Genomic DNA, 72,089 nt, shown 5'->3' with positions numbered 1-72,089 from the left:
CAAATGAAGGGCATAAAGCAAACAAATGAATTCATGTACCATCAGGATTGGTGTACAGAGGTTAAAGAAAAATGGATTACTAACAAGTCATATATATGACAAAGGCAGAGGAAAACAACCTACCCCGAAAATTAATCAGCATATAAATTAATCTTCTTACCTGAGAACAAACTGGAATCTGAAGTATTGCTTTCAATATATCAGAATGCTGAAACTTTCTGCTGGAAGGATACATGGTATAGGAAAACTTCTCACCTCCTGAGGCAGGTGGATCCTGAAATAAGGAGGAAAAAAGGTTTTCTCTAATTCCATTTATGAGGTTCTACATGTTTATGTAGTTCATTAGAGACAGTAAAACCTTAGACTGTATCTTGATTGGCTTGCTCAGAGTGTTAAGACAGAACTTAAATAGCTGTAAACTTTATAACCATTTAAGCACCAAATATATTTCTTCCATAATGCTATAAAAACAGATTTAAAAGAGAGACTTGATTACAAAAAGAGGGTGTGGTGGTGTGCATAAATCAATGCCATTAATTATCTATATTTATTCACTTTCCTTCTGTTTAAAATAGTTGTCTTTCAGAATTTCTACCTATCTGGGAGAACAGGTCATCTCTCTTTCTTCATTTTTATCAGTAAAATAATGATTAATATTTTAAATCATCTCATGGGTAGATCTGAAGTATTGAGGTTTCTTTAGTCAGCCCATGTGGTCTCCCACTACAAAGATGTTTATATTGCATATCCTTGTCCCTAAATACTTCTAAAAATCTTTACAAAATTGGAAAACATCTTCAGGAAGAGTTTTAAATTTATTTAAATGCCTCATAAATTTTATAACATAATCCTTACTGGAGATTTATAGGATGTACTTTTATTTGTATATTATAGGCAGGAAAAGAGAAAAAAACATACTCTATAAAGCTATGAAGTAAATAATCTATTAACTAAATTTATAGACCATCATGTGATATCCACATGTAAAAAAAGAAAATCTCTCTCAAATATATAGATCTTAACAGTACTGATTATCCATGACTGTTTTAAAACTATTACATGTTGAGGGTATAAAGTTTTAAACAAAATAAATGCATTTAAAACATGATACAATGATACTTGGTTTCATTCCTTTTCTAGCTACGAATGATTTCTGGAAAAAAATTACCAAATAGAAAGCTTTGATTTCACCCTTTTCATCATGCAAGGGAAAAGTCGAAAAGAAAATTCCTCAGAAATGTTCGAAGCATTTAGGTTGATCTAAAAAAGTCTGTGAATAAACACTGATAACATTTAGCATCTGACCAGGTCAAGAAAAGATACGTGCATCAGACCATTTTGAGAACAGCTATTTTCACATCTGTTCATAAACTTTAATTTGCCTTTTGTTCCTCAGTTGGATGTGTCCTTCACTTTACTTCCTGGGAAAATACAAATATAGACCACTACAGCTCCTTAGTGCCTTCTAACCAGGACAATTTGAATTTCCCATTTGCAATAATGATTTCATAAACATGCTTTTATACAAGTAAGTGGAAGCAAGCATTTAGTAGAGGCAAGTTTTGTTGCTCCACTTACACCAACGATTTCCCATTACTTCCAATTCTTTATCTAAGGAAATTTCCATGAACACAAAAATGGCAATATTTATATTTCAGACTGTTTGTGTGAAATAAATGAAAAAAACAAAAAACAAAAAAAACCCAATACAGCAGCTGGTATCAAATAGGTTGCATAGTTCCTTAGAAGTTCTCATAGCAATTCAAATTATATAATAAAATGAACTTGTGTGATTAGCAGCTCTGAGGAATTCTATTGGAAGCAGTGAAAATCCTTAGGGGCTCCCTAGAATGGCTTAACTTTAGGAGCATCAGGGAGTTTCCATGGGTTTATTAAGATTTACTAAGATATTTACTCTTCTTTAGTTCTTAAAAAGAAAGATCTCCCTCTGAACTTTCCTTTTATTTGCCTGACATTCTCTTACAATAAATAAAACACCTCTGAGCCATTCAAAAACAAATGCCTATTTAATGTTTTCTGCTGCCAAGCCTTATGATTTACTATACATATTTGACAACATGTTACTTAAAAATGTTATCTTTCAAAATTACCAACTTTTAACCCTAAAGATAAAACAAATGGACATCAAGAAGCTGCTTTGTGCAAAACTCTACAGACTTCAAGAAAGGCTTCATGAAGTCTTCATGAAATTAAATTAGAAAATCAGTACAATTTTATAGTGCTGAACATTGTTTTCAGATCAATTCTTTAGTTCTTTAATGTGCCTCATTTATTCAAAGAAAAGAAACTGAGTGTAACTGCATAAATTCCTTCCTGCTTGAGCATATTTGTCATACCTGCCTAGCAGTGACAAGCCCAGTGCAGAATATATTTTATACCATATATTTATACCATATATATATACCATATAAAGTTATAATATGACTTTATACCATATCTGACCAAAAATTTGTGTGGTGACTGTGGCCATAGGAGCTCAGAACAAAATGTAGATTTACAGAGATCAAGGAATGGGGGTGCTCTTCCTACTGACCTCCCGACCTCCTTCACAGGTCACTGCTTTCTGTGAATTTAAGAAAAATGAATAAAAAAGTAACTCTCCTTTAAAAGGTTCTTTCACACTGGCCATCTCTTGCACAATTAAAAAAAAAATTTAAAAATTTTAAAAATATATCAATCACAAAATTTGCTTTCTGTTACTATACCATGTAGGCCTGCAGGAACTCTTTTTTTTTTATATTTGCCATATACTCTAGCTAACATTTTTATCAGAACTTTGCATTACTCTTATTGATTTTATCTGGCTATATTACCTAGCTTGGAGTACTTTAAAAATATAAATAAATAAATAAATGTGATTCTTCACTTCTTCACATAACCTTTCAGCAGATTTTATTGTACAGCAAAAATCAGTGTTTCACACGTTGTTAGAACTCAAGGAAAATTGAAATTAGCTTGGACATTTCTGTAATGGGAATCTAATCCTGTTTACAGCCATATGGAAATCCTAGAGGATGCTCACTTTGGATTTTGCATTAGTCATTATTCTTCCATTTGGCTATTACCACCATTTATCTGGGTGCAGTGACAAAATTGCCAGAAATAGGCAGATTCACACATGGCACAAGATGTCTCACTAGGGTATATTCCTTCTTCTGAGCAGACAGTTACTATTTGTGGAGTTTTAGATCTTGTTTTTACCATTCAATGCAAATGTTTAAAAACGTGTTTGTAGGAGTCCTTTAGGAGAGTTCTTTTCTCACAGAAATTAATAGAAAAACTCCTACTGATTTTCAGCTTTGTTACAAGAAGAAACCAACCAAAATAACTCCCTTGCAATTTCTCTTTCTCTTTTTTTTCTCTTTTTGATTTGCTTTTGGCTGTGAGTTGCAGACACACACACACACACAAAAAAATCTATCAAAAAGGACACAGACTTCCTGATGACTTTTTAAAGTTCATAGTCTACATCATTCTCATCTTCTTCCCTTCCACCTCCCCTTCCATCATGATCATACCCAAGAACCAGTTTCACACCATGAAATGTGTCCAAATACTCAGTTTAATCATAATTGTCTCTTTTCATATGAAAGCCACATCTTTTCCACAAACTTTCCCCCAACCACCACTTCTTTCCTTTTCAAATCTCCTTTATATGGAAACTGGGCTTCCTTTCTCCCAGTGAAAACACTGTTTCCTATCTGACAGCATCAGCAATTACTTAAGAGACAGGAAAAAAAAGGACATTCTTGCTCAAAGAAGAGAAGCACAAAGCATTTTTAATAATTCATTTGGATTACACATCATCCTTCTGGCTCCATGAAAGGAGGCTGAAGGCTGGCACCTTCCAGAGGGGCCTCATTTGTACAGACAGCTGAAGAAACAAATGGAGTCCCAGAATAAATCCATCTGGAAGGGACCTTAGGAGGTCAAAGCCCTGCTTGGTGCACAACCAGCTGGTTGTAGGGTGAATTCTATTGCTGAACTATGAGCTGTAGGCAAATACCCAGCTGAAGGTGATGACATCAGATTGCAGCTCTGTGGCACAGAAATAGAAGCTGTCTCTTCAAGATGGAACACACTAAAGGAGTAGGGAGCACTAATAATTTTGGGAGATTTCATTTTCAGAAGAGGAATTGTTCTTCTAGCCAGAAAGAGAAAGGAGTATTTTTGGATCCCTGCGTATTTCAAACTTGAAAATAATTTATGATCTCTTACAATGAGTCCGTTACTATTCCTGCCCTCATTTGATAGAATTAATTTTCAGAATGGAAAGAGATTTTCTGAATGGATGATTAAGTTTAGACTGGACACCTTTATACAGGAATATTAAAAAATTTCAGAATATACCATCAGTACAGTGGACTTCTCCATGGAAAATCCTCTTGTTTATTTAGATAGATCACAACAGGCTTTGTCAGGATTAAGGGAGGAAGTTGTATGATAAAGAAGGAAGAGAGAAGTCAAGGGAGGCAATACTCAAAGTTTCCTCTCTGAATTAACAGTGTCTTGGGTTACAATGCAAGGTGTGACTGAGTATGTGTTCTACTGTTGGATACTGCTGGGAGCCAGGGAAGCAGTCTGGGATTTTTATCAGGCTGCTCAAGGAAAACCTAAGGTGACAACGATTAAGCACCTGTTGGATGTGTGAGAAACATGATATTTTCATGAAAGCATGTTTAAAAGGGATGTTACCTTCCTTGCACCAATCAAATCTCTATGGTCACTCCACAAACTACTCTATAAAAGTGAAGTTGTTTTTTTAAATAAATGGGCTTTTTCCTACTCCATTGCAGAAGGAACTTTGTCACTATGCCCTTTTCACCACTCCCATGGCCCAAATGCAACATTCACTTATACAACACTTCACTCACTGAAGTGTTTTCAGCTGGCTGAACACTTTGGGGTTTTAAAGCAGAAATGAAAAATCAAATTCAGTTCTCAAGATCAGTAGCAAAATGATCTAGATCTGCTTGTACATTCTTTTAGTGTTAAAGATGAGTTACTTAACATAAGTATTAATGTGCTCTATTATGATGACTAATGTTTTCAGTGTATATTGCATTCCTGTGAAGAATTATTGGTGCAAGTACTGAAGATCTATAAAATAAGATTTATAATACAAGACCCAGAAGGATTTACTGGTATAACAATTTTAATACTCCATTCCCTCCCTCTATGGGGTATCCATTAACATCAAGAGAAGGGAACTAATTCATCTTTTATGCTCCTCTGTTTCTAATATAACACATTAATGAGGACTTATTAGATATTCTTTCTCTTAACATGTTGTTAACACTTCCTTGTCAGGATTTCAGATATATTTTACATGTGCTGACACAACAAAAAAATACAAAAAAAAAGAAAAAAAAAAAGCAAACTTAAGAGTCATCAATCATCAAATATGTCATCAATTACATTGAGAATTACAGAATGATTTAGTTGGGAGAGACCTCCTGAAACCTTCTAGTCCAACCTTCCAGTTTAGCAGCAGATGTTCCAGGTCTTTCTTCATTGGGTTTTGAACATCACTGGAAATTTCTAAAGCACATAGCTCAAGAGTATTATGCCATTTACTCATTTTATTCAAAATTAATGCCAAAGAAAAGAAAGAATTTGTCCTCCATTTCTAACATCTGTAGAATAACTTTTCCTGACATTGTGCAAACAGTACCTATATTTTTGAAAAGCATACCATGAATCCTTCTAGAGTTGATTAAACACTTCCTTAAAATCTAAAAGAAATTTTGTGGGGCCTTTCTGTTAGTTTTTGCTGCTGTTGCTGTTTTGTTTGGTTTGTTTGCTGGGGGTTTTGGTGGGTTTTTTTAGGAATAGATGGTGTGTGAGCACACTTTATCCAGAGTTAGGCTAGATCTTATGTAAAGAAAACACTTTTAACACAATCAGAAAGAAGGCACCAACTACTCAGGACTTCTCTTAGTTCCTATCACAGATTTTCATTTTCTCTCCTAATACAAACTTGCATTTTAAGCCAAGAGTTAAATAATGAATAAAAGACATTAGTATTGCTGGGTTCAACTCTTAAAGATTTTCTATATTTGATGAGCTGGAAATTATAAGGAAATAAGACATAAGCCCTTCCTATTTCCTGTCCTAAAGAAAAATGACAAAAATATTTATCATTTTCTACATTCAAGTTTTTATTTTTGATATGTTTAACCTGGAATTTTTGGGCTACCCCTGAATTTTGGATTTAATATAATGCAAAAAGACCTTGAGAAATCTCCATCCCAAACTCAGCAATTACTTGTTGACAACATTTCTATGTGCACACTCAGAAAGAAAATAAATAAATAAATAAATAAATAAATAAATAAATAAATAAATAAATAAATAAAATACAGCAGAAACTTGGTACTCAACACCTAAAATACAGTTTGAAAAGTATGCAAAACACATGACAACAAATGCCTGCTATTAGCTGGATAATGCAAGAGGTGACAATGACATTCCTGGCAAAGATCAGCTCCTCTCAAACACCTGCAAGGAATGAATCCATTGAAAACCCAGCAGTTCCTTACTGGGGGGTTTGTGCAGACATTTGCTCCTGGTTTCATCTGTCATGGTTTAAACTCCTTGACTGCAGTTGCTTTGCTTCCTGGTTTTTATTTCTTTACAAAACTTTGGAGTGTCTAAGATGCAAAACCACAGTGACTAGTATTTTTGTGAATAGTGACCAGTTTTTTTTTCATTTAAAAGGTGTGCTGAATTTGTCTGATTATTGAAAAGCAATCCTGGGCTGTGTTTCAAGACTGTGACAATATCCTACCAGAGAATGATGTTGTTTCCTATTTTGTGAACATTTTGCACAACTTAATTTAGAATTCCTGTCCTCTTGACTAATGTTTTCCATTGCTTTGCCTTTATCTTTCCTAACACCAATTTGCTATTCCATTCAATATTCATCACAAATTAGCACTCAGAAGCATTTCACACTGTAATGTTTAAGTGGAAGAAATTAGAGCTATTTTTATAATTTAGTCAAAAAATCTAAAAATATGTTAGTAAGAAACCTCATCAGATGAATTCTAGGCTTCAAAATGCCTAAATTAGTTTTCCTAAAAATCTCATTAAATTTTTACAAGTTGCTAAATGTCCAGCTCTGAAGACAGCACAATGGTTAGAAGTCAGCAGAAAAGCAGTTTATAGACTGAACCTTAAAATTAATTGTCTTTACCAGTGTAAAGAGGTTTTCTCTGAAACACTTGATTCCAGATACTCATTACAGGCAAGATGAACAAATTCCATGCTTCCAATCCCTCCAAAAAGAGTGACCTTGGATTCCTATTTTTCCTATTCCTCAATTTAAGTATTTGTTTTTAAGTATTTGTGTAATCCAGAGAGCATTGGATGCTCAGGACACTCCCCAAAAATCACACAGAAATGCTTATTCAGTAAGATTCAGAAAAATACAGATTTTTCTTCAAAATCCAGATTCTTCTTCACTAAATCCATAAAGACCATAAGCCCTTAGCTGATTAAGCTGGCATAAACACACAAAATAAATCTGTTGAGAGGAGAGGCAAGAATGGAAAAAACCAGGAAGGCTGAGATGCCTTAAAGTGGCCTGTGATGAGAACAGACTAAATGGGCACCACATAGTCACATATCCATAATTCTGCTTTGTTTCTCCACTGTGGCTTTTCAATAACCTGCAAGTAAAGATATGCTAAGTAAAGGAAGCAGAGGCAAGTGGCAGAACTTAGTTACCACCCCAACCCACACCTCCTCCAACTCATGCTGGTCCTTTAACAAATCCCATGGAACGTGGGAGACTCAATCAAAATCTATCCTGAAATTTTATTCGTGTCATCTTCCTTCTACTCCCTTCCTACATTCTACCAGTGCAGAGCTCCTTAATGGAATTTAATTTGTCAAAATCAGATGAACAATGTCCTTACAGTCCTTACTGTTAAGCCCCCTTAAGCAGAAAAATGCTGCTACAATAAAATTAAATTCTTTTTTGCATCATTTTGTTGCTGTCTAGACTTCCTGATAAAAAAAATTAAAATAGTATTCCTTTTAGTAAAACTTAGTTTGTGTACAAAGCTTATCTAGTGAAATGTGTCTTAGCCCAAGGCAGAAGGCTAGGAACTAGACGACCTTTAATATTCCTTTTAACTCAAACTACTGTATAATTCTATGTACAGGGCTTTTAAAACTTCTTAAAGTAGTCAGGTGATGGCTGATAGTCAGCCACTGACAAGAAACACACTATGCCAAACAAAAGAGGCAAATCCACAGAGCCTGAAAAACTCAGTAAATGAAATGTGGTTTGAAAAAAAAAAAAAAAAAAGAAAATAAAAAAGAAGACCCTTTAGTAGCAAGCTTAAAAAGTAATTTACAGGTGTAATTTTCAGTAAGGGTCAGAAAAAATTCATTCATTAGGATTACGGGAGGTAAAATTTTCTTATAAATATTACAGGACCTTTAAAAAGTGTCATCATTGTAAAATGGACTTAAATCATATTCATTAATTATTAAGCATTACTCTAGTTCTTCACTGATGTTTTTAAATGGAATTAGGTTTCCTCAACTAACTGCAGTAGCATATCACTGCTATTTATAAACAACTTCTCTTTAGGTACAGAAGTGCCTTTTCATGATGGTATCAAAGCAGGTTTCACTTTGTTGAAATACTTCTAATCTTAAATGAAAGCAATCCATTACTTGTGGAGTGAAAGAGACAGATCTGAGGGTACCCATGAGTTTTACAGCATCCCAGATGTTCGTTCACAGTACACCCAATAAAACAAAGTCAGATTTATAGCATTTTTTTTTCTCTTTTAAGGGAGAATAGTGTCTTTATATTTTAAAAGGCATGGGAAGTCTGAACAAATGATGTCAGGACAGCTACCTGTTCATAACTGCTGATCTCTCTCTTGATTCCTCTAAGCTATTGATATTAAGCATTTCCAAGCTCAAATACAGAATCCAGTTTTACAAAGGTATTAAAGTTGTACCTTAAATAAAGAACTACACTATATGCCCAACCTAATCTACCTTATTAGTGAGGGTTTAATTTTTACTGAGGACATTCTACCATACTTCTGATCCCCACAAATATGAAAACACTGCTAATGAAGAAAAAATAATAAAAAGTAAATGAAAATATTTGCCTCTTTAGAAGTCTGCAACAACCTCTATAAGCCAATCTGAAGACAGTTTTTATCAGTATATACTGGATGTTAAATAGAAGTGCCATCTGTCTTAGCAAATTATAAGTTCTGTATTTCAGTATTTCTATTCATGCAGGAGCAGGAATTGCATCCCAGTCTCCCCATTGGAATGCATCCACAGCAGCTCAAAACACAGCTTTAAAATGCTGGTCTTGGAAAGATTAGAAATTCTTCCAAAGGAAATTTTCATCCCAGAATCTCAATTAAAATTGTGTTTGCTTAAAAGAATCTCAAAGTTACCACATGATACTGCCATAAGATTCTCCTCAGTGGTTTGAAATTGTTTTTACTTTTCAGAAAAATCCACTATTTTTACTTTCCAGAAAAATCTCCTATTAACCAAGCTGCTATGATGAAAGGAGATAAAATTTAAAACATACTGTCCAAGATAATGCACTTACCTAAAAAAACCCTAGCAGAACATATCTCTAGTCTGAGACTGAACAGTTCACTCTTCAGGGAGAATAAGTACAGAACTATTATGTAAGAAAGTGCATTGGAACAATTCCTCTGGATGACGTGCATATGTAGAGGCTGAACTCTTTTTTTACTCAGTACAACTCCACAAACAGCAACCTGGAAATGAAAAGAAAACCAACACAGCCACTGCAACATAAGACAACCACAGTTTCAAAAAAACTGCTGGAGGTAAAGTCTTAGTTCCTTCAGCTTTGTGCCATCTTCAGACAAGCAGGTTTTCATTCTGACCTCAGCACTTGTGTGCGTCAGCTCTTCCAGTCCTATTTTTGCCTCACTTCTCTCATCTAACAATATCAATGTCCTAGAGAGTTCTGCCTGTTAAATTTAAGTGTATTTCCCTTAGTGCCTTAGGTTTTTGTCGTAAAGAATTCTTGATATTTATGTCCCTTTTATATATGGGTTATATACAGATCCAGAGTGTAACCATGTGTGTCAAATTGCAACAGGACAAGCTTTTAATTAAAGGTCTGGTTTTAATACTGTTATTCATATCAATTGAAAATAAAATACCATAGATTTATTGTCTTTATGTTGAGCAGAACAGACCACTGCCCTGAGAGCCAAACCAGGCATTATGTACTTTTGTGAGCTTTGAAAAGCTACTTTTAGGGTGGGTTTTTTGCAGATTATTGACATTACAATTCAATTTAGGGTAACAGCACAAAAGCTTGCAATTTTAATTTAAATTTAAAACAGAATAGTAGTGGAAACTCCTGCCCAGACTTAGAGTTATTCCCAAACTCTCAACTGTAGAACCCAGTGGAAGGCAAACTTTTGCCCCCCCAAAAGGAAGTAGAAGCAGGCTGGCTGCTGCCAAGCAATGAAGTCACCCTATAATCATAATTTATTCATACAGGAATCTTACTCTTAATTGCAAGGCTCCTTCTGTTAGAGTGGCTGTAGTTTGTCTCCTCCTTCCTCAGGTCAGTTCTTGCAGCAGGCAAAGGTCCCCTTCATGAGCATATTCAGTTTATTTACTAGAGACCCTAATTTTCCACTGGTGAACACCTACACACACACACTCCCTTTGTAGGTCTTCTACTGCCACAAAAATTCTTCTGCTAGTCAGGTAAAAAGATCAGGACAGCAAAGGCAGAATGATGTCAGTAACATGCTGCCAACTTCTTTTTAGCCACCATATTCTTTACTTAGACAATTCCTTGTTTTCAGCCTACAGCTTACTGCAGACTGGATGGTCTCTATCTGCTCACAAAACATTGTAGATCTGATTCAACCCTCTCTTCTTTCAATTGAAGGAATGTTGTCAATCAGGTTTCCATGTCTCTGAAGTGAATCCTGATCATACAGCTTCTGTGTGATTACACTGATTAAACTGAAGTCCTGCCATACACTCACACAAAAATATTTGACAGTTTGTTACCAGGCTGATGAGCCTCCCAAAGCACACACAGGAAAAGTTCTTTCAGGGTTAAAAAGGGGTATTTTCTTGGCTTAGAACACTGGTGCTGCAGCTGCATTTTTATGAGCACTTCAGGGGCAAAAAAAGCCTTTTAAAGGTAAGCATTTCTCACTTTTGATTCCAATTGCCTTTGCTAAAGAAAGATACAAACATTTTCTTTCAAACCAAGCAAAGATATGAATCTTAATTGGTCCTTTTAGCCTTTCAGTGTGAGCCATATTTCTCAATGTAAGAATACACACAAGTTCAAGGCACTGTATTTTAACCCTTTTAAAAGTCACTAAACTCTAACAAATATTATTTCCTGACAGCCACTACCAGTAGATTGTGCTGAAGTAAAGAACAAAGTGAACTTTGCAAAAAACAAATACTGTACTTCTTTTGCTCTCTCCAAAATCCATGAAAGACAGAAGTGATCTATAAATGCAAGCAAACAAAAGTAGTATATTACAAATATTTCAATTCACAAAGAATTGAAAGATTTTAAATTGTCTGACATTATCCTGAATTCTTGCCTGATGAATCACAAAAGGGTTTTGGTTGAAAGGAACATCAAAAACTATCTCATTTCAACCCCCTGCCGTGGGAAGGGATGCCTTCCACAAGAACATGTTGTCAGAGTCCCATGAAGCCTGGCTTTGAACACTTTCAGAGATGGGGCATCCACAGATTCTCTGGGAAACCTCTTCCAGTGTCTCACCACCCTCACAGTAAAGGATTTCTTCCTAATATCCAATCTATATTTACTGTATTTTCAGTTTAAGCCATTCCCTCTTGTTTTGTCACTACATATCCTTTAAAACAACTCCCACCAGCTCTCTTGTAGCTCCTTTGGCTACTGAAGGGTGCTGGAAGGTACCCCCAGAGATTTCTCTTTTCCAGGGTAAAAAGCCCTCTCAGTTTGTCTTCACAGGAGAGGTGTCTGAGCAACCTGAGTGTCTCTGTGGCCTTCTCTGAACTTGCTGCAGCACGTGCACATGAAATCATTGCAAAAAGTTATGAAATCTGGAGGAGGAGGGCCTTTCCCACAAGGTTAAGATTATGAATAAATGGCACTTCCTAAAGCAGAGTAAGGATATCTATCCTAGGTTACCATGTAAAGATATGCACAAAAGTTTGCATTCTATCACCATCTGTTAAACCAGGTGGGGCAGTGACCCTGATCTCTGTGGGAGATATCCTCTGCTAATGGGCCATCTTTAAACCAGCTGGGGCAATCATCTTTATCTTCCCACAGCCCATCCTCCCTCCAGGAGGTAGCTCCTGTTCATGGGCCATTGTTAAAAACTGGGTGTGGCAGCGATTCTTATCACTGTGGGAGGTATCACCTGTTAATGGATCATTGTTAAAAACTGGGTGTGGCAGTGATCTTTATCTCCTGGCACATATTATCTGCTAATGGGCCATCTTTAAACCAGCTGGGCAATCATCTTTATCTTCCCACAGCCCATCCTCCCTCCAGGAGATATCTCCTGTTCATGGCCAGTGAGTCCCAGTGCATGGCTGATAAAATTCCATCATCCCACTGGGAGATGCTCCAGCCAGGGCTGGAGCCAAGCCTTTCCCACCCAGATAAAAACTGAGATTTGGAACACCAGAGCAGCCTTTTCCAGTGGATTCCAGAGGACACAAGAGCTACCAGACCTTTCTACAGGATCCCTGCTTCAACAAGACCCTTCATCTGCACTGCTACCACCACCCTGACTAGCAGGGTGTCAGGTTGTGTTCTGACTGTCAGTGGTTTTTCTTTTGTACTATTGCATGTATTTTATTTTTCCTCTTTTTTTCCTATTAAATTGTATTTCTGACTTGGAGTCTCTCACTGGTTTTGATTTCAAAACCATTACAAAGGAGTATCTATCTTCTGTACCTAGACCTGCCTGGACAAGGGCCTAGGACATCCAATACTGAATGCACGTTCACAAAACTCTTGAATAAAGCAGAATTAAACCCTGCAACACAATTTTTAGCCTCCTGACCAAGCGTTGTCCTTCTTTTATGAGATAATTCTATTTTTATCTAGACAGAAGCCAGGTTTATTCTTAGTAAACGTTTTTGTAGAAAAGTAAACCAGGCCACTTTCCACATGTCAGTGTACAAATACACCTGCATGGCAACAGTACATTTAAATAAGAAAGTGCAAAACAGTATGTTGAAATCTCTGATGAAATGAAGAAATTCTCTGTTTTCAACTGGAATAAACTCCAAAGTCAAAACGTTTTAAACACCTACTATATAACTTTTGATAAAATCAGCTCAGTTACAAGTAAATTTTGGCTATATCAAGTCACAAGGTCACTAGAAAATCTCAATTCCCTGAGTCTGTAACTTCTGAAACCTGGTTTTACCTCTTTTTCAACTCCAATATGAAGCCCTCAAATTGAGAATGTACAGTTTTCAAAAACTCTGATTTGTCAGAAATTTGTTTGAAAGGAATACCCAGTTTAGCACATAGTTGTCTTGGTCATATCTTGAGGTTTTATTCTCAGTAACAACCATCCATAAATCTCATCATTAGCATTATGCATTTAAGAAGTTACACCACAACTATTAAACACGACACAATTTTTTTGTAATCAGTTTTGATTTGTCAGAGTCCAATACTCTCTTTAACAGGTATTCTTGTCTGGGGTGGAATAGAGTTAATCCTTGTCATAGTAGCAGATACAGGGCTATATTTTGGATTTGTGATACCAAGAGTACTCCTTTGGATATTTAGATATTTCACACATTGTTTTTAATATAAAAGTATAATTTTATATAAAAATTGCTCATTTGAAGGAAGCTAGTGCTATATGGAATTTCTGTTTCAGCAGAGTGATATAAAATAGATTGAAGTAACAATAGAGATGTAAGTTACACTCAGCAAAATACAGCAATTGCAATGTCTGGTTAATCTTTACTATGGATAAAGCTACAAAGTTGGTGCAACAACCAGAATAGTAGCAATGGAAAATAAAGAATAAATTAGAGTTCAATTAAGTAAGTGAACCCTCCCATTCTAAACCACAGATACTCCCATTTTTAAGTAGAATGTATGTTTATATGGCTCACCCCAACAACATCAAACTGGGAAATCCTAGTGGGTCTATGGTGTCTCAGCCCAAATTTACTACAAAAGTAGAATATCAGAGTGTAGTATGAAAACAGAATTAAACAGGTTTAAAACCTTAAGACCTCAAGACTCCATAATCTCTTCCAACAAGAATAAAAATTCCAATTTATCCATAACCATGCATGCTTCAAGCAATACACTAGAATATGCCAGAATTATTCCTTACCAGGTAAATTCCATTTGAAAAATCACAGAATTCAAAATTCACCGTGCCACTTTGATGCTATGAAATTGTCATAATCAGTAAAACAATAGGCATTGCTGTAATTTTTTTTCAGAATTTCCAGTTTAACACTTTTAAACAATTAATGTTTACTAAAATTATGACACAGTGCAACAGCTTTTTTTTTTTTAAAGTAGAGAATTTTTAATAGATTTCAGCTACATTAAAATAGCACAAGTACTTAAATTTTTATTTTTGTTTTCCCTCCCCAATTCTGCCAGTTTGTTTAATTACATTTAACTTTTAGTTGGATATGTAAAAATCATTATAGAGCACAAAAATACAAAGCTTTTACAAACTGATCCATCGCTTTCAGGAATTAAAGATGTTGAGGAAATTCTGATATAGGAGCTACAAACATGCTGCCACTACCAGAAACCTGCATGAAGCAGGTAGAACTGAATTTCAAAGCACACATTCAGGAGTCCTCAGGGGTGAACACCATTTCATCCCCCTATAATCTATTTTGAAGCAAGCAAGCTTTCATTAAGACAACATTAACATGCTACTAGCAATAGTATCTTAGAGTTTCCTCTGAAAAGACACTTTAGAAAGGCCAGGGTGATTATTTCTTTTCCTGGAGCAGAAAATGTGTCAGTGCAGTGCATCCAGCTCCTGATGCCTCTTTCCCTGTGCCTGTTGCACAGTGCTTGCTCCTCTGACTGATGACACCTATTAAGCTCTCTGCAGCTCCTCTATTGCCTTTCTGCTCTTATTCAATTCTTTCTGCTCAGCCAGTGTGCATATTTAGCTCTTTCAGGACATCAGCTATTTTGCTTTTTGACTATATCAACTGCCAGACTTCAAAGAACGGGCTCCTGACTAAATTAATCATTAAAACCACAATACAAGGGAAGGGAATGCTCTTTAAAATGATTCAATCTTGCAGTGATTGGGATTATTAAATTCCTGGCCTTTAAAAAATGCTATGCCTTTAGAAATACAGATCTTAACAACACAAAATCTTCATTTGCAGCTCTTTCTATATAAATTTAATTAAGGACACTCCAAGAAGTTGAAGTACAAAGAAAAGTAGTGACTTGACTGACATACAGAAAATAAAAAAAATTCTGTCCCTAACCTCAGCTCTCCAACTTCAGGCTTGCTGCTTACTCATTGCTAACAGGCTAGAAGTTTTCTCTTTTATAAATTAAATTCCTTGGAAACGTGGTGAGGTTTTTTTCCAGGAACTCAGCACCTTGTGTTATGCTGACTAACCACAAGAATTGTATGAACTGCTGTGAAAAGGTGACAAAACTCTTGAAGTGCTGGGGCTTGTGACACTGAAGAACACTTGACTATGGTAAACTAAACAACACAATGAGCCAAAAAAGTTATTACAAAAGCTCCCAGTGAAATAATATTTTATGATGTGGAACTTTTTGAAACATAATTAAAGTGGAAAATCTTAAAATGGCAAATAAAATTTGCAGTTTTATAAAAACTACTGGCAAGCAATTTTTTTCAAAATGGACTAAAAAAGCTCCAATAGCCTGTGGTATTTTCTCCCTAATGATCGTATAGGTAATTTTTACACAATTTTATTCAATATTTAGACTATAATGATTGTCATTACTTAGGAGTTACTCAAATGAAGATAGGTATGCTTTTGTTATGCTCAGGTATCTATTTTATTTCATTCAAATTAGTATACTTCAAAGAATACATTTTTTACATTGAAATATTAGGATATAGACAACCTATTAGTACTTCACTGATTTAATGACAAGAATTTATATAAAAAAGAGTGATCCTTGGTCATGAATACCTGATATTTGTCTTCTGAAATGACATGTTCCAGGTGCTGTGGGAAGGTAAGGATCCTATGCTGGGTGTTTATCAGATCCTTCTTTCTTCATTAACTGTTAAATTTTCATTGCTGCCACAACCCTTCTCCACAGTTCACAGTTATTCAACACCATTTAAAATTTTAATTAATATCTAGATCCAGAACCCACCTGTGTCCATAATCATATATAATATCCACAAACACTGGACTTCTTGTTTTTCAGATGTTTTGAGTGACTAGATTGTGGAAACTCCTTGCTAGAGGATAAATTGTGCCTTTATCCAGTGTAGCCAGACTGCCTCAGCTCCCTCACTGACTACTCTGGACAACCAAAGTCTTTTTTTATATCTTCACATCTAATTAAAGATCTGATTCTCTGTCAGAGTGGGCATAATTAAATGCCACCATGGAACTATAGGTTCAAGCTCCACCCAATAAAAATGAGCCTGAATAGAAAATGCACCAATTAAATTTCTACTGAAATAAGAAATCCCACATCAAGTATTGCGAGTTTTGTGGTGACCTTAAAGAGCATTTGGTATATTCTAATTACTTCTTGTACCTTATGTGATAAGAGCTCTGGTCATGGAGTTCACAAGCAGCTACTATATATAGCATTTCACCTAATGATCCTCATTCGTTAGGAGTTCATGAAAACATAAATATTATTGACTGCAACTGCAATGACTAAAGTTGGTTCAAAAAAATATGTTTCAGCATTTTGTTTTAAATTAAAAATTAAATAAATATGATTTTTTAAAATGTATTTTTCATCTATTTGCAAGAATGTATCCATACCAGAAGCCTTCACGTTGGAAATTTAAGCTTCCAGCATATAAAGAAGATATTTCTCTTAGAAAATGTATTAACCAATATATAACAATTAGACTTAGCCATTTAAGCTTTAAAAAAGATGAAGCATCAACTGTACAAAGAAAAACCCAAACCACTAAATATTGAAAAAGCAAAATGTTAAGAGAAAGAATAGCTAAGTTTGAGAAATGAAAACTTTCTCAGGTATGTTTTTACACATATATGTACACATACACACACTTTAAAAAAATAATAAAATAAAAAAAAAGATCAGCCATAGTTCCCAGGCAATATCTCATTTTTCCAGCAGTTTTATGTGAGTTTAGAATTGATTGGCATATTGAACCTCAGCAGTATGACATAGTCACAACCTAGAGACCATTTCTAATGTACAGACTTACAGGAAATATTTACAGGTCTTATTACACAAATGCCAAGTACAAATTAAGAAAATCCACCGTGTTGTAAACAAATACCAAGGAGAAAAAAAAATTGAGTCAACTTCAGAAATCTGAGCCACTAAATCTTTGTTTCATTTTGGAAGCTTGTTTGGATGAAGGCCAAAATGTAGCAGGGATCTCCAGAATTCTCTCCACTAGAACCAGACAGAAAAGCCAGAAACCTGCAGCAAAGCCCAGTGAACAGAACCCCAATTGACCCTTCCCACTGCCAGGCACAACTTCTCACCCTCTGGGGAATTGCAGATTGTTACAGCAGAGATTCCATTTTAAATACTCTTATTAAGAAATCTCAGGGGTTTTCCCTCTTCTTTTCTTTTCACTTTCTAGTGGTGAATTACTGCTAAACTAAATTGCAGCTTTGCTAGAAAATTGTTTCTCCAGCAGCTCCACGTTACCTGGAGAAAATGCACAGCAAACCCTGTCCTGCAACACACTTTTCTAAAATCACACCAGAAGAAGCCTATTCACCCTGAGAAGTGCAATCTAGTTATTTATCTCCATTTGGCTGCTGTTCCCTTGCAGTAAACTAGCATTGTCATTTTCCAGGTTCTGTCTCTCACTGGAGATTTCAGCCAGGCACAAAAAAGCCTCAGGAAAAACACATGTATGCTGCAGATCAGCATTGGGGCTTGCAGGCAACTCAAACCTGCAACACAGGTGGCAATACTGTGTTTGCAATTTTTTTTTATTTTTAATATTGCAAAAAAAAAAAATTCAATATTTTTGCAAGAGAGCCACATGCAAAATTGAAAAATGTGTTTCACTCCTCCTATTATAGTGCATTCATCTAAGTTCTCTGCATAAGAACTGAATTTTATTCTCACTCAGTTTTCTTCAAAGCACTGTTCACAATGCATAGAACTACCATTAAAATATTTATCATTTTAAGTGAAAATACTTTCCATGAAGTTTTCCAAGTATGCATATATACAGATACATAATTCTAATAAGATACATAAACTTCCTCTTCATAAGAAAGCACCACAAACAGAAAAACAGTGGTTTTGGAAGAAGGAATTTATAGTTTCAGATTTGCTTTTAATAAAGAATTTGCAGTCACTCTATTATTAACATTCTTTATCTGATTCTACAAATAAAGGTTCTTTTGTGTTAACATATTTTGCTAGACTTTAGCATGTCATAGCAGACAATTTGTGAATTAAGTTCTTGAAACAGATACTTTTCATGTCTAGGAATAGAACAAAATGAAGAACTGAAGTAACCAACTGCAAAAGATCTGTCAACAATTCTTTTATAAAGGCCCATTCTCAAGAGGTTACAATTATCACAGCAGGACTTTTTTTCAGGAAAATAATTTTGCCCTAGATAGTTTTCTGGCTTATAGTTTTGAGTTGGGTTTTTCATTCCTCTCTTTAAATGAATAATGACAGTTCCCATCTCTGTAAGAGGAAAATTGCACATTACTTACTACTCACACTTCTCTCAACAACCTTAAAAGGACCTCAGACTGCGTCTAGATTTCACTCATTTCAGCTTCTCTGATATTTGAACTGAAAGCTTCACATTAACACACTATCATAAAATCTAATAATAAAATTCAGAGGTAAACTCCAATAGAATTCCTGGCTTTGAAGATTTATCTGTCTTTTAGATCACAACAAAAAAGTCTGGCTTTAGAGTAAAAGGCTACTTAAATGAACTTTTCCATGTATGCAGATCCTATCTCAAAATATGTCAAATAATGCAAAACATCCACGGTTTGGAGAAGGAACAAATGCTGCTTCACCCTCTAGCTCAAGGTTTAACTCAAAATTCTCTCAAGACAAAGGCAAATCATTTGTACATTAGCATTCTAAATCACCAGGGAGAGCATGGTAAGGCTTTCCTGCTGCATGTTGTGAAAACTATTTTTACAGAAGTCTGGAAAGGGCAGAAATAATAATAATTTTTGGAAATTGGAACACACTGAATTGTATTACCCACAGAATCACAGACTATTCTGAGTTGGAAGGGATCCACAAGGATTACTGAGTCCAACTCCTGGCCCTACACAGGACACTTGGGCTGGTGTCGTGACCACTTCCCTGGGGAGCCTGTTCCAGTGCCCAGCCACCCTCTGGGTGTACATTTTTATCCTAATATTCAACCCAAACCTCCCCTGACACAGGCCATTCCCTCAGGTCCTGTCACAGGGAGAAGGGATGTGCAACATTTCCCATTTTTCTGCAAGTTGATCTTTTGTCATTTTAAGTTGTCCTGCTCCACGTCAGAGTTCTGTCACATATTCTTTAGGAAAAATAGTTTGGAAAGAAGAGCACATAACCAATGCTAGGAGTAGTCTTACTCAGCTATGTTCTTCTTCATATTAGGAAGACAAAAGGATTCCAAATATTAATGGTTTGCATGGCTGAGCTATTGCACTTCCATGCAAACACAGTTCTTCAGACCACGTGGGGCTGGAGCACAGGGCAGGTTTAAACAGCTGCCACTTCCACTGGCCTCACTCACTTTTTCCCTGTACACTGCAGACAACTTAATCTTTTCCATACCAAATTCTCAAGGTCTTTTTAATATGCAGCAGCCATGGAGCCATTTCCCCTTGCTGTTTTCTCCTGAATTGTAAGTGCACTTGGCAAGAGCTCAAAGCACCCATGGCTGCTGACGCCTGGTACACCGGCAGAGAAGGTGAAGGTTGAATCACTCTAACACTTAGGAATTGATTTGGAATAGCTCTTATAGCTTTGGAAAAAGCTGCTCACTCCTCACAGCCACAGAAATGTTATACTATACCCTCATACCCTGAAAGAGATAAAAACACAGCATTTACCAAGAAAGCCATTGTGCTTGGTCGTACATTCTATTCCCTGAGTCCTGGCAGCAAAGGAAGGGCTGAGCTGCCTTTGTGGAAGGGTGATTATTGAATTGTGCACCTGGCATGCACAAGACTTTCCTGCCTTTCATTGACTGCTGTGGACATCAGAAATGAATGAGCCAGGGGAAGAGAGATTGTTCTAAGACTCTGTTTCCCAGCAGATAAGCACCAAGCTGGGCCACTCCCTCCTGGCTTCAGGTAGACCTTCAGACCTTTTGAGTTCCTGAAGCAGTTTATTTATATTCAGACCTCTTAAAATAAATTCTGCCTCACTTTCAGCTGTCTCAGAGTAACAAAGCAGTACTTTTATTGCCTTGCCTAGGGCCATAAACTCCCTTCAACTTCAATTTTCACAAAAAATCCCTCCTTAAGTATTATCTTGAATTACTCCTTCCTCCTCCCCTCCTCAGAGGTCTGCCCACCCCACTGCTTGGGCTCCTGTCCTGAAGGAATCAGGCAGCTGAGTTTGCTTCCCATCACCTATGGCAGCATCCACCAGCCTCATCTAGAAATGGAGCCACTAAGAAACAAAACTTCTGGGGGTTCAGGAACAACTCAGAACACTAAAAAAAAAAAAAAAAAAAAAAAAAAAAAAAAAAAAAAAAAAAAAAAAAGTATCAGCTACATAGGAAAGAAGCAAGCAGGATTTATAAATGTGCTCTCTCAGGTTATAGGAAAAAATGGTGTTTGAGTCATGGTAGCTGCTGCAGGAAACTGGCAGACATTTTTTTTGGTTTGTTGTTGGTTTTGAAGTGGTCTTTATTCAGAAAATAAAGTTTGCAAAAAAAAGTTAGCTTCTTTGAGAGTTTTCCCTTTTTTATGAACATGCATTTTAAAACTGCTGTAAATAAAGGTTTTCAGGTTTCTTTGCACCAGGTAAGCAGGCTTTTTCTCTGATTTCTTTCATTTACTTGTAGATCAGTAATTTTCTCCCTAAATATAATGTGATAAAGGAGCACTTTCCAGGTATTCCATTTTTCTTCTCTTTTATTGGTTTGGACACGACATCCTGAGGAGGACTATTATTTTTTTGTTTGTTTGTTTCTGAGATTCCATTCACAGTGCTCTATGTCAGTTTTACTAAGCTGGGCATAGCAACCTTTGTCTCACCTGAGCATCAGAGAAGACTGTAGCATCTAGGTCCATCACAAGATTCATTCACAAGGTAGGTCCTCATGTGGCATAACACTATAAAATAAAATAAAATAAAATAAAATAAAATAAAATAAAATAAAAAAATAAAATAAAATAAAATAAAATAAAATAAAATAAAATAAAATAAAATAAAATAAAATAAAATAAAAAGGTAGAAATAAGGTGTATTCCAGAGTTCCTGAGCTAAGCTCAATATTTTAACTGGCACTATTACTTTTTCCAGCTAGTAAATTTTTAGGAAATTTAGATATAGTAATGATTACTATTCCATTTTTGCTTTTCTTAGAGATGGACAGTTCAATTTAAACATTGCTAAGTGTCAGTCTTTATTATGCCAGTTAACTGACTGTAAATTGTAAAGGAAAAATTTAAAAACAGCCTAATCTGCATATGATTTCACATGCCTAATTAGGAATGAAGAAAATCCACTTTTGATTGTTCAGACTGTGAGGAGAGAGATGCTATTTCTAAGGTGAGAAGTGTCTTTGTAAAGCATATCATCCCCTATTAACACCTCCACAAAAGGGTTGCCACAAATCTACTTTATAACTAGAATTACAGCACATTTTGGAGAGGGTGGTGATATTCAGCTATAATAGAGCTTGACTCACTACCTCTTTTTTTTTTTTTACATATTACCTGCCTTGTCTGTGAAAACCACATCAAAACATACTTTACAAAATTACACTTAAGAACGCATCTATTGGATTTTACTATCACTCTGTCTATGATGATGGTAAATATTATTTTCTAGAAAGTATTGTTGTGTAATGACTGACAGTGAGGTGCTAATAAAAGGGAAGTCAAAATGCAGCCAATTGTCCTGTCACAATCTATTTCTTTCTATTAATTACTCTTGCATTTAGCAATAAATCTTGCATTTAGCCTTCCTACTGGTTTTGAGTGGAGTTTTTAAAATAAAAATTCAAATAATACACCATTTTTCAGGACTTAATGTTGAACATCATCTTACAAACTTGTCCTGCTACAACATCTCCCCCCAGAACATAAGAGAAATCTAATTAACAGGATTCTTCTTTGCAATCTAGCACAACAAACAAGGGAGAAATTCACCTTTACTCTTTTATTATGTGCATTTTGGAGTGCTCCTAGCATGCAACACAGCAAAATCAAATTTGTGGAGTTTGTCAAGGATCCAAGTAACAGTAATAGCTTCACCTGTTTTGTTAATCATGTCTCAGTCACCCAGTGGCTATTAATTAATTTTTATATTTCTTCAGTGATCATAAGCTCTATAGATGCTTGCAATAAAATGAAAAAAGAACCTGCTGCCACTGTGCTTTCTTCCCTAGCTGCATTTGGGATTATGGCTGCCTTGTTGAACAACTCATTACCTGCCAAATGCTTCCTCTGTATCCACAGGAAAAAAAAAAAAAAAAAAAAAAAAAAAAAAAAAAAAAAAAAGGAAAAATAAAAAAAAAGAAAAAAAAAAGAGAGAGAAAATGTAAAAATAAATACTGCTTACCCCCAAAATTATTACCTAATTTATTTCACTGCATTATTTGTATCCAGCATGCCTTGCCCAGCATTAATAAAACCAGAGTTGATTTATTTCTTTGTGTTTAGCCTCAAGAAGAGGTCAAGTGTCTGGGCAGCTCCATGTGAGTCACAGCACAGTTTCTGTCCCCTGGTGTGACCCAGAGCCCTGAGCAGCTCTGACCAAGGCACTGAGGGGAGGGAGATGAGAGTTCCCATGTCAGCCTGACTCCCCCCAGCTGCCCCTGCAGCACACACTGCCTGTGGGACACCAGGCACTTCTCATCCCCAAATAATCCTTCAGGGGTTATTCAGATTGTTATTCAGCTGGGTGGAGGGGAGAATATTGACAGGGCACTCAAAGCTGCCTTTGCTGCACTGTGTGATGGAGAGGAGCTGGTGCTGCTGAAAATGGAAGGGGGGATCTCTGAACCCCCAGGGTCAGCATGGAAACTGAGCTTGCCTGGAAGTCTTCCCTCTTCCTCCTCCTCAAGCATTTCACTCAATTATCTGTTTCTTGCTGTTCATAAGTTACATTTTGGAAGGCTTAATTATCGTAACATGCACCTTTACCTTGAAATCTAATCAGTTTTTGTCATTGCAATGAGCAAACATACCATATGTTTATATAGTTAATATATCTTATGCAATTACAGAAATTAGTAGCTACTAATAACTTCCTATGGAATTAATATTATCATAATTTTACCATTTTTCATTAAAAATATTTTGTATGAGAAAACATTTAAAATAATATGTGAACATTTAAAGACCCCTGTGAGAGTCTTTAACTTCTGTTAAGCAGAAAAAATACACTAAGCTTTAACAAATATATTGAGCACTCCCTCCTCCCTTGTGCTTAAAGCACAAGCTTTATTCAAATCTTACAAAAACATAACCTGTGATCATTTCCATCCTTTTAGTTGATTACTCTGTAGCAGCAGATAAGATTAAACAGATTAGTGCAGAAAAAAGAAAAAAGAAAAAACATCCTTAAGGGCCTTCTTAGTATTATTGTAACTTTTGACTAATAATGTTTCCATATGGAAAGTGTCTCTGCACTTAGAAAATACTTGAAGACAATTATGTCAGATAAACAGCACTTGAGAAAGAAATCCTGACATCTTCCACGGTATCCCACAGAAAAGCCATGAAAAGCTCTTTCCTAAAAACCATTTCAGCAGACCACAAAGGTGATCCTGATGCAAAGACAGCACAAAAACCTGTGCTCCTGGAAGGTCTTTGTGAGCTGTGCAACAGCAGGGATTTGGCAGAACCCTCTGAAAAGGTGACGAATGCAAAGCCTGCCCCTTGCAGCCTCCAGGACATATGGCCAATAGGTTGTTGGTAAATATTTAATAAAATGAAACACTAGTCCCCTGTAAAACCCCTGCCACACAAAGAGGCAGAGGTGCAGCACAAAGCTCATGCTCCTTTTGGACAATGATGCTGGTTCAGGTTGCCCATGTCCACAGACCAAAATTAAAGCTCAGTCTGTTGCCACAGTGAAATACAACTCAGCACAAGAGGCCTCTGTGCATTTTCCTTTGAGCTCAACCCCTTCTGGGGTCCAGCAGCTTGACAGCAGTGTAAAACTATATTGCTTTTGCTGGAACATCTGTCTTTCAAGGCATTACTATTCCTCCTGTAAAATCTTCCCTGGCAAAGCCAGTAGAATTTGGTTTGTCTGGTTTTTCCCTTTGTTAATATCTTATACTTTATCTAAGGTGTAAGATGCAGTGAAAGATTGGTGATTCCAAACAGAAAATCATAAAACATGTCCCAGTCTGGGGTTCCTCCTCTGCCCCGAGATCACCCCAGAGGGACACAAAGGGTGGTTCAAACCCTGGTTTTCCCCGAAGCCGCCGAAGAGAGACTGCTGGAGACGGTTTTCTCTTTTCCCAAGGATTGTTTATTATCTCTTATCTCTGGGACTTTTTGCCTGGCCAGCAGGGTCTGCTCAGTCTGGCATCCATGGTGGAATCTGCCTGGAGAAGGCAGGGCTTATCTTATATAGTTAGTACTACGTATTACATGTTTACAAAATCTTACCAATACAATACAATTTTATTAAATGGTCCAGCCCTGACCCCAACCAATCCAAGAGTGCCAACATGTCACCCAACATGGATGACATGGAGAAGAAGAAGGAAAAGGTGTCCACCCCCCCAAATTCTCCATCTTGGCCACGTGTCCCTTATCATAAACATTCAAGAAAACCTATTTATCTACGTTCTAACATTCTAATTTACACTCTACTCATCATTATTTTCTGTGTCTCTTCTCTCAATGTGGGCAGATTCTCCCAAGGAGCCAAATCCAGCCCCTGCAGCTCCTGGGCAGCACTCGGGGGTCTCTGAGGGGTCTGCCAGGGGGGTTTTTGCACCCCCAAAGGAGCCAGGGAAAAACCCTGGACTCCCACAAAACACATCTCAATTTGCTGATCACCACCAACAGAAGGCTGGGTTTTATAGAGGGCCAATTAACTTTTTCCTTTTGAGTTATGATTGAAAATCAGAATTAGTTTAGTGGTAAAATTTGTTTAACAGCTTCAGTTCCAGAAAAAACAAAAAACAAAACTACAGAAAAACCAGCAGCTCCATTTACAACTTGAATGGTCAGAATGCAAAATCACATTTGGATATACCATGCCAGAATTATGTGCAAAATTGCCAATCCAAATTCCAAAATCATGGATGGTTTTAAAAATCTTTACTTTTACGAACATTTTATTTTCTTTCATGAACATTTTATGAATATAATGAACACTGGGGCCAGGTTAGATTTTTTGTTCAAGTTTTCATATTTTTGCAAATATAGGTTCACACTTATATAAGTATATTCTAATTTTAGACCCAAATAATATTAATTTCATTTCTTCAGTTATTTCCTGATTTCTACAGCAGAATTTTTGAGATACCAAGTTGCCTGAACAAAAAAAGTTTGAAAGCAATACAGGATAAAAAGATCCACAATACAAGAATCAGTATGAAAACTGGCAATTGTACATGGAAAGTATAAACTGTGCTTGCCAGGTTTCTGTGGAGGAATTAATCAGCCATGAGAAAAGTCTGTCCCAGCCCATTTTCAGCACCTACTTGACTTTACTCTAGAAGCAGTAACTTAGTGTTGTGCAGATGTATTACAGAAAATTCAGCACTTGAAGGGATAAATATGTGAATGGATATCCTGGACAAATTGTCAGTCTGTCTATCTCAAAAGTGATTATCCAGTCACATTTGGACAATCTCCTATTTCACTATCAACATTACAGATTAACATTTCTGACTTGTTCAAATTCTCCTTACCCCGCAAAGTGGAGATACTTCTTTTTTTTTTTTTTTTTTCATCCATCAAAAAAACAAAAGCAACATTCTTTTTTAAAATAAATTCACCCTTCAGGGCAACAATATTTCTTAAGGACAGTCAAATCCCAAAACTGCAATTATACCTTTTTGTATAATACTATAATCTTTGAACACTCCACACAGTTCTATTTAATTGTAAGTAATTTTCTGGTCAGCTTACTTATTTCAGCACCTCATTATTCACAGTCAAAATTTCAGCAAAACTAAGAACAAACACATATGCAACACTGAAAAAAAAAGTAAATTCCCAGCATCAGTTCAAATTAGCAATAACATTTTGAACATTTGTTATTTAAGTTTGTGTAATTATTTCCATCTTAAAACGTGTAACAAGGCAACTTGTCTGATTTATCTTCATGACGTCTTCCATTATCCAATCATGTATCAGGAAAACATGAAAAATTCACATTAGAATAGCATCTGTTAATATATTTCAAGTTCTGCAGCTACTAAACTGATACCAAGTGCAGAGACCACTAGATGGCATAAAGCAATAAATACAATGAGAAAAAACAAAATTATACCCCTGATTTCTATTATGGTATTTGCTGGTATTTCTTTTGTGATAAAACATCACATGCTCAGAAAACAGATTTTTCTTTAATGAAATACTAATAAAAATTAATTTATTTTTTTCCCTTCTACATGCAAAGTACTAGAGATGGGATCTTGAGGACACAAGGTTATCTAAGAAACTCAGGTTATAAACACTCTTCACTCTGTCCTTTACCTATTCTGTTACAACATTACTACCTATTCACATGCTAGTTCAAATATAATAAAATATATAGTTCAGGTTTCTAGAAACAGCTTTCTTCACTAAAAAACAAAAGAAAAAAAAATTAATATTCAAAGTGATTATGCCTCACAGTCTGAAGAAAAGAAGGCAGAGAGGAGATTTATTGCTCTCTGCAGCTCCTGAAAGGGGGAAAGGAGCTCCAGGTGTGCCTGGGGAGGTTCAGGTTGGATAGAAAAATGATAGAAAAATCACTCTTTCTTCACTTGGAAAGGCTCCCCTGGTGGAGTCAGTCCCAGCAAGCAGAAAATGAGTGAACATGACACCCCACCATGTGATTTACTGGCCATGGTGGTATTTGCTCATAGGCTTGATCCTGCAGGGCTTTTCCAGCCCTAATGATCCCATGGTTTCTGCTAACAACTTCACAAGAGAATTTCAAGGTTGAGACCCAGTCTGGGAAATTTCTGCAGCGCTCAGGATCTTCCTCAGGACAAAGAGAAGCAAAATCTTAAAAACATCTTCCCTTCCACCCCTCTCCTTCCTGAGTTCTTCTGAGTTCATATTTCATTTTCTATTATTTTATATTGTATTGGTGCTATCTCTAATGGTGGTAAGGCTAAGACAGAGCAGGCTCCAGAAACAGGAATGAGGATGTTGATGGAAATGTTTGCTAGCCAGACCAATGGGAAGTGAAAACTTCATAACATTAGATGACTCTTTTTTTATGACCCTTTTTTCAGAGTGTGCTGCTTCACTTCTACTTTTGAATGGTTTCTGTAGCTGAACCTGATAGTTATAAAGCCATTATTTTTCCAAAGACAATTTTTTTTCCAGGAAGCAGGGACAGCTTTGTGATCAAAACGAAATTATTATTTTCCCCATACATATATATCTATTCCTTATACACACACACACACACACACATATTCCTCATGCGCCATATATGCATTATTCAAATGTATTTCAATATGTATTGAAATACCTACAGCAATATTCATCTATGCTTACCCACATGTATGTATTTTCATATCCTGGTGCACTGGAGGAATCAAAAATCAGGAAAAAGACAAGAAAATATTATTTGTAGAGAGTGGGAAAAAGCCTTTACCATAAAGCAAAAATACAAAAAAAGACCATTTCATTCTCTATAACATTTCCTGATAGTTAGGAGTTCTTTATGACAAACTTTTAGTCAACTTTTAGGGGAGTTTAATTAGGTGTTTCCTGTAAAGTTAAAGATATTTCCTGTATGCTGCCTTGTGTGATCATGCCTCCCTTCCCTGGATTAATATTTTCCCTTTCTCCTTGTGTTTTGTGCTCCTCACTTACCCTATGTTGAAATCTACTTTTACATGCTACTTAAACCTTTTCAGCAGAGATGCAGCAACAAACCTCTTCCTGTGAAGAAAGGTCCAATTTGGTACCTTCATAGTCATTAGTTTGTTTTTGTAAGTGGCCCAAATACCATAATAGATTATGGGTTTTAGAACCTTCTTGATCTCTACATACAGATCCTCAAAATTAATTTAAGCTCGAGAAGTGTCAAGCTCTTTGACTAATAAAACTAAAACCTATTTGAAATCAAACAATTTGAGGCCATTAACTTTTTAATAATTGTTATTACTATAAAAAATCAGACATGGCTGAGCTGTAATTGTTCTTCAGCTAATATTCTGTCCTCACATATTGTGCTTATGCAAGCAAATTATTATATCCTGAAACATGGACTTTCCTGACTGTGTATCCATAGAACAGTCCAGTTGTGAGCAGCTATGGGAAGTCTAGTTACAGGACATAAATTGTTAGTGTGTTTAATTTTTTCCTTCTAATACAGTTTTCAACCAAAATCTGCTTCACAGCTAATTGAATGCATAGGGAAAACAGATGTTACTTTATTTCATTACCTGTTATAATCTTCACTGAGTAATAGGTTATTTTATTAAAACCTTACAGGAATACTAAATTATTCCCATCCTGTCTGTACTGATATCCCACAACAGCCTGAAATTGTTCCAAGGACTTGTTTAGATTTGATTTTATATTTCAGTGCTTATGCAGCAGCTTCACTTGTTCATACAAAAACCATGATTTGTATTTCAGCTTGAAAATTAAAATTCACTCTGATACAACTTAAACAGTAAGCCTGCAGCCAAAGAGGCTGTAAATAGTTTTTAAGTGTTTCTATAAAGGCATGGGCAGGTGGAAAAGCCAAAATCTACTTTCAGTTATTTGTACATTGAGCTATCTGGGAGTCTGTGCAACACAAAGATAAGAGAGTGCAATAGAAAGTCTTTCTGCAACTCTTGATTAAAATAAGAATCAATGCAATAAAAAAGGCTCCTAGAAAAGACACCTGTCCACTAGGTACTCATGGGTTTTGATAAATTAGCCTAGAACTGCACAACGGGTCATAAAACAGAATTCTAATCTACCAGAAATTCATCTGCTTAACATTTCTTAAACAGAATTTAGGGGTTTGTTTGAAATTTTAATTTGAAAGGACTTTTAAGAAACATTCCTAAAGCTCCTGGAAGAAACAGGAGAGCTATTAGAGAGCTTGCACATTGAGGAGACTGAAGATACTGGGATCTGAGAATACAGGTTCATCCTCACAGGGCAAATCTCATGTAAAGATATCATCAGGGGATCAGTCTTAATACTGAATGAACAAAATCAAGTAGCAAACTGCCTGCCCCTGCCCCTTTAAATTACTCCAACTAATCAAAAGTAAAGTAGCTCTAAGTTTGTTTAGTTAGTAGGGAAAGAGTTAATATTCCAAACAGAAAATATCCTCCTCTATCTTCATAATAAACCCTAAAACACATGCACACTCAATACATTCTAGCTCCCCTGCCCTGTCACACCATCTTTCACACATGTGCTGGCAGTAATTTTGTTCTGAGGTAATTGGGGTTTTTTTTAATAATTGCTAATATAGGGCTGTGTTTTGGTTTTGTGCTAAAAATGGGGGTGAAGAAGGAATAGGGGGACACTTGGAGTGGTGCCATGTGTCTTCCCAAGTCACTATTATCCCACATGAAGTAGCCCCACCCTCCTTGTTTTGTTTTTCCTGTGGCTCTTGCTTTACCTAGTAAACCATCTTGGGTTTTTTGGGTTTTTTTTAGTTTTTTTGCTTTTACTCTCCCCATTCTCTTGGCTGGGGCAGTGAGTGAGCAGCTGCCAGGTGCTGCTCCATCAAATCACCACAGGACTGCCAGCAGGCACTGAGACTTTTCTTCTGGGATAGCATGGCTGGAACCTGAAAGAGAAAATTACAAAATGCATGAGACCTTCCCTCTGCTCTACCCCTTCCTCTTTATTCCCTCCTGTGTGGAACTTGGTAGCTCCAACTGTGTGCTGTGGTTTGTGGGGCTCATGAACGAGGAGCAAAGGAAAAACACCAGAAATCTATATGGGGGCTGCTCCCAAAATAGCTTTTAAAGCCTTTAAGGAAAAAAAAACTATCATGAAAAGTCAAGGCACATTGACGGTATACAACATCTTGAACTCTCCAACTCTTCATCTGCTTTCTGGAATTCTCACATATAAAATTTCCCTTTTCCTTTAATACACCAATTAATATTCCTCCCACTAAATCTACACAAGCCAAAATTTCTGATTTCACTCAGTTTTGGCTTTGGGATTAATAACTACTGAAAAAAAGTAAAAAAATTTCAGAAATTCTCATTTGATTCCAGCTTGATGGGCAATATGTAGACCATCACTATAGAATGGTAATCCCTTTTCTTCTTGTTCTTGAAGCATATTGATCACAATACTGTCTCATAAAACCAAAATCAAACTCTCAAGACATCAAAATATCATATATCACCAGTCTAGCTCCATTCAATTCACTCTTCCCGGGAAATTTACACCTCCTAGTAGAGCTGTGAGTAAAAGCCTTCTCTTCAGGATGTTATATTGGATCTACAAAAGCTCAGCCCCACAACCCTAGTTATGTCTTTCAGATGCATATGCCTTATAAGCATTGATTAAGAAGTTAAATGAGCCATATCTGCTCCAAAATCTTAATAACACTAATCTTAGGGGGGGTTTTTTTTCAAGTTTCCTAAGCTGAAAACAGAAATAATAACAAATAATTCTTCTATAATTAGTATGTGAAATTTTGTAAACCTCTTTCTGCACAAAAAGCAGAGCATTGGCACCTCAGAGCAACTTACATTAAACTATTTTGAAAATTGAAAAGGCAAGTTAGGCAAATGAATAGAACAAAGTTCTGGATCATCACAGAATCAAAACTCAGAGCACACTTATGTCTCCAACAAAAATTATCCTGTTCCAAACAATAATACACCATAGATTTCACTTTCAGGGTCACCCTTGTTGAAGTCTCCCTTCTTTCAGTGCCCATCACCTGAAAACATCTCACTGTATATGTATTTACTAAGAACTAGATAGACAACTGCTCCCTAAAACGTGGGATTTTGCTGTGGAAATAGGGAATAGCATTTGTTTACACTTGCCACAAACAATTTTGTTAACCTTGAGCAAACTGTACCTCATATGATCATAGTTTGCCAAATGAAGCCCTACATCCAGCCCCATTAGGTAAAATCCAGTTTCCTCTTCAGGCAGTGCAATGAACAACTTCATTTGTTGCCAGATTACTTCATCTCTAATTTCTTTTGCCAAAGGAAGTTGGAATTGTCATAGAGCTGAAGATGCCACAATGAAAATGGGCTGGCACAATTCTGTGGAGAAATTACTTCACTTTTATGAGAAATTATTTCTCTTTTATGAGAAATTACTTCTCTTTTATGAGAAATTGTTTCTCTTTTATGAGAAATTTCCAAGTCAACACAATGAGCAGTGACTTGAAACAGAAATATTTCTGATACATTCCTGCATATACCTGGGCACTCCAGGATATCAGGATACACCAGGAAATATCCTAGTCACATTGACATGTATGCCTTGAGAATGGAGGGGAGTACAGAAAATCTTCTGAAATTCAAATTAAATGCCTTCTACTGAGATGAAAATATTAATAAAAATTTTTAATGATTTTTAATGGCCACAGTCCCCATCAGAGCAGTATTCTGGTAAGTTCATGACAGATCCAGCCCATTCCAGTGGTATTGGAGGGACCATAACCACATCTTTGGAAACTGTTCCTTTCAGGAAATGTTGTAACTCTAGAAAAACATGTAAAACCTTGGACTGACAGGTAATCTTCAGCAAAATGTTACATTTTATTCTGGCTTTTGTTATCTCCTGACACTGCTTTTCACACAATGAGTTCTTTCTTTTGCTAAAGATACATCTCAGACCCTTTGACCTCACCAGAGAGTAATAAAGAAAACATAGCCACCCCCACCTTATTTTTTTCTTTTTTATAACTTTAACTGGAACATATAGCAAGGAAATAAATAAGTAGGAAACAAGTATGTTTTCAACTTCCTGAAGATACAGCAACTAAATCTACTTCATTAAAAGTGAGCTGCTCCTTTGTATTCTTCCTCCCTATCCTGGCCACTGGCAAAGTTGCATTATTATCCTGTGAGTCATTCTTTCTTCAAAATATCTCTCTGGGTAGTGCTTGTTAATTAAACTTTCTCATCCTCCCTTTCTCTCTTACAGTTGTTAGCAGTAGTCTTGTGTCCTCTCTTTTGAATAGACATCTATATGCAATCTCCCATTATTAGAATAGTAGGAAGGAAATATCTTTTACTATGTGCCCATTGAGCAGACCATTACTAATTTTATCAAGCATGCCCTGTGAGTTCTACTGAGAATTTATATAGTAAATTTTCTTCATCTCTTTAGGACAATGTCATCCATTGTGCAGTGTGTCTTTGGTGGCATTTTAGCTAGTGGGTTTGAAAGGTTCTCCAGTTTCACAAAGAAAAATGTGGAACATCTGTCCCTTTTCTGTAGATGTGACTCTGCAGTAGCTAAAGCAGCCTGCTGCTCAGAAATGCAGAGTAGGAAATAAAATGTCGTTTGAATGCTTGTGGTAATAATAGCCTGGTGGCAGTGCCCTAGCCAAAGCAAATACCCATCAGATGTGCTTCTAGTAAAGTCATACATACTGATTTCTTAATTTCATTTATATGAAGAATAGCAAAACATTTTTCACAGAAACTAGGTTTGCTTCCCAGCCATATAAGGAGACATATATTTTATTATGAGCCTGTCCTACAAAATGCACAGAGAAGTAACTGAATGATATACCTGACTACAAATGAAAGGAAAATACAGCTGTTATTTAGGCTCAGTGAAACAAATTCACAGGATGGCTCTGCAGAAGGCCAAGAAGTAACAGTTTTTATCCATGTTCATTTAATGCCTAGCTCTGTACAGAGGGACAGCCCTAGCTTGAAGCATATGGTGGGATAGGGAAGGTAAAATAAGGCTGAAGGATTGCTGGTGTACTGGAGAGGCAAAGCAGAGAGAAAGCCTGAGCTCAGTAACACCAAAGCTCCTGAAGTCAGACCTTCACCTTGGAGGGCACTGCAGACTTAGGTCTGACCTGGGGAATGCCCCAAAATCCCTTCAAGACCCACATTTCCATGGATTCAGAAATCAGATGAAGAGAAGGAGGATAGGACATTTTATGTGTGATTTTCGATCCTTTTATTTCTGTCACGCATGAACATCAGAAGCATTTGTTGGGACTGCAGTTGTCAAACTGTAAGTCAGCAAGTGAAAACAGCTGTCTATCCTCAGCACCAACAAACAGGAATAGATCTGTCATCATAATTACAGCTCAGAGCTGGACTGTCTTCAAATACCAACAACAATCTGCACTGTGAGCAGTGTCAAATAAGCCTGACTCAACTGGTTTGCAATCCATTTTTTCTAGAGAGCATAATGACAGCCTTTCTCTTCTGTGAAAGGTTGAAAAACTTTCTGTGTAAGGAAGTCCGTTATCTCTCATGTTAAATATTTCATGGCTTGCTAAAAGAAATCGTTCTAGAAATCAAAAAGTGATTTACACATTTAATAAAATAATTATGCCATTTGTTTATGTGCACATAATTTTAACTTGATTACACTCCAAGAGCCTCGTTTCCTTATTACAACAGTAACTGTCTTCAGATATTGCTTTATGGATCTCTCACAAGTGTTTATTTAGATACATACAATAGCTCAAGGCATTACAATGGAACACTGATATTTTCATGCCCAAATTGTTGCACATTGGCAAGAAATCCAATGAGAGATATCTGGAAATACATCTTGATTTAGCAGTGGTCTAGACAAAGATGAATCTTATTAACAATGCAATTTTGTAATGTAAATATGACATTGCCAGTAGATCTGGTCAGCAGATTTACAATGAATATTACAATTCTCTGAATACTATTGAATATGAAAAAGAAACAGGAGGAAAAGAGCTGGAGACAATAATTTCCCTTGGAACACAGAAGAAGCAAGAAGCAAAAATAAGAGTATTTTAATCAATTCCCAGCCTGTCTTGTGAACCAAACCTGTATACTGACTGCCCTCAGGAAAGCAGATTACAGTCCCCAGATGTGCAGATTGCCAATTTGAAATTACAGCTTCTAACAGCTGTGCTGTAAGGACATAGTTTCTCTTTGGTCTGGCTATTGCTACAGTCAATTCTCAATAGCAGGCAAGCCAGAACACTCTGCTTCCCATCATGCATTAGTTCTACATTCCCAAATTTTTAGCTGTCACACCAGACAACCAGCTATCTACCAGACAACCAAAGCACAAAAGCATTCCAGTAAAGGAAAATCATAAAGCAACTGAAATTACAAGTCACCAATCCATAAAAACCAAACTGGCTGCATAGTCAAAAACTTTTGCCTTTCAAAATCTTCTAGCCTGAGGGTTTGCACATATCTGATGTGCAGTTTTGTTAAATGTTCACTTTCATAGCAAATGGTGCTGTTTGTGATGTGGAAAGTGCACCACTTTTGAATTACTGCATTACTATCCTGTATTACTATAAAAGTAGTCATAATTATAAAAGAAGGAAGGAAAAGAAGTATGTAAAAAGAAGAACTATGAACAGGAAAATGGGAGCAAGACTGCAGTTGGTTGGTAATTTCAGAAAAGAATATACAAAAAACGGGGCTTCAAATTCACTGTCACAGGACCAAATAAATACCTTAATTTGATTTGATTTTTATGTATGTGCAGCTCCTGAAAACTTATAGCATGTTCTGCTGAGATTTTTAATTACAAAATGCATCTTTTGTCACTTCAAATCATCTGAAACAGCTCACTGGAGGAAGCTGTAAAAGTTTTAGAATCTGATGCTGCATCAGTTGGCAATTTGAATCTTGAAATAACTAGCTGTTATTAATTGTTACTCTTTCTTGTTTAAGCTGTCAATATTCCACTTCACATGGAAAATCAGTAAGATGTCAGGAGCTCATTCACATTTCTAAAGGTCATTTTTGTTTCAGGGAAATCTGGGATCTCAGAAACACAAATCTAAATGCAGTCTCAGTGTGGTTTACACACTTCATTTATCAGGGTTTCTTCATAATTTATGGGTCAGAAACAGAGAAACTTGTATCCATTCAGGATCCACTTTCAGCTGATGATGAAGTGTTGCTTTTTATAATACACCTCTGATGAGGTTTAGCAAAAGAAGAATGGTGTTTTCTATGAAATATAAATACCTTTTAATGTGCTCTAGAACCACACTGATTGAGGATTAATTTTTCAGGCTTGCTTTCCAGAATAGAGAAGCTGCATTTAAAAGAGGCATTATTGTTCAACAAAGTCTTCTTCCCCATGAGTAAGGTTTGAGGAATCTCTTTCAAATTCCACACAGGTGTGTGTGAGCAATGTGCAAGGAAGAGGGAAGAAAATACACTATTGCAGATCTACAAAAGATGATCTCAAAATCAAAAAGTATCATGTTATTTGTAGGTGTGAAGCTAAGGAAAGACCTTTGAGATTCAAAAAAAGCTATTATTTGAGATATAATAAGCCACAATCTCCACTGGTATTTGTGTGACCCAGTGAGAATAGATAGATATCCTCAAGAAAGAACCCTGAAACCCACTCATCTTTTATATCACCTTATACAGAGAAAGGAAGAGAAAGGATATATTTCAATTCCATCCTGCATAGATGGTGAACAAGTCTGTAAGAGTCATGAATATTTCTTAGATATTCTCTTTAATCACATACCCAATAATGTAATTAAAGGTGCAAAACCACACCAAAAATTGAAGTCTTGTCTAAAGAAGTGGTGATTTACAAGGAATTGAATACACAAAACCTGGTTTGAGTCTGAGTCATGTGGAGCTCAGTACACTTCTGATTTTTTGCCAAAGGCAATCGTAATAATGTTGAAAAATATTACAATTTTAAATATTATTAAACTCATTAAGAACTTGTTTTATAGCTCAAGTAGATGTGAGCAGAGAATAGCTTGGATGCAACTGTGAATCATGCCAATTGTCACTTGGAGAAGGTGCTCTCCAAACACTTGGGCTGCACTCTGTGACTAGGAAAATGAGCTAAACCAGTCCCAGGGCAGTTTCTGCAATGGGAACAAGTCCCCAAAAATGCATTTTGCTGTGGTGCTCTGCAGGTCCTGTCTCCTGCCAGCCATGAGACTCCATCTGCAGCTGAGAAGGAATGAAACTGAGCAGGAGGAATGGTTGAGCAAATTAATATGAAGCATCTCAGTTTAAAAAGTTGTCAGGAGCTTGTCAATAGTGATTTAAATATGTGGGATGAGCCACATCCTGCAGACGTCACTTTCCTCATCACTTTCTGTATAGCTTATTTAGATTATACAACAACCTCTGAGGGTTTATATATAGATGTGAGGAGTCACACTTGGAGAAAACAGAAGATAATTAGAAAATGAGAGAAAAGCATCACTTCTTTTTGGTAAGAAACACCGTTGTGACTCCCTAATGGAATTTCTACTTCTGATGGAGCTCCTGTCTTTAACTACACAATTCTAGTTTTTCTGCTTTTGGATAAAAAATTTGAATTATTCAGAATTATTCTTTTTCCCACTGCTACAGGTTATCCTCAACTAAAAGAGTCTGCATTTGCCTGTAATATATATATACATATATACATATATATATATATATATATATATAAACCATGAAATTTGAAACTTCCACTAATAAATCTGGTCAATGTAATTTATTTCCAGAAAGATTTAAATTAGGATGTATACTTCCTCATGCTGTTGAAGAAGGAAATATTTTCTAAACAAAGGTTAGAAATAACTAGATGGTTTCCTTATTCAGAGTAAACAACTAAACATCATAAAACAACTTTTTTTTTTCCTAGGTATAGAATCTGTGAACATACATTTTAGCAGAGAATCACTGATTTTTGCAGGGCTTTTTCTTTTCAGAGAACTGAACAACAGTTTCTCTGGAATGTTCATTATTTTTTCAATACTTAAGAATGAAGAAAACCCACACAAATTAGCAAATTTGATCAAATCAACAAAAAGATCATTTTGTTGCTTTGAGAATGCCAAAATAATAACCTCTAGAAACAAATTCAGGAAATATACAGTGGCCCTCACTTTAAATTCTCAGTATATCAGCAAGTTTTTTATTCTGACCTTTGAGTCTGAACTCAGTAATTCTGACCTTAATAATTATTACTAGGGGGTAGTTTTCATTTTTATGATGTATTTTAATGAATTCCTCAGCAGGTGAAACACTCCTTTTCAAAATCCCAGCCCAAGTCATATGAACCATCTAATTTCCACACACATTCACAGCCTTGCTGTTGCTTTTTGTTGCTTTTTTTTTTTAAATAACCCTAAATTAACAATCCACAACCTATTTATAGAGCCAGCACTGAACTAAAACACGAACTTTCAACCCCCCCATTTTTCAAGGCAATATTGATTTCAATTTCTAGCCTGGAGATGTCTCAAACTCTAAACACTTTATACTTATGCATTCTTTAATTTAAAGATTACATGCCATCCCTAAAAAGTTCTGACTTAAAAGCATGGTGGAAAAAAGAGTGGTTAACAATTAAATCTTTTGTATAAAAAAATTTTTTGCATGAAACTGTGCATCCTGTCATGGTTTTCATTGGAATCAGATAAACACCAAGGCAAAGAAGCAAATCCAGCAATCACACATCCAATGATTTTAAGTGGCAAGATCTAGTGTAAGACAGAATATTATTAGTGTATTAGTATTTCAGGCAATTTTTTTCTAGTTCAGTTCATCTATGCCTGTTGTTATAATGTCTCATGAGTTTCAGGGCATTCAGTGAAGGAAGGAAATATGATTAACTCTAAGCAGATACTGCTGAATCAGGCCTGCACACAAAAACACAAAAACATAAAGCAAATATTAATAGCTCTGCCCAGTTCTTTCCAGGATAGTACTTTTGAGGAAAATGTTCTAAATTGTGTACTTTAAATAACTATTCAACATCTAATAAACAACAATTTGTTCTGTAGAATAGACCTCAAAACAAGATGTCATTCTGATGTCAATTTTCTACTTTCATTCAGTGCTAATAATCTTATAATTGATGAGGTGCAAATAAGCATCTTTTCCAATGCTTCATTTGGCTCTGCACAAGTTCTAGGTTTCCTAAATGTCCTAAAGGACAAAAGATACCACGTTGCCAATAGATATTAAAAAATGCCTTTCTTTTTTTTAATGAGAAAAATCCCTATCAAGATAAAAGTTAATTCCTGAATCACAGCATATTATATTAACACCATGCTGATGAAGGATACAGTATTTACTGTCACCTCTGGAATTTGACAGCAACTCTCAGAAATAAAGTTTTCTCTTTACTTTCCCAGATGCATCTCTGAGGCTTGCATACCAAAATTACCTAGAGTAAGGGCATAAAAGCAGAGATGGCACACAGCATCTTTTCTCCAGGTGAGTTCTCCAGACACTGCACTAAGCAGATAATTTCCTTTCTGAATATTTACTTATTTTCATTTTCCCTCAAAACAAACCAGGTCACAGCAAGGTGCTGGAGAGTACTGAGAGCCAAGTTCTGGCTGCTTGCTTTCCAGAAGGTCAACATCAGGATCTGTACAAAAATCACACTCTACAACTTTTCATGTATAAAAAACCAGACTTAAGGATCATCAGCTAAAAAAAACAAATAGGAGAAACTGTGATAAGGGCTCAGTTCTTTGAAAGAAAATGACTGGCTGCTTGTACAAATTGTACACAGCATAATCCTCCTTGAGGCCCTGACAGAAATGTCACTAAAAAGATTTCAGGACCTATTCTCTCCTTTATATTTGCTTTGCTAGTGGAGCAGGTCCCATACTGTGATTCTGCCTAATCTCCTTGTGTTATGATGCAAAATATAGCACTCTACATTCCATTTTACAGTTAGAAGTTACAGGCTGCAGCCTTTAAATGCCTGAATACTTCTCTAAAGAATTGTGTCTTTCTTATGTTCTGCATCTTTTTTGATTCCACATAGTTATTTTTCTTGGTTTTGATCAGTATTTCATGTTCAGAGCAATGCCTTTATAGGCACAGCTGCAATACATATAATAAAATAACAGATAATAAACAATAATAATAAAAAACAATTGACAGTGACTGAATGATGTTCTGATACCAAAGTCCACCTGACCAGCCACAAAGCCTGGACCATCTTCATATTAAATCTTACATCCTCTTGCCCACTACAGTGAAGGATTCCTTTTCTTTACCTGCTCTCCAGCTCAGCAGAGAGCTCAGGAAAGGTAGGCAGCCCATGATACTGTGACAGAAATAACAAAGTAGAATACATCAATGGGACCAGAGGCAAAAGTAACCTCACGGTGCTGATTCACGTCATAGATGCCACTAACTCAAAAAGTTGCAGTTCATGAGTTTGTAAAGGAAAAAAAGAAAGAGTTTTGGCCCCCACTCCATGGCTGCATGACAGTAATTTAGTAATTCTTGATGTAAAAGTTTGTCAGATGCATATTCCAGGCAATACCTCCTCCCCCTCGTTGAATCATATAGGCTGTGTCCTAATCAAATTATATTTTTGAAGTGTTTCCTCACTGAATCCCACAAGATTGTTTCTCATATTTTCCCCCACACATGCTTCTGAAGCTCACTATCCTGAGGCTGCCAGCAGAGCTTCTTTCTTCTCCCTCTTCCCTACCCCCCTTTCTTTTTTTTGAGGGGGCGAGGAAGAGAGTCATAGTTATGTTCGTCATTTTTCAGTCCTTCACAATCTGCCCTGTCAGCTGACAATGTCTAAAAATATCAGGAAGACCAATGTTTATTTCTGTCATTTCAGGATTATGCCTATTTTTTTTTTTTTTCATAAGGGTCACCAATTATTAACGTCAGGGAAACTTGTGTTCAGGTCCTTTTGTGTCCTGCTGGACTGTCAGTGATCTTCCCCAGTATTTATGAGGAAGCTCATTGATGTCCTCCTGCAAATACAATTGGAGGCTCCCCCCAAAAACCAGGGAGAGCAGCACAGCAGAGACATGGAATCATCTCTAAGCTGCTGCCATTTGCTTCCACATCATTAGTCAGTGATTAATGCACTGGAACAAAACATTATGTCCTTGGTTGCCCACTGGTTACCCCTGCTTATCACAAGCCAGTTACATCATACCCTGTTTTTTATTTACAATGGGCTCACTATTGTCTTTTGAATGATTTCCAGTTGTATCCCAGGAGTTGTTCTCTGTGCATTTGTAATAACCATGCACCACCTGTTTCCTCCCAAACTGGCTTGCAAGGAGGCATTTAATTCTCTTGTGCCCAATCATTTGCTAAAACAGGTTTTATTGCTGGGTTACAGCCTGTGCTTTCCAGAACTTTTTCTGATATTCTAGCAGAACAAAGCAGCTGATAGCAGCCAGATCTGCAGCCCCAGTTCTCCCACAGTTCCTGCCACAAAACCTACAAGGGTCACAAGAAGAGATGACTAGGGAAGGCTGAATTGCAGCTGTGGGGCTAACAGCCTTGTGGGATTCCTTGTGCAAAGGTGAAATTTGGGTAATTTCCACCATAATGGTCATGTGTAATTTCCACCATATGGAACACCATGGGCAGGAGGTATTGCCTGGCCTCTGGAAGTGTGCAGCACAGGAAACAGGTGACCCACACACAAAAGAAGGCAAATTAGGATGGCTTTCATCAATACATATTAATAGTTTCATTAATTAAGCTATTAACACATTAATATTAATTACTATTAATTAAACTATTAATATTATTAATATTTACTAATATTTTTATTAAGTAGACTGTTTTCCTGTGGGTCTCATGGCCTGGGTAAAATCAGAAACAGTCTCTATGGACTCCTTCCCTAGCACAGCACTGATCACAACCAGTCTCAGCAAACACATCTAAAATCATCTGTTACTACTGAGGGCTGGATCACAGCTGCCACCCCAGCTCAAGCTGGCTCCACCTCATCATCTTCCTCACCACAAATGAGTATTCTTAGGAAATACATGCCACACAAATGACAGATCTTGATGAGCCAAGGAAGCAGGAAGCTCTAACTCTTAGCAGCAATAGGAGGTCAGAGATGAGCTGGAAAACATTTTTTTCCCAGTCACGAAGGTCAGTAAGTTTTCTGAAAACCCTGGTTGTCACAGGACAGGTGAAAACAATCCCTTTCTATTGGCACAAGCAAACTGACAAAGAACATGCAAATGAAGGAGGACACTGAATAGGGGCTTTCAGAGAGTTTTCATTGAAAACTTTGCACACTCTATATCAGCCACTTTTATAAAAAAAGCCATGAAGTAGCCTGGGGATTTAACTGTCACTTTTGTTTTTAAAAGGATCTCCATCCACGATGACACGAGACACAACTCAGTGTCAATCACTATTTAAAGCCAAAGCATCCAGATTTTAGCAGGAATTGGTTGGGGGAAGATGGAAAGAGGTTTTGAACACATTCTAAAGTACTTTTTGCAACATATACAAGGCAGAATGTGCACAACAAACCTGAAGCAATTAGATATGCACATCACTATTTTGAATCTTGACCAGGAGTCAAAATCTGCAGTGCTTTTACTGCATGCACTCTGTCTCTCCAGTGCACTTCTCTTCCCATGTCCTGTAAGTGTAGAGTGTGGGTTTAAGCCTGAGCAATGCAATTATACAAGTGTCACCAAAACTGCAGGAATAAAAAAAACCCCTCCAACATCATCTTGTAAGTGTGAGATAATCAGGATTACTGTATTCTGGCCAGGATGTTATTCCAGCCAGGATGTGGAAATAGTTCCATCCACACACATGGCAGTGGAAATCATTTCATCACAGGTTGTGTAGTGAAAATCATTCTGTCATGAATGGCTCTTTACCAGACTTGTCACAGATTTATACATAAAAAAACCCAAAGAAGTTCCCATTCATTGGTTCTACATAGCACAGTTCTTAGCATTTGATCTTCTGTTGGTTACTGATCCCTTTGCTTTTGATGCTGATTTGGTCCTCATCCTTTGGTTCCTTTATTAATATTTTTCCAGACCAGCTATCTCCAACTGCACCAGGGAATTATGTCTGTTAATGTCCATTTATCTCCTCTGTATCTTCTGGCTACTCCCAGCCTGTAAATGCAAAACTTGAAGAATCTAGGAATCTTCTTTTTGTTGATTGAAGCCCACCAGGCCTCACCCAGTGAAAATCAAAACCTCATGAACTGCCTTATGAAGAGAAACCTTAATTCTCCACCCTTTGGCAAAACAAACCCATGGCTAAAGCTCCTTTAAAAATTTAAAAGTTATGTGGTTTCCAACAAAGACTATAAAACCTTCTTCATGGGTTTGGAAAGAGCTGGGGCAAAGTGTGATGTTAGTTTATTTGATTTAGAAGTCTTTAGTAAGACAGGCCCCTTGTCAGGGCAATGCAGCGATTAGAAAGAAGCAGTGTACCTGTTTCAGAGAAATGTCAGAGTTAGGAGCTTACCTGGAAATTATCCTCCTGAGGGCTTTTCTGGGTGTTGAGGCTGAGAACTGCTAAGGACTCTACTTTCTGTACCACCAAGTGTGCTGCTCCACTTACTGGTAAGAACCCAAACGAACAGGTCAATTAAAATTTGCCAAATCAAATGTTTGTCTGGACACGATGGATTGCACTTGGGAAAGCTCAGCTGGATTTGTGAGCTGCCATAAAGCCTTGGCAAGAAATTTAGTCTGTCTGGGCTCTACCTGAATCTATCTGGTTGATAATAAAATTTTTTAGAGATAAAAACCAAGAGTGATCCCAAGGTGTTTCTATGATAAGACAACAGATACTCAATACAGTGTATATCAGAGCAATCAATGGGTATCAACTGGACTTGTAGACTAGTCCAACAGCCTAAACTGAGCTTAAATGAATGTTTTCCTTTAGTATACCATATTGTCAGAATCTACAATTGTCCTGGTTCTGGCCACAGTAAAGTTACTTTTTGCAGCAGACAGAGGCTACACAATGCCACCTCCCACCCTGCCAGCAGTGGGATCAGTGTTCTTTCAGGTTTTGCAGGGTGCTGGGTTGTGTGAGGTGAATCCTTCACCTCCCTTGTAACTCTGCTATTACTGCTTTCTTACTGATCATTTTCTTGTTTTGTTGCTGTTTCTGGTAAATTGTTTTTATCTCAAACTATGATCTTTACCTTTCTGTGCCTCCAATTCCCTTCTCCATCCCACCACAGGGGTGGAGGGAGGGTTTGGGAGAAATGAGCAAGTGGCTTGAGGTCTGGGGTGCTTCAATACCATTCCTAAGCCACAAACACAGATCAAAATTGTATGAATTATGAATTTCACTGCACAGGTTCCCAGCCTTCCCTGCAGCCTTTCACAGATTCACTTTACCCTCACACCTGCAGCAGTTCTGTGTCCTTTGATCTACTTACATTTTACTGCATCTCTCTCCCAGGCCTAAATCCTACCAGTGGCATCTCATTTTCAGCCAAACATGGAGCAGGGTGAGTCCTCCTGAAAAAATCCAAACTCTCAGTTACCACTATTAATATCAGGAAAATTAGGGAAGCCCATATGTTTATCCTGGTCTTTGTTTATCAAACTGAAGATGGAGGCAAGGGAAAGTTAGTGAGACCCATCAGTCTGCCAGGTAGATTACATCAGTATTATATGTTATATATTATTATAGTATTATTATAGTATTATTATATCAGAGTTTCTCCTGGGCAGCTAGGAATGGAGATGGACAAGAAAACTGCATCAGTCATATTGGATGGATGCTGAAGAAACAATTAGGCATATCCAGCCTAGACATACAGAATAAATGAGAGAATCCAGTAGCAGGGACAGAAACAGAAAAGATGGGTGTAAGTATTAGGGAAGTTAGGCAGAAATGGAAAATTAGCTGTTCAAATAAATTACTGTGCATTGTCAGGATTAGGAAACAATCTGGCCTATCAAAATTGCACCATAACTAACAGATAATTTGGAGAGATATTGACAATATTTGTGTAGGTCAATTTGGAGGAAAATCTGTACATACTCTAAAAAGAAAAAAAATAATATTATGATTAAAATAATCTTAGGTTTGACTTAATTAACAAACAGTAAGTGAGAAAGTCTCTGAAGATTGTATGAGTGCACCCAATAGCAGAAATTAATAAGTGGAGCATCAACATGACCAAGAGAACAGGGAAAAAAGTTAAGATGAGGCAAATTGTATGAAATTCTTATATAGAAGGTTTTTTACTCCACTGCTATTCCCCATATTTCTACATCTCTCACCACTACAGATGTCATCATTTTTTCCTTAATCATGCCACATGAAGCTACAAACTTTACAATACAGATGAAATATAATCCACATCCCCTATCTAGCACAGAATACATGAATACACAGAATACAGAACACCTGAGAAGGTGCATTTGTGGAGATACCAAGGTCAGAACTGTGGCTTTGCATGCCCAGTCCACTCCACTCTACTATGCTGCCTCACTCTGAGTTATTACATCACTCCATCCCCACTCCAGGCACCCGTTTAACATTTGTGCATTTATATCCCATCTAAATATACCTGTAAACACGAATGTGAATCCTGCACCCCAGCTGCCCATCAGCCCCAGTCACCTCCCACCTCCTGCTCACTAATAGCACAGTCCTGCATCACCTCCCACTCAGCCAAGCAATCCTGTGCTGGCTGCTTTCCACACACTCTCAGCTATATATACTTGTGAGCAAGATAAAACCCTTCTGCAAAGCAAAGACAACCTCTATTTTGCAGGAGTTACAATGTGTTTTAGACTCCCTCTGATGCTCCGGGGTTTTTACACTGTATTATGTGCTAAATTTGAATATACGTGCGTGTCTGCAACTCAGCTAGTCTGAAAAAGAAAATGCCACCAAGTCAAAACCAACCAAACAAACAAAAGGAAAAAAGCAAACCTGGCCACATTTAGATAGGCAAAAAAAAAAAAAAAGTTTCTAGCACCATAATTACATCTTGGTAATTCTGAAGCATCAATTAAATCTTACTACAAAAGTCAATGCAATTATGTTTTACTACACAGAGGTAAATTTGCCCCAGTGACTGTGTCCTACTCTTGATTATTTGTGTTCTCTATGTTCTGTATCAGTGCCTAATGCAATCATGGTGAGGAATTCCCAGTGTTGCTATGCTATCTATCCATCCCTAGTGCACTGCAGGTACATTCCAAATCCACCACTGAATGATTCCCACGTGAGGGAAATTTCCCATTTCGTCTTGCTTTCCTTCCTTTCAGTTGTTTAGTATTTCACCTCAGTGCAAAGGCTATTTAATGATTCAAGCTGCTTTCTTGCTTAATTTCACCCAACCATTCTAAAGTGAGAAATCCCCTATCTTGGTATTTGGCCTTTTCAAGTGCATGTTAACAAATATCATAACCTTTTTGCTCCATACTTTTTATTTTGCCACGTTATGCATAGCAATTTCTTTTCATAGCCAGCCTTATTGCCTAAATCTCTAGCTTGCCTTTAGTATCTTGAATTAAGGCTTAATATATCTAGGGCATTCCTTCAATTTTAAGAGTTTGCCATTCCTTAATGGTAAAAGAATAACATTAGACAGCTATTTTTAAAACATCAATTAGTTTTAGTGTGTGCATATATATATACTTACATATACAATATATGTATGAAAAATTAGTATTACCATATTACTCAACAAACCCAACAACCAGAGCACCTCAATTCAAGTGTTTGTTTCATTGGAATTTCTAGGTGTCAAGTTTCCAGGTATCAGGAATTACTAAGAAAGCTAAAAATTATTTTTTTGAAGTCAAACAAATGCCATCACTATCTCCAGTTAAGAAAAAAAAAAAAAATCCATTGAGGTCCTTAATTTAATGTTTTTTCCTGCTTCTCCTTAGAGCTCAGCTAATTAGCTGCCATTTCTAGGGGTCCAAGTACAGGCCTGCAGGATACCAGACCAGAGAATAACAAGGTATTTTCTGAAGATCTGAGCATGACTCACAATTCTGTATGAAGTGACATGAAAACAAAGTGCACATGCCGACATAGGAGGCAAAAAAAGTCTAGGAAAGCATTTTAATTGTGTTTATGCTTTCTGTGAACATAATAATAAGCACAGACAAGCAAGTAGGCAGCAACAAAACTCATGGGGATTATTTGCAAACTGCTGTAAAGTTGAACTAATTAATTAGGTGCAATTGATATTCAGTTGCATTATCCTCAATAGGAGAGAGGCAGGATTTAGTTAACATGGACATTTGTTTTAACTCTATTTCTACATCAAAGAATGAAGAACCTCTCTTAAAAATTAAAAGAAGTATTTTCTCCAAACAAAAGTATTATTGCAATGTGAATAGCAATGATGATGCTTTGTTAATTTTAGGCCAAAAGAAAAAAAGTTTGCTCAGTTTTTAGCAAAGTGTTTGTTATAATTTAAACAAATTGGCATATTCTACTGGCTATAATTGTGGAAAGCAGACAAAGTAGGTTTCATAAATTATAGGCAAGGACAAAACCAAGGACGCCATTCTGTTACAGGGGAGATTGAGTTTTACCACATTGTAAACCAGATAATTTTCTGTTTATGGCATTCTGAGCTTCCTCTTTGTACCACAAAATTTTCATACACCCCAGAACATCCCCACTGCTTAGAAAGAATCAAAGCAAATTTCCAGAAATGCTGATTGGACTCCACAGTGATCCTTTCCTGAAGGTCATCTATTACAGCACTGCAGAACACCCTGTACCAGACTGCCATAAGAACATGCACAATCCTTGAGTTTCACCAACAGACACTGCTAACATTAATTAATTCCCCTAGCTCAGGGAGAGATCCGAAATCCTCACTTTGCTTTGCAAGAAACAAAAAGCATCACACTCAGAAGTCAGAATTAATGGAAGCCTGTGGGTACCTATTGACTCCAAATATTCATTTCTCCTTTATTCCTGATGTTCTGATTTCCACATCATGGCCACTTTAGCATTTCCCAGTTGCCATGCTTTAAAAGATGCACTGAATGCCAAACTTGAGATTATACATATAGAGAAGTTTTGTCCATAAAGGACAGTGGGAGTTCCATCTGTAAGTCTTCACAAACTACTGTGGTAATCACTGCGAATCACCCATGCTTCCAATGTAGTCAATATAAATAATTCCACAAACAACATTTGCAAAGTTCTGACATGTGGCAAATGTTCAGTAGCTATGTTTAGCACACACTGGATAATCCAAGTTCTTCATACACATTAAATTAGTAATTTTGACTCATAAAAAGCGAATGGAAAAGAAAAAGGCTTTTAAAATCTATTTCAGGTATAAGAGGGAAAAAATGTGTGTCATGCAGAAGTGCTACAAACTTACAGGAAGAGGTGCTTCCTTAATATTGTGAGCAATTTTGTACTAATTTTGTATATCAATGTTATTACTAAAGCTTTTCTGTTGTTCAGCACAGAGGAATCTTTTGGTAGTGTATTGCTGCTACAAGTGTTCCTATAAAGATGTGGAAAGGAAACACATTAGTTGATACATGACAGTCAGAATAGTCCCTTAGGGAAAGATGAGACCTGCTTTTTCCTTTATGAAGGCTCTTACACTTTCCCTAAACTTCTGTAGCTTTTATTAGCAGAAATTCTGGTATTGGCTCCCTTTGAGAAGGAAATGCTCAGTTGTTTCTCCCAGAGAAAGTATCATAGTTATAGTTATGTTCTTTGCAGAAAGTAGAGTGACAGGAAAATGAAATATCTTCCTACTAAAACCTCAGATTTCTGTTGCATAAATTTGAATATTTTATCTGCTAATGTTACTACAGTGCCTTATGCTTTCCAGCTCTGATGTTTTCTCCTCTTAGGCAGCACAGCCACTCTTACACAGCGCAGAATGCTCACCTGCCATGGATTATGGGAATTGTAATCCAAAGAAAATTTAGCAGCCAAGTGATCTCCTTGGAGACACTACATAAAAATCAGAAATGCCCACAACTGAAGCATTTGGCTGAAATGCTGTGGGTATTCTCTCTCTTTCTTTTTTATTTCCCAAGAGAAAACTAGACACTGCAGATGGATGTCCAAAAGTTTCTGCAAAAACCTTTTATGATACAGGTGGATACCAGTCATGTTATTGCTGTGATTACTAACATGGCATTTGACAAAAAAAGAAACTGAGTCATTAAGGACAGTCTTTGCCCAGGGTCAGCCACTGAAGTGGTGACAAAGTGGAAAGCTGAGACAAAGAGTCTGAAGCTCTGGTCAGAGACAGCAGGTTGGGGAGAGGAACAGACTGTACAAGCCACAATTCTGACCAGCACAAACTGTGAGGAACCACATTACAAACTTTGCCCCTTGAAACAGCCACTTCAATCTGCTCACTACCAACTCTTCTTGCTAGGATGTGATTTCCCCAAACCCTCACCCCAAAAAAATTTTTTTTTTTTTTTTAAATGAGGAAGAAGCATTATCTCAAAAGGTTCTCTGCCTTTATTCCTCTGAAAAAGCTTTTGGCTCTTTCCTTTGCCCATCTTCTAGGCAGCTATTTGGGGGAACTGCAAATGCCTAACAGAGATGCAAAACACAAGATTAACATTCCTCACCAGTATACACACATATATCACAAGATCCTTACTAGATGACAAGCTTAGCTTGGGTAATACTACATCAAGATGATTTTTCCTTCTGCAGTCTGGCAATTTAAACGTGCTATAAAAGATCTGCTCTTCACTGCCTGTTTATTTGGATGCCCTTGTGTCTAACACAAGAAGCAGGTTCAATCCAGAGGTATTGAGCCACGGCAGAAATTCCACAGATCCCCCCCTCTCCTGCAGGATCTCAGAGTGTTAGTAAACATAACAGGCAACCAATCAGCCAGGCTACAGCAACACACACATCTCCAGAAGGCAGTGAGAAAGCCTTAAATAAAACATAGTGCCAGCCTTCAGCGGAGTGCATGGAGACAAATGCCAGGGATGTGCAAGGTGTCGCTGGGATTACCAGTGACGTGCTGATGGCTGCTCCAGCAATCTCTGTGCCTCCTTCTCTCTGACTCACTGTCTCCCTCTGAGCCTTCTCCCACGTCATTGAGGGACTGAGGGTTATCCACAGATCACTGACTAAAAGCAAGCTCCAGCTTCCCGTCTGCGTTCCCCTGGTCCAGTGAACAGGGCTGAGGTCACTCCCAAGCAGCCTCTGAGCTTGTTATCAATGCATCCAATTACAAAAAAAAAAAACCAAGCAACACAACCCAACAAAGAAACCAACAACAAAAGAAACTAAAGAAAAATAAAAATTAAAAAAAGAGAAAAAAAAGAAAAACCAAACCAAACAACAAAAACTAGTTTACCTTCTGCTCTCCCGTTTCTCCCTCCTCTGCACTCCCCCCTCCCAAAATCAGTTCTGTTTTGTCCTGTTTTCCCCACAGGGTTAAAAATTCCCTTGACTGCAGTAAAAACTGTTTTATGGTTTCCAACTATTTCCAGAGGATTTTAACTAATAATACAAGATTAGATATGCACATAAAGCTCCCAAGTGTCACCTGAGAATCCAGCTTCAGGACAGTTACTATAGAAATTTTTTGTTTCTGCCAGAAATTGAGGAGTACCACGAGTCAGTCTAACCATTGTGTTTCTAATTCACTTTATAGTGTGCTGCCCTGCTCTCTCACATGCTTTCCATCCCATCCCTGCTGAAGGAAATGCTTCAGGCACTGCCAGCACAATGCCTTCAGCTGAACGCCCTTCCAAGTTACTATTACCACTCATTCAACTTGTTGGGTTTTTAACTGGATTCCGTGAGTTAGACATCTTTTCATTGTAACTATTAGGTTAAGTTAATAAATCCTCAAATGAGACAGGCACCAAATACTACAGGCCCAATGCAGATATTATTGCATTGCTTTAACTGACCACAATGTGTTTTTTCCATGTGGAAATAACCTGTACTGAAAAAAATGTATTTACACTAAGATAAGTGAACAGTACCAGGGGACTGTAACGAGTATAATTAGAATCTACTCATGAATGTAGTATGGTATTTATGTGCAGAGTAAAAAGCAATAGAAGATTATTTTTTTTAAAGGTGATAAAAATGAAGGACTCAAATCCCATGTCTTCCATGAACACAATAAACTATTAATCTGACTTCAGCCCATACACATCACAGGTGCATTTCACAGGGCTTTTACACATCATTTTCCTCATAACCTCATGTGCAGCTGTCCCTATATTGCCTTCTCCACATCTTCCTTATTCTCCTTCTATTGCTTTTATCCAGCTACTGATTTTTCATCAGGTTGCAATGCTCAATTAAGATGGCACTTTTTTCCACTTACAGCTCCCTTAACCAAGAGCAGACTTACCCAGCATGGTCTGGTATTCCCTGATCACTCAGCTAATACATCACAAAAGATTATTCCCTCATGCTTGGTTACACAAAACAAGATCATGATTTTTCTCCTGAGACAAGTTCCCATTGTTTGCCAAGATCTTGTGTTTCAGGAAGCAGGTCCAGTGAATTATAACATAAAAAGTGCTGGAATGATGCTACAGAGACTCAAAAATGAGGCAGAGCCTGGAAAACAGGAAGGGCAAGCACAGTAATAGACTTATCTGCTTTTTGTTTGCTAATACTGAAATGGAAATTATAACCTAGAGGTGAGCTGGTCAGCAGAAAAAACACTCAAGACTTTAACATGTTAAACCACTAGAGAAAAATTTTCCAGATTGTATTTCTTAGCACCCCAGCACAAGCCTATTAAATGTGGCAATGAAGCAGACTGGGGAGGATTCTATTTTTCATCTCCTACAAAGCACTCTGCAGAAGAAAAATACCGTGCCAAGTTCTCAGTTTACATTTTGTGACAGGGTGATGCTCTTAAAAATTAGTTGTACCCTCCACTGAAAGTATAGTTTTCTACTGTCATGACTAAATCTCCTGAAATAACAAGTCAGTTTATTTTCACACCCTACAGTTCTCTCTGGTAAAGAAATTCCAATATATTTTTGTCTTTCTTCTTCCTATTTTCAACATTTGTGACACTTCTACTTTATAAGATAAATATTTGAAAAGGAAGATGTCTCTCCACACTAGAGAAACACACTTTTATCACATTGGCTTTTAAAAGCAAAGTTCAGTTCTGAAAAGAGGGAGAAATCACATCATCAGAAAATGACTTTGGATAGTCCTGTACATGAATTATTCATGCTCTATTTTATAGTCCCCTTTATTCTCCAAGAAATATCAAATGATTCAGCAAGCCTATGATTTTCTGTGTTAATCAGATGTCTGACACTATACTCAGGCCTGATGATAGGCCAAGGAAAAAGAACTTCTTTATGTGAGCTAACTGCAAAGACTCTTGATGAATCCCACTCAGTTGCATGTCTTCATGTAATAAGATGTTCAAATGCAACATAATTACATTAGTGAAAAAAAGGAAAAGTCTGCCTAATGATTTATAGCCTAAATTCTAAGATATCAATTCCACCAGAACTATCATATACAAAATGAACTATAGTTTTCAATTCTTCTGGAAAAAAAAAATAGGTACTGTCTCCTTATTTAATTTCTTTCTTTCAACTCTATTATTACAGCTATCATAGCCTATGCTTTCTTTTCCCAGTATGTTTCGCACATCACAACTATCTATAGGCAAGGACAAGGATATACACATATGCCTTATAATGACTCATATTTAAATATATAATGGTCAAGCTATCTTTATATCAATTCTAAAAAAAAAATCCAAAAAACCACAACTTTCTTGTTTTGTTTAATTATTATCATCTAACCTGCTGAGGCTCTTGTTACACAATGTTTTACAAAACCGTCAATGATAAAGGATACAGAAAAACCCAGTATATTATTCCAGAAGAACCCATAAAATCTGTAGGATAGCCTGTATTGTTATATACAATATATGTATATGTATATGTATATGGTCTATACAGCCAACACTGAGTCAGGTTCTTCCAAATCCCTAATTTTTGGCTCATTCTTTCTCTCCCATTTTGGTGGACAGAAACTTTCTACATCTGCCAGAATTTGGCAGAAATTCTTTAGTTCTCTTGCAGCACATTGGTAATAGTAGGGCTTAACCACATAAGGAAAAATTGCCATTCTTTACAGCAGAGGCATAAAATCAGGTACAAACAATAATTTTTTTTCCCTGTACCACACAGGAAGATTTTTGAATAACAAAACCAAAATGAAAAGAGCACTTCCATGTTAGAATATGAAGAAAGTTCAAAGATACAACTCAACTAATCTCAATCTCACTGTGGCCATGGAAGGGTATTCTGCTCATGCCATAGCTGCCTATTTGCTTTTTTTATAGCTGATCAAGCAGCATCCAGCTGAAGCCAGTCACCATTCTGCAACAGCATGGTGATTTATTAGATCAGCTGTAACACCAAGCTGGAATCCTGAGTGTGTCTGCACAGGAAGTTAGGCTAGTAAACCTTCACAATCAGATTAAAGTTCATGGGCTGGGTTTTATGAGAATCAAAATATGTCCTTGAGTAAGCAGGGTGCTTTTCTAATGCTGATGCTGAAATTAACACTTTTATGTGGTTTCACTTTTGATAAAGGTAGGACAGATCATGCAGATTTTGAAATCCTATTGCAAAAAATACACATACATCCCTGTCTTCTGATTTCAATTCATGTTACAATATTTGTAATTTCCTGTATCCTATGTAAGGTAAAATAGCAATGTAAGAACCTCACTATATTTGAAAATAGTAAATAACTAATAAGGAATGACAGTTTATTATAGGGAAAAAAAACCAGCCCAGTATGATTGTCAGTTTGGGTTTGGCTGTTGCAGTATTTGCTGCCTTCTGAAAATAACTGTTGTGATTAGATAATTTTTTCACATTAGAATTTAAAAGAAATAGGCTATAAAACACAAGATTGAAAAAAAAAAAAAAGCCTAAAACATTTTACATTATTTTTAATAACACAGGCAAGTCAACACTTCAAGACCTCAAAGCAGATTCAGTTTGGTTTCTTCTTCATGACCTTTATGTACCAGCAATGTGCTTAGGAACATAAAAAGAATAGAAGTCAGTTAACACTGAGCTTCTAACTAACTCTTAAAATCTGAAGCAGGCAGAATTATTGGGGGCAACACAGGATAGACATGGAATGACTGAACTAAGCAGATTATAAATACACACACAGGATGGAAGACACAGAATGCAATGTGACCAGAGTGAGTCTTGGTACAGCAGACTCAATTGTAGCTTTTCTGCATCTGAAGCACTATTCAGCAAAGAGAAGAGCAGGAAAACAAGGCACTCTTAAGGATAAAAGCCAACCCATACACATAATGTGTATTTTATGTTCATTTTTAGCTCTGCCCTTTTTTCCTGTTTGGTGGCTGAGCTGCACACAGCTGCCACTCTCAGACCATCCTAAATTGTAAATCCTCTACTGCAGGCAGAGTAAAGAGAATAAGGAAATGAAACACAACAAAAGCAATCACCTCCTTGCCTAATTTGCACAGTTGGTACAAGACTTGTGTTAGTTACAGATTTATTGCTGGCTGGAGGGCTCTGTGGTCCTGGATGAAGATGACTGATCCACAGACAAGTGTGCTGGAGGACAAAAGTTTGCATCAGTGGCTGGTGAGCAGGCCTGGAACTGCTAGTTGCCCTTCCCTGTAGCTCATTATGGAGTGAGGAGATGCAGATAGCCCATCCTTGAAGTGTCATCATGAGAAAAAACCAAATTAATAAATAAGTTATTAGCTGCAATTATGAAGAAGAATGATGGAAATTAGCAGAGGAAGTAGCTTTATGAAAAAGAAAAGAAAATATACATATAACATGTACTTTCTTTAATCTTCTAAAACCTTCACTACAATACTAGCTATATTATGGCAATTAGTGATACTAGAGCTCACAGTTATGGCATTTCTTGGCAAAATTGTATGAAACAGATGTCTGAGCCTGAAGACACTGGCTTCTATTTTTCCCCCAAATAGTGAGCTGTTATCATTCTTTCTACTGCTAACATATTGAATTCTGCTGCCATTTTCTCCTCTGCTGTCTCAATGTTAAATCACAAAATGCATTGGTTGGCTGAGACAGTGTAGATGCAACAGTCCAAACCAAGAAGAGAAAAATATTAATTGTAAATGAAAATATTCCCTTTTGCAGCATTGCTGCCCCCCAACAAATGCTATACTAAAGGAGAGGTTGCTGGAAATATTTTCAGCAACTGAGGAGCAAAAAAAGAACAACTTGTGAAAAACACATATAACAGGGTTAGGAAGGGATTATTAATTCTATATTTTGTTAGTTTCCTTTGTTACCGTTAAAGTTAATTGGAAACCTGTTTTCCAAAAGGACATGCAGCTGAACTTCAGTGATGCTTGTGGGTTACTTCCAGAGCAGGATTTTCTAGGATCTCTCTTCCAGAAAGAGCAAGCATAGCACTGTATTTTTGTTATTGAAATGGTGTTCTTGAAGTGTTAAAGGAGGAACATTTTAGGTGTGTCTCAAAAGCCACTGTCAGCCAAGCAGTGATGCAGATCACCCAAATTACATTATCATCCTGCTAGAAAAGCCTAATAAACAAAACACACCAGATAAACAGGAGTGAAAAACAAGTGCTGAAGCAGTGCTCTCAACTTCATTGGCCTAAATGAAATGTTTGTGAGCTTGCCTTGTAAATTTTCTTCCTGGATGTTGGATATATTTTGAATTGAGTGTTATTATCCCTGTTAGTTTTTCTTTTTTCAAGAGTCTGCAAATTTGAAATACTACCTTTATAACACTAAGTTGTTTAAAACCATTCTGTATTGCTCCCACTAAGATTGCCCATAATGATCTTTGCAAAGCAGAGAAATATCCCTGATTATAGAATATGCCAGGCAATGATTACATGGAAAAAAAATAAGGCATCTTCTTTTTTTTTTTTTTTTTTTGAAGAATTTTGACAAAATATTTTAGTTATACTGCAATCAGTGCTGGGAATTTTGAATTATAAAGATTAAAAAAAGATACAGTGAACTCAGAGCAGAGTTTGGAGCTGGCAGAAAAAAGTGAAAAAAATTTAAATGTCAACAAATCATTTGGTGAACAATGGAGGAAGTTCTATAAACATGGGTTAAGTGCTAAGTTTCTTCTGATATTTGAGTGGTATTGTTAACAAGCAGGACAATTTAACATCAAAAATTATACAACCCAAAGTAATTTAATGAACCTGCTAAATCCCAAAAGAGGCAAGAGATTAGAGAAGAAAAACAATAAAAAATCTAGTGACCAAAACTTTGAGGGGTATTTTACTCTAATGCAAAAATCTATTTCTAGGTAATGCACAAGGCTGGAATGCACAGAGCTGAAGTCCCTTATCAGGTCTGTGATTTATATTATCAGCAAGCAAGGGAGAAGCTCACCTCTCTTTGCTTCTCTGTGCTTCACTAAAATGGGGATATTGCTATGGCCACTTTCTCAGTCTTTGTTTATCTGCTTAGACTGTAAACCCCCCCACAGTGGAAAAATCACTTTGTTCAGTGTGTTCATAGAATACCTTGCACAGTGGGATTCTAATTTCAGTTGATGTCTCCAATTGCTGCCACGATACAAATAATAAATGATAATATATTAAGACCACCAAAGAATAGCCCTCCAGTTTAATAAATGTAAATCCTCACTGGAGATAGTTAAATCTACTCTGGACTTAGAAATAGAAAATATATTTCAGGGAATAATCCTGAACCAGTAGGGGCATAGCTGACCTATTTTTATCTCCAGCTCCATGAATCACAGAAGATAAAATGGACGTATTACAGTATCAAATTTCTATTTTGAATGATATAATAGAAGTGGAAATCTTTTGAAGCTCCTTTTCTTTCAGGCACAGCACTCTACATATTAAGCCCTATGTAAGGTGCTTATCTTTGAGATATGGAATAAAAGCTGTTGACCTTTTAAACACAAAATCTTGGTGAGCTTTGGTATGGCTTGATCTAATTATATTCTAATGGATAGAAGGTAATCTCTTATGTAGGCTGTCTAGACACATCATCTCTTATCAGAAATCTCAGGGGGAAAATGGAACCTGTGGCAGAGCAGTGATATAGCAATCTATGTTGAAAGACCAGGATGCCATGGCTTCACAACAGACAGCAAGAGATGCATGACATTGCTAAGCAACGCTATGAGCTGGTGAGGTTTTCCCTGGCTTCATATGGTGTGGTAGTTAAGGAAGTAAGAGCAAGAAAAGAAAGACAAAAAACAACCAAATGAACCCAAGTGCGTAAGAGAGAGAGCCTGTGAGCAAATGGAGAAGCAGGGGAAGGGAGGGTGAATTAACACAGCAACTGCAGGATGGCAGAACTGCTATTCCAGGAAAGCAAAAACATTGTAGTTTTGTAATTAGAAAGTAATAAAATCAGTATGTTTATCGGTGGATTTCTCCAGCTAAACTTTCATCATCCTATATTTCTTTAAAATTTGTAATCATATGTGGATGGGAAAGAGTCTCTTAAAGTAAGCTACACTTCAAAGGAAACCACCATTTGTTAAAGCTCTTCTCTTGCAGTCAGGCTAGAGAATGTTTGAAAACCACACAAGTGGGTTCAAATGTGATTGACAGAATGTTAAAGCATTTCAAAGAATAGAACAATCTGATAAATGGTAAAAACACTTTCCTTGACAGCTTGACAAGTTATTTGTACTCTAGAAAGCAAAGATGTTTATTTGTCTCCATCTTCTCTCTCTACAACACTAGTTCTCAGATGGTAAATAGGTTTGTCTCCAGGAGTAGATGCTCCCATGTTTTCTTCTTTTTTTAATAGAAGTACTCACTACTGCTCATTTAATTTCCACACAGACACTGTTGTTTAAAGTCTTCCCACCAAAAGAACCTCAGCAGATAATATTTGTAAGTACAGCTTGAATTTTTCCTGAATACAACCAAATCCATGCTCATGTGCCAGCAAAGCTAGTCTAGAAAAAATAGTATTGTACCACCATGCTTTCCACCTAATTATAAAAGGGCATAAATTACACTTCCTCAATAAAATCTTCCACTTCCCTCCTTCCACTGAGATTATTCCTCAGTGCTCTCTAAGGACTCTGACTCTTGTGCAGCTTTTATCTTGTGTCAGAGAAATGACATTTGGTGAAAGATAATGAACAATCCCCATCCATCTCTCGTTCAGGAGATACACTGTGTCTGTAATTCCTTCCAGGGAATAACTTCTGACCTTGTTTTTCCTGGAATGCTTCCCAGGTAAACTAAAGCCATCACACAGATAGGGACAATCCTTGTTGTCTCTCAAATTCTCCAGGAGAGATCCCTTGCAACACTTGATCATATGAGGCAAAGGTTCAGAATTTCTCATTGTAATCTAAAATAGTTAGAAGGATTATCCAAAAGAAACCATTTGAGATGTAATTCTAACAACCATTGGGTGTGAATAATCCCTGCAGCAATCAAAACAGAATCTCACTCTCCATTAGTCTCCCATTTGACAAAGATTTTTCTAAAAATAAACAACTTAGTTGCTGAAAAATTAAAATCAGAGATAAGAAAGCAAAGTATCTAATTGACACAGGAGTCTATATCTGTGTGTGTCCTTTGAAATCAAGTCTAAGTTTCTGGTTTGCTACTCTTTTGGAAACTTACAGCAAGAACCATACGGAATTAACACCCTTTAAAAAAAGTATCAATTACAGACTAAAGAAGCCACAATTTAAGTGCCTTTAAACTGTTTCCAATCTGATTCACCACCAGGAACACAAGAAATGTTGATGCACAAGGATAAGCAGACTTTTGGGCTGCAAACCAGTTAAATTGTACTACTGATGGAGCTGTTGGTTCTTGAATTTTTTTTTTTTTTTTTTTTTTTTTTTTTTTTTTTTTTTTTGTGAAAATATTTTTTTCTACACAATTTTCTCAGAATTTTCAGTCCTTAAGTGCCTGCAATGGGTATCATATTTTGCAATGTCTGTCATCCCAGAAGTTGTAAAATTATACTTTATGTCTTATTGAGAACATGCTTCTTATTTCTAATGGCTAAAAAATATGATCTATTAGACTAGGAACTGTCTACCTGCATTATTATTCAGCATTTTAAAGATGATATATTTAGAGAAGCTTTTAATTCCTTGTTAGAATGACTCTTACCCTATCTTTTTTTATTTTATTTTATTGTGCCATGTTTTAAATTTCTCAATAATACTGTTACATCAGAGATTTATCCTTTAATGAAGTCCAGGAATTACCCAATAAACTTCAAATATTTTAACTGCTTTGTTAAGGGTCCTCTTGGTTCAGTTTGGGAAAGGAGGAGGTTTTTTGGACCACAAGAGGGAGCTCATATTTTTCTGTTTTGTGCACAGAAATATACAGAGGCTGAGTGGAGAACTCACTTTAACTCCATCTGGTATAGAAATGAGAAATATCAGATATATTTTAATCAACAACTTGGATAGAGATGCAAGTTTGAATCCAAATCAATCTTGATTAAAGACTACTTCAATGAACCAGGAGTGTCCCAGATTTTGTTCAAGAACATAAAATGCCACATTTTAAACTGTGTTTTTAATAGTAAAAATATGCAACATGTATGCTGACACTCCTCTGTGAGTCACTTCAGGGCTTCAGTGAAACCATTTATGGGATGGTAGATGGCTACAAAATCCATCCTGCCTCTATATACAATATTAACATACAAAAGCTGATGTTCCTAGAATAAATCTCACATTCCCCATCAAGCCCTGCCCTGTATAGGTCACATTAACAGTGAAAGTTTTTAGAAAATTTGGGATGATCTTGGGCCATTTATAATCCAAAAGCAATAATTGCCAAAAGAGCAATGGGAAGGAATAAAATGAGCTTTGCCTCAGGCATTGACCACTGTGCCTCCACCCAACAGACTCAGCCCCATGCAGCCCCAACAATTCTGCTCCAGAAAACTGAAAAGTGCCAGAAACACAGCATTGAACTACATAAATTCAAAATCTCTGCTGCTTCTCCACAGCTGAACTATTTTCTGAAAACCATTTTCTAATCTTTGGGCCCGTTGAATCCTAAATGTCTTGAACCAAAAGTTCCCATGTTCTCCAAATTCCACACTTAAAAACTTTTGTGTATTTTCTAGCATTCAATCAACTCTTTTCTATTTTCATCTCATTCCTCACAGGTCTACACATCTTCACAAGCAGTCCTGCTCCCTTTGTATGGTTTCTACCTCTTTTAGAGAGCCAGGTCTTCCTCATTTATACACAGAAATCCACACACAAATACACCCAGATGCCTGAAGAGCCTGGAGGTGTGGATGACAAAAAATAAAGATCAACTGTGAAATTTTTGGAATTTTTTATTTTTTGGTGAAATAATTTCATGTATGGTTTGAGAAGAAAACTTGAATTTATTTTTTTTGTGTAATCTCAAGCATGGTTTATGCTTTACTGGCAATGTTTCACCATGTAATCCAACCAACCACACATATGTCCATTGTTAAAGCTTTCAATGAGGATTATTTATAAAGAACAAAAAATCTGAAAGATACTCTTTTCTGTGCAGATATTTAAACACTGATATATTGGTGTATGCTCTGCTTTTAAAAGCAGAAAAATAAAAAGATTGTAGTCTGTTGCGTTGACTGGTTTAGCCACAAGTTGTTCCAATATCTCACTAAAAACACAAAAACTTGTAATACCCAAAACATGTATGTACATCATTAACAGTTTAAACTAAGGGACATTTCTTAATTTCTAAAGGTCACTCTTCTGCATCTGGCACTTGGCAGGTCCATTTTTTTCATTTAATCCATTTTATCCCAAATAACTTCCATGTAAGAAAAGTGAACCACCTCCAAATTCACACTATTACCATTAATAAATTAAAAAAACAAAAAAGTAAAGGCTTGCATATCATGGGTGTTACAAAGATGCAAATTTTCTATATATTTTCCACAAAGTAAAGAGATGTGAAAATGTTCAAGGTATTAATATTTTACCTCATTAACTTAACCATTGTTGTCTCTATAAACACCGTATTTACTTGAAAATGTTTTCCAAATCTATGCTAAAAGATACAGTACAAACAACAATAAAACAAATTACATGTAGAGTAGCACAGCAAAATGCAGGCTCTTGAATGCTTTGCATGGCAATATGCTACCTATTTCCTAAAGCCAAAATTGCCAACAACTGTCAATGATATTTAAGATATAAAGAATAAATTAGTTGTAAAAATCCCAATATAGAAACTTTTACCTCTTGCACTCCAGAGACATGCCAGGTGGTGACATGTAATGTCAAGCCTCCTCTCACAGATCTCCTCAGCAAAGCAAGAAAATTGGACTCTTACTTTTGGGTCTCCTCTGCCACCTGAGACATGGGAAAAACCAAGGAAAAAAAAAAAGTATTTGTGACTTTCACTTGTGGCATAATGAACTAAGTGTAGGAAATCATCACTTTCCCATTTACTAAGCTGAATAATTTACAATTAATGATTGTGATTAGTGTCTAGACACCACTGTCAATGCCAATGTTTAAATAACAGCACCAAACTTAAAGTTGATTGTAAGAATTAGATTTTTAAATTTTTAGCAAAGTGGTCAAAATATATAAGGTGCAAACACATGTATTAAACATACAAATATGAAATCAAACCAACACAAGCCTATCTTGAGACCAGTCTAGAAGACTGGAAACTTGAAATATTTCTTTCAGTGATAATTCCTAGAATTTTATACAAAAGTATAACAGGATTCATCCAGTTCTTGATACACATTTGTAAATAATATAAAAATAATGAATGCCAAAGTACTGAATTACAAATAAATTAAGGGTAGCTCTTTTCAATGGAAAGTAGGATTATTTTATAGTAACTTCCACTAGAAACTAATTCAAATGTGTTTGTAAACAAGGGTTGGAGTCAAAGCAATGCCAACAAACAATGCAGCACACCAAGAGCTCAGACAGCAAGAGTTGGCCACACATCTAAAGAAAGGGAAAAGAATAGTCACAGTTATTTCTTTAGTTAAGCAAATAAAGGTAATTTCCAACTTTTATTTCTTGAATAGAATGATACTGTTCCCATAATAAAACTAATTATCTGTCTGGGAAACAAGAATCAGCCAACATTGTGAGTCTCAAAAGGAGACTCCTAAACTTGTTGAATGTCAATTTTTTTTCCTCTCAGTGGCATATGTGTCTACATATCCTTGTTCTCTTGCAGGGCTGAAGCACTAAAACTCAAAATGAGTTCATTTCTGGCTCAGTGATTTTATTCTGCACTTGGGGGAAGAGTGAGGCTCTTTGCTTTGTGTGACTGGGGGAGCTTACCCTCTATAAAGGAAAAGCTGATGTCAAATAATAACCAGGATAAAATTTCACAAAAGCAGCTGGGTCAAAGAAAAAAATTTTCATTTCATGTCAATTATTCTCATCTCCTTCAGCTAACTCTAAGATCTTATAAGACACTCCAGACTCAAATATTTGGCAGAGATGGACAAAGAAAGAATTACATTTGACCTACCAACATTTTCCAGACTCATTCCTGTCCTTACTTCTGAATCATTGTTCTGTTATATTATAGTATTCTCATCTAGTTTCCACAAAAACTACTGCACTAACTGCACCTGAAAGCTGGTCAGCAAGGAACTTCTAAAGCCACAGAAAAGGAGACCAGAGAGCCAACATCTGATAGTTTTTAAAAGGGCAGGTTGCTATGTTAGGCAGAAAAGCAATTAAGTCTCAGAGGAGTATTTGGCAAATATTAACCCTGGTGAATTGGACTACAGACAGGTACATTTTAAGATGCTGTTAACTATTTTACTGGAAATTTGCATTTATAATATGCATACTTCATTATACATAACAGTTCATACCTAACACAACTAAATAATGAGCAATGATATGACTAATAAGTAAAAATATAAAATTTGAAGTGACTCCTGACATGAGCAAACAATGTAAAAGAGCACAGCAAATGTGCTCTGGAGCTTTTGGTTCTTAGCATGGGACAGGATCTATCTTTGCATTCCCTCACACTGTAGCCCTCTGCAATTTCTCTTTTAACTATCTGCCATGTCAGCTAAATTGTCTGATGCTGCATTTGATTTGTTTGTTTGTTTGATTATACGTATTTTCAAGTAAACTGGGAAGAAAATCATCCTCACCTTGAAATACATAAAATACAGACTTCCTCTCACACATACTCAATTGACAAACTTCAAAGCAGTTTAGATGTCTTTATCTTAAAGTCTACTTTATTAGTAATCACTATGCTTACATTTTAAAAATTTCATCAGATCTCTTTTTTTCCAGTTTAGCAAAGCCCAGCTGAACTTTACATTTCAGACATTGCCTTGTCTGTCCTTTAAAACAGCTACTAAGGCATTACACAGAGTTGACATCAATCTGTCCAGTCTGTCATTGCTGAGTCTATCTCAGGTCCATACTGGTAAACACTATATTCATTTTTCCTTATCATCAGGTATTTTATTTGGACTTACTACAAACCACTGAAAGGCTGACAAAAACCTCTCAATTTTTTTCCCCTCTGTACACCAGAGCACACAAAATTGGGATTGCAAAGATGTCTGCTCAGTGAATTGAATCCTCTTCCTATGATAACCTGAAGGATTATTTGTAAAGCTTCATTTCATCCCCTTCTGATAGTGATAACTTGCTGCTTAAACTGGGTAAAATACCTAGCTTCATAAAAAATGCACTCATATTGATTTTCTGCCTTACACTTATTCCACATTTTGTTTTCAAACTCATAATGTAGGCATATAATTTTTTCTTAGCCTATATTTAGAATAAGCACACATATGTAAAACAACAATGCTGTTTGTTCAGTAGTTTCTTCTCTTTATTTCAATTTCTTCAAAGATGGACAATTAAACAGTTTCTACTACACATCAACTGGATTTGGTTTTCTCCATCTTTTTGAATATTTTCTCAGGCATATAGTGTTGAGAATTTTTATATGCAGGAAAATACACTGTAATCAACATGCTGGGATCAAAAATAAATATTAAGAATTTGAATTAAGATATGCAACATGGGTATTGTACCCATGACATGTAGTTTTATCCCTTATCTTAAATGGGGTCACTCCAGTCACTACTCCCCATCTACATTCACCTTACAACTTGACAGAATCTTAATTTCAAAAGGTTATGACTTCAAGAGAAAAAGACTACTACTGAATACTCCAGTTCTTTCAAATTTGTACTGCATAGGTCAGCTAAAAAACTAGCACAGAAAAGTATTAATTCCAGGAAAGAGCGTAGATCATACAGCCCTCAAACCAGCACAAATTCATAATTATCAAAACCTTCTGCCATCCAGACCTCCTCACAGTAATCTCCAGAGCAAGGTCCAGAAAAGACTTTCAAATGCAAATGTTCTCCAACAGGAAATCCAAAAAAGAAAAAAATAAATATATCCATTTGCAGATACATCACCCATCTAGATGACAGATAGCAGTCATTAAATGCTTGCACAATTTTAGGAAGAAAAAATATAGTGTAAATGCATGTTTATGAGTAACTATCATTTTATAGAGAAATCAGTGGGAAGGGTTTTTTTTTTTTCCTGGTTGTATTGGAAAATAAGGCAGTTGCCATTGGACACATTATAAGAAGTTCAGCTTGAAGTAATTAGGGGGAAGCCATCACTGCCATGTTGTATCTATTTTGGAAGCACTGTGTAACTTCATAGAGCCCAAAACTAGACACTGAGAAGACTGGTGGATAAACTGAGCTTCAGTGATGCTGCCAGAAATCCGAGAACAGGCATGCAGTAAATTATTGCCCTTACCAAAGCTCACTTTAAAATCAGAGTCTGTGGAGGTTGGTAAACCAGTTGATAAAAATATCACACTCCCCTGGAGGGATAACCCTTGAGCAACAGCCCCTGTGGTCATGGTGAGGAAAAAGCTTCCCCCAGAATGCATTGTTGCAGTTGATTCCATGTATCCCATTGGCCCTTCCCCATGTTCCCCCCTGTGCCCTCATCCCATTGGTTCTGATGTTCTGCCCCGCCCCTTCCTCTCCCTATATAAACCCCTGCTCTATCTGCCTGGGTGGCTCTTTGTCCCTGGACCCCTCTGAGGAAGAAATGAATAAAGGTTCACAGTGAAGCTACTGAATGAAGCTTCTGGAGACCTTCAGTCAATCAATTCCCAGATATGCCAGAAATCTTTTGCATGTTTCTTATTCAGTCACTTCCTTTCCATGGACTTCAGGGAAAGCTATTTATCTGGTTTATATATAAACTTGAAGTACTTCCACTTCCATGCCTTTGCTTTTTCTCTGATTCAGTGTTTCTAGAACCAAAGTTATGGGTGCTTCCAACATTGTCTTTCAGGATGTTTTCTCATAACAAGCACTTATCTGTATTGCTGGCTAGTGTTATCATAGGACTCCAGCTGCCAAAATTCCTGTTATGGTAAGAACTGCACACACTGTAAATTGTGTTTAGCATGCTGTCAATGGTGTTTCACCCACTGTAAAAGGTCAACAAAAAGCTATTAATAAGTTAAAGGATTAACAGACATTTCTCATGTTAACAGCAAGTACATTCGAAAAACATGCACGTCTTACACATGGGGTGGTACATGCCAGCAACTGACTGCTCATCTCTATCACTTGATAGACTTGGCACCAAGTCTACTAAAATTTCCTTTGAAGAGATAATAATCTGACTTGGGACTTAATTTCCATTCATGTTCCACAGGCAGGTTTATCAGCTGGAGAGCAAACTTGAAACAAGTCACGGTTTTACGATGAGGTGTCATGACCTTTACACATTTGCATCACACAGAGGTTTTTAGTCTAACCCTAACACACTCATTTTTTCAACTGCAATCTTTTAAAACGTAATGATATTTAGGTGCATAATTATTTAGAGGATCGGGTCCCTGAAATCCTTAATATATTTCTCATCAATCTCCATGAGGTTTTTCTAAGTTATTATATTTTATATATACTTAAAGGTGTAGAAAATATTTTGGAGAAAACAAGCTTTTTAAAATTAATATTCATTGCTTTTATAGTGAAAAATCTCTCTCACTGGCAAAACTCTCCCTTGATCAAATTCATTGGATGTTATTTCATTGAAGTTCTTTACTTCATTTTCTTTATGTATTTGCATACATATTAGTCAGAAAGCTCATAGGAAAATGAACCATTATCTGCAAGATAAATGCTTGACGTGTGATAAAATTGACTTATTTACCACAGCAGCAGCTGCTGAGACCACCACCTTCCACAGAGTGTCTCCTCCATGAGAAGGGAAGGTCAGGGTGCACCAGACCTCACTCACACTGCTTGATGATTTCCAAAGAGTCAGTGAAATAATGACAGGAGAAGTTCTTTGTGTGGTCTTTCTGTGGGGTTTCATTGCACAGAAGGGAACCAGGGACAAAGAACTTGGAAAAAAGGATGGCCTGATATATAAATGGATAGAAAAGGGTGGAGCAGCAGAACTGAGGGCCAGTGGGTTGAGGAACAAGGGAGGAGCAGAGGTGGGACCAAGGTGTAACAACCAACTGGGATCCAGGGGAGGAGCAGCTAGGAACAGGGGCCAAAAGGGAATTCAGGAGCAGGGAACATTCCAGAAGTGGGGAGGAGAATAGGGATGACATAACTGGGTAATTAGCATAGAACTGCAGTGAACTGTGGGAGGATGTCTCCACAAGCTTTAGAGGGATGCTTCCTCCCCGGGCCTCTGGACCATGGCATCCTTCACTGCCTCCTGGGATGTAACAACTAACTAGGAATTATCTTAGGAGAAATACTCCAACATGTTGAGATGGACTGAAATGTGTAGTGATGCATTTGGTGGAGAAATAATGCTTTGGTAATTATTTTAACAATTATGCTTTGGCATACAAGTTTTTCAGAATCAAAAATCAACATGTAATTTAACTTCACGGGATCTTGGTGCAATAGTTACCTAAAGAAGATAAATTGAAGGTGCAATATGGAGGTCACATCAGGTCCAAGACTAAACCTTGGATAAAAGTATTTGTAAAAATTATTCTTGATTATTAAATGTAAAGTTTTATAAAATTTCTAGGGGAGTCTAAATTCTTTTTGTTTATGGGGATCACTAGCATTTTTAAACCAGCTGAAACTGGAGATTTGGATTGTAACTGCCTGCTTAAATAGCTCTATATAAACCAGGCACTGTCTTACTATTTCCATGATAAATTCTCTACTATAGGCACTCTGTCCAGTACATATGAGCTCCTTACCTGGGAATGTTCTAAGGCTTTATACCTAAGCCTCTCCTCAAAGCAACCTATTTCTTTTGGTCAATTTTAAGTTTTAGAAATATTTTTGGCATAACCATTGGGATTATTCTTGAAATGTAGTGTGGATTTCAGCGGGCCTTTTTGCAGTTTCAAAAGGTGTCTGCACTTAAATAGTTTGTTATGTAGATGCATCAAAAGCTTTCATCCAATTGCTGTTGCTTCACAATCTGTAAGAAACTCAGCACAGCAAGTAATTTCTCCAGTTGATTAATCTACCACTTACCATAATATTTTGTGTAATATCCTGCAGTAGAACATACAGACACTGGTCTAGCTCTCTCATAATTTTAAGATTTGCTCTTTCAGATACCTGCCAGGAGAGAGATTAACCAGTAAAGTACACCCATTCTGAAAAACTATGATGCACTTTACAGTGGGAGTTTTGCCAAGAGTTCAATTCTTTTTTCTTTTAATTCAAATAGTTCTTATCACTAGACATGCAGTATTGCACCCAAAGGAGTACAAACAGAAGCCAGATATAGGAAGAATATATAAAAAGCCAGATAAGATCTTTTTGATAAGCACTGAATGTTTAGTTAGGTCCTTGGTTCTGTCCCACTCTCCTGTGTAACCCTAGATGCAGAGCTTGAGTAACTCCTGTGTAAAACAGACAATACATCCCTGTCTCAGCACGTAGTGCATGCCTGCTCACTTCAAAGAGGGAACTCTTCTGTTCAAAGTCCTCTCCTCACTGAATTCATCTTGAACTCACACTCTTAAAGGAAGTATGTCAACAGCATACACTAGGCATATTGCATTACACACACCAGAGTGAGTTTCAGACCTCAATCACTAATGCATATATAGCTTAAATGAGCTTTTTTTCAGGAGATCAGTAATATTGTCCTCATGTCACAGGAGGAAAACCAGGATGAAGAAAGGAAATATCATCTCCTTTATTAGGTAATTCAATGTGTCTCTGGCAAAGTTGGGTAGAAACTTGGGTAGCACTCACTGTTCTAATGCAGGCAGTACTGATTGTGATCACATGAAGAACAGCCTTGAGCAAGCTCACCAAACAAAAACCTCACAAAAGTCTAGCAAGGGGCACTTACATCACAGGATGAGTGATTAATAATGAAAATACTGAAATTACAAAAATAGGCTTTGTAGTGATAAAGTCAATCTGTATTTTAACATTCATGCATTCTACTTGAGACATCTCTAAAAATAATCATACAGTTGTCACTGCTTTCCTTGACTCATGGGATGCCAAGATAGAAACATAGATAACTGAAGCTTCAGCTGGGATGGTGCCTTTAACTATGGATGTATGTTTGCTGCTTCTCAAAGCTCATGGCTGGTATTAACCAGGACAGGATATATCCTGCAGACAAAGTGCAGGAATGCCCTAGTGCATTAGGATCCCTTCACAGCCAGAAGAGTCAAGCTCAAAATGCTTAAAATTAAAGACTTTACAGTCACAATATTTGTTTGTTTGTGAGTGGTCCTCTTACAGATGAGAATATTCATGATTTCCTAATTCCACCATTAAATGCTTTGCAGACCTTTGACTATAACTTTATGTGGGAGTCAATTGAGGAGTTCTTTAAATAGCAATGCCAAACTTAACAGCTCAGCAACCTGTGAACATTCTTTAATCTCAGTCCAATAGTCAAGTAATGCCCCAGATAAAGCACCATGGGTATATTTTGTATTCATTTAGGGTTTTACACCAGTGCTGGAACAAAGCCACTCACAGTACTCTATCATCAGCACATTTCTTCTCACTTAGTCCCATGTTCACCTCTCCCAACTCTCTAAATCTCCAGACACAAAGGCAGAACTTTCATTAGATGTCAAGGATGAGGCCCCAGAAATCTCCATCTGGTCCACTGTGAAAGTCACAGTGATGCTGTGGGTGTAAACAGAAATGCTAAAAGAGATGATCCAAACATAATGTTAAGAAGGAAAGCATGGAAAAAGAAAAGGAAATAAGGGAAAAAAAATCAACAAAGAAAAATGTCCCCCAAACCCTGCCCTAAATGCCAGGCCCCAAAGAAATTCAAAATTCTCTCACCATTTTTTTTGCATTCAGCACATCTCTGTACTATTCCATTACCTAACAGTTTCTTTTAATAGCATGATTTTGCCCAGCCTTATGAGAAAGGAAGCACATTCCTTTACAGGACAATGGAATGACAATGATTAATTCATACCAAAACCAAAAGAAGATCAGCTGGTAAAAGGCATGTGGTGTTGCATTGCACATATACAAGATTATTCATTTGTTGAGAATGTACTACCCTGGCCCTATTAAATTAATTAGTAATTCTAAATTCTTAGCTAAACTACAGTGATGTGTTTTACTGTTTCAGGCTGGATAATCAATATTTCATAGTATGTACAAGACAGGATGTAATATTACAATACAAACATCTTGAATATTAAGTAAGAAATACACATTTATTTTTAGATTACATGTTTCTATTCCTTCATATGTTTTTCTACACTTTATTGAAACAGTACTAGACCTATATTCAAGCTTTTCTTACAAAAAAATATATTCTTTATGAGATCTATTCTTTCAATGGCAATGAACTTTCATGTGAGAGTGTGGCCCTAATACAGATCAATAGGCACAGATAATTTTAATAGTGTTGAGACAGAGAGGGTGGTGTAGATCTGTCTAGCCCCTAATCAAGAACTGTCATTATGTTCTGTAGAAGAGTTAAGTTCATTCTGTAAAACGTTAAGTTTTACAGCACCTTGGTTTAGTAAAGATTGAATTTCAAAAAGCCTGGATTGACCTGACTCAGGTCTCACATTGGACAGTATCAGTATTAGGGGTTGTTAAAGTTGTGCCACAAAACTGTTGCAAAATACTCATTAAATTTCCCCAATAGAATTTTCATTCAAAAGCATTCACTTTCTCTAATGCATGAGGGGGAATAAACCTTATAATCATTCTCTTTAAATAAGAAAGCAAACTCTAAAAGAAAATCACAGTTTTCCTTCTGCATTTTCTATGTAATCCTAGGCACAGCTACCAACATATTACAAAGATGAAGTGGATAAAAATACTCTTCAAATGAAGAGTTTTCAAAATTTTTGCTTTAGAATTTTGCTCTTCTCATGCCTGCAGAAGGTGAAAAAAAAAGATATATAAAAGAAAGAAGCTGTTCAGCATCCTCCCCCACAATATGGGAAAATTATGTTTCTTCTGAAAGCAGTATTTTAGCACAGTGGGATGCTCTTATGTTGTGACAAGATAATGTGTGTTTAAAGCACTCCTATAATTTAGCTGTCACACAGACACAGCTACTCAAGTGCATGTGTGTCAAGGTAGAATTAGCTTTGATCTGAAAAATACATCAGATGGTTTCCATTCCTAATACTGAATCAATTCTGTTTGATAAGGAATTAATCTGGCCATTTTACACATAGCCATTGTCAAAGTGTTTAATCTCTGGAACTGATGCTGTGACTGAATGGAGCTGTTTACACAGTAAAAATCTAATGTCAATACAAATAAAAATCACTTTTTAATGGTTTTTATCTGGGTGCTTCCACTTTGGAGCATCCTAGATCTTTAAGGGCCATCAGGGTATCAATCTATCCAGCAAATCTTTCTGTGAAGAAAAGAAAAATAGAGTACTTAATCTTGAATAGATGCTAAACTTGGGAGCTGAGGAACACATTTTTGTAGCTTTTGTAACTTCTATATGAGAGGCACAGATGTGAAAAAATACTTTGCACAATTTTATTTCACAATTCTTTTCACAATCATGTCTGCCAACATTATGAAGACTGACTTAAACTTGCTGTAGTTTAAACTGCTAAATAGCACATCTGGTATTAGGTTTTTTTCACTAAAATAATTCTTCCAAAAACAATTTTACTTCAGCCTCTGAGTTTTTCAGCACGTGCTTCTTCAGACAAATACAAGCAAAAGTAATTCAAATTTCCAGGAATCAGACCACAATAAAGAAAACATGTGTACACTGTGAAAATCTTCATCTGTTTCCAATTGTTAAATTGCTTTATTTATATGTTAAATTGCTTTATTTATATATAAATATATATATATTTATCTGCAATTTATCTGTAACTTTTCCTTTGTTGTGTGGGTAAAAAGAAAAAAAGGCTAAACACCAGATCAGAAAAAAATATCAACTTAAAGAAGGCCTCACTCTCAAGCATTCCTTTCTGCCATACACATCATAGTTTTCCAAAGTCTTACCTCTGGGCATAGATAAGTCTTTAATTAAGAACTAGTGTCAGGGACTGCCTACAGTCATTTCATGTAGCACAAAAAGTGGGACCCAGCACAACAAAAGAAAATTATATCTAAACTTGTTCTTAAGTAAGCACAAGTTTGGCTCTTCCAGTTTCTGACAAGCTACTGTTTCTAAAAACTGCTCTTACAGAGTGAAAACAACTATTTTGAGGAATGTAGGCTTTATTGCCAGTATTCCACTTCTATAAATAAGTATCCCTTACTTACTTTCCTTAGTTAATAAAAACAGACAGGAGAATATGTGCACATAGAGGGGATATTTCAATATTCAGTGCTACTCAGGCAGCAGGGCAGACAAAGGTGAAGTTGTATTTTTTAAACCTTGCAGCTAATAGAGTAGGAGTGTAGAAAAGAATGAGGACTCAGCCAAAACCAAAACATTTTACAGAAGACAGGGAAGAGAACCATGTCCTCTCTCAATATCTCTGACTGTACACATATTTTTGTGGCTATTAGTTGTACTACTAAACAAATTACACCTCTGAGCATTGAAACTCCCATATTCACTTCTAAGAATTATTAGATGTGAAGAGTGCAGAGATTAATTGGGCAGTTACACACACATTATCTGTGTCATTTCAGCCAGAGCAGGGAAGGCAGAGTAATATTTCACAGTCCAGCCCATAAGATTATTTTTCAAAGGCACTGCAACAGGACAAGGAGTAACAGGTGTACATAGAACTGTGGCAGAAACAGGGCTTTCTTTTTTTCTTTTTTTTTTTTTTTTTTTTTTTTGTCTTTCTTTCTTTTTTTTTTTTTTTCCAAGTGTATATGCAGTTTTGGGCCAGTTAAAATGTAGCATTTGTCTCCAGAAGTTTTTTTATATATAAGCTGTTTTTGTCTTGAAAAACAGAAAATGACAAAGTCATCAGAATCTGAGTAGGCAGAAAAACCTCAGCAGATCTGTCCACATCAGACATTCAGAAACAGACTTGTTCACCTTTTTGTACAGAGATTTTAATGGCTTTCAGACACACAGCACTGTCCAGTAATAAAAGAGAATTAAAGTGCAATTAATTGCACATGAATTTAATATATTAGTTGCTCAGTGGTACAATTTGTATCCCTAATAGACT

The 72,089-nt window shown here is 36.6% G+C and overlaps 1 long non-coding RNA gene across 1 annotated transcript; it reads right to left on the bottom strand.

Annotated features, from left to right (window-relative positions):
* Positions 1 to 43,956: 43,956 nt before the first annotated feature.
* LOC306803670 lies at positions 43,957 to 65,819 on the bottom strand. The gene is made up of 3 exons (XR_013774657.1): positions 65,693 to 65,819; positions 60,713 to 60,826; positions 43,957 to 43,990 (listed from the first exon to the last, which is right to left on the bottom strand). It is a non-coding gene; the product is annotated as an uncharacterized lncRNA (long non-coding RNA).
* Positions 65,820 to 72,089: the final 6,270 nt, after the last annotated feature.

This window comes from Erithacus rubecula (assembly GCF_903797595.1).
Source record: "Erithacus rubecula genome assembly, chromosome: 6".
Classification (NCBI taxonomy): domain Eukaryota; kingdom Metazoa; phylum Chordata; class Aves; order Passeriformes; family Muscicapidae; genus Erithacus; species Erithacus rubecula.
Note: the sequence above shows the minus strand (reverse complement) of the source record. Positions and strands in the feature narration are given on the sequence as shown.